This window comes from Rosa chinensis, chromosome 5 (genome assembly GCF_002994745.2).
Source record: "Rosa chinensis cultivar Old Blush chromosome 5, RchiOBHm-V2, whole genome shotgun sequence".
Lineage (NCBI taxonomy): Eukaryota > Viridiplantae > Streptophyta > Magnoliopsida > Rosales > Rosaceae > Rosa > Rosa chinensis.
In genome coordinates, this window is record NC_037092.1 from 9,820,905 (window position 1) to 9,881,852 (window position 60,948).

Below are 60,948 nucleotides of genomic sequence, written 5' to 3' on the forward strand. Positions count from 1 at the left end.
GACGTACTTGGTATGGGTCTGTTCTTGTAGACCAAATTCCTTGAACCCACCAAAAAGGGGAAAAAAAAAAAACCGGCTACTAGATTAAATAGAACACCATGTTTCCTGGAATTGGTAAGCATGACTCAATGACTCATCATGAGCTACTGCCATGTGTAATATGTTTATATGTTTACATACCGATCTCAGTAGAGGAATCTTACTCGACGATCGCTCTTATTCCATGGTCTCCGTCATCTTTGTTATATGGCACGTGAGCATACATAATTAACACGATCAATTATCTCACTGACGTAAAGATGAACATTTAACATCCTTTACTATATATTCTCTATAAATTATTTTTTTATATTTGAATTACTTCAAACTTCAAAGAAGATGGTACAAGGACTTTGGTAAATAGTCAAAAAGTATTGGAACGCGCTCCACGCACTTAGGAAAAACTTGGTTTCCCTGGTTTTGACGGTTCTCGTCTGGCGGCGCCCTCACTCTGCCGTTGGTTTTTTGCCGCGCTGTGGTGCTGGGGTTGCTGCCAGACGGGTTATGGTTGTTCCCCGGAGGTGTGGAGTTCTCGTAGGAGGGTTGTTTGTTTGTGGTGTCTCTCTCGTCAGGGTGGCGGCGGCGATTCTTCGGTTTGGCCTCCTGATTTGGTTAAGGCTTGGTCTGTGGTCATGGCTAGAGGTTTCTAGTTGGGCTGCGCTGGTTTTTGATCAATGGAGGAGGGGATCTCGAAGACTAGAAAGATGGTTTTGTGATTTGCCCCGATGGTGTGATCGGGGAGTGTTAGATCTGGGCTGTGGTAAATCGTGGGGAAGTGTGACAGTGATTGTGGGAGCCTGGCGCTGGAGAATTGGATCCATCCGGCATGGGTGGAATTATGGCGGCGAGGGTGGATTGGCTCAGGGTCCAGCGCGGCTAAGATCTGGTAGTCTGGTAGAGGGGGTTTGATCATCGACCATCCAATTTCGACGGTGGGGATTATCGAAGGATGGGGGCTGTCTACTCGGCGACGAGATGTGGGTCATGGAGGCGGTCTTTTGGCTTTATTTTTGGTTAGTTTAGTTCTAATAAGTCCCTACTTGTCTGAGCTAGGGTTGGGTTCCTACGCCTTTGAGCTAGGATCAGGTCTAGGTGTTATGCCATGTAAATGGTGTCATTCTCAAGGACTAGGACGATTTGGTTCAATTATGGTTTACCTTTGCTGTCGATTTGCTGACGAACAATCCTTTACACGTGGTCTGGTACTTTTGGACACGGTGTTGAAGAGGACGTTGTCTTCTTTGCGTTGACTACGAGGTTTTACTGGTACTTTCGGGTTCATATGGTCAAAGTAGCCTTGGAAAGGGGCGTATGGTGGTTAGAGTTTGGGCCCATTAGCCTGATGGTATCTGTAACCGAGGTTTCTTGGGATTTTGGTTTATGTCCACCCCCCCCCCCCCCCCCCCCCCCCGATGTATGATTTCTAGTTGATTGAATGGTTATTTATCTTTTTCTCAAAAAAAAAAAATACTATATATTCTCTACGTAAAGATACATATAGAAGTATAATGACAGTCAAAACTTACATTGACTCTACATGACTACATATACAAGCACAGAAGGAGGAAACCAGGAATCGAATTTAAGACTTATGACATTATAAAAAAAATTAGATTCAGAAGGTTTATGACTTGTACATTTACTCAAGAGATGTTTGAACTAATTCAGGAGAGATATCCTTGGTATATATTTAAAGGGGGGATGGAATTGATCAATTAGAGGGAAAGTCAGAAAGAGAAGATCCTTGAGAAGCAATGTTGAGAGGAATATGATAGGGGAAGAAAAGATTTAAAAAATGAATTCAAGATAGAAAGAGGTGAGGCAAAGAAATGCCCGTGAGCTGTGATTTGTTGCCTTGTTGGTAAGTTATAATTTCATTATTGTAAATGTCATAAGTTCGTTTCTCACTAACATATTACGGTTAAGGATTTTAAAAAAAGAAAAGAAAAAAAGAGACGGAGAGAGAAGAATTTCACAATAAGAAATCTTGATCTCCAAGCAACATATAATTTTTTATTTATTTCAAATGACCTTAAATTATGTAAACTATCAATGTACGTAGTCCCAGGGGCGGATCCAGTATGTAAGTGGGGCGGGCTAAAGCCCGTCCGAAGATTTTGGGCAAAAAAAAAAAACTAGATGTATATATATATTTTTAGTTGGGTATTGTCTATAACTCCAGCCCAAGCCCGTTCACTCTACTAGTCGACTAACTCGACTTCGATTCTTCGAGACTTCGAATACGCATTTACGCTCCCAGCCTTCGACTAACTCGCCCGTTCATCACTTCGTCAGTCCTCCTCCTCCTCATCACTTCGATTACGCTCCCAGCCTCCTCCTCCTCATCACTTCGATTGCAGCTCTAGCCTCTGGGAGTTCGATTCTTCGACTGCGCTCCAACCCCAGTTCGTCACTTCGTCTAATCCGACCCTCGGGCCTCGGCTGTCGACTCCTCCAGTCCTCCTCCTCTTCTAAACTTCTGCAAATCTGCAGCTCTAGCCTCTGGGCTCTGGAATTCTCGGCTTCTCCAAGACATCAACATCAATTTGGGGCAATGATTCAATGTAAGATTTTGTTTAATTAATTGAATCAATCCAATTTGGGGCAATTTATAGGGTTTAAGGATTGATGTGAAATTCATGTTCCTAGGTTGTATTCAGGTGAAGATTTCATGGATTGAACTCATTGAAGAATGAAGATTTCATGGATTGAACTCATCTTCGTCTCATCGTCTGGAATTCTGAAAATCTGGTATGCAAATCTGCAATTTAACATTTTATTGTTTAATTGTTGTGGACTGTGGGTTAAATGTGATGTGGGTAAGTGGGTTTGAATGTTTGATTAATTGATTAAGTGGGTTTGAATGTTTGATTAATTGATTAAGTGGATGATCTAACTGGAGATTAAGTGGATGATCGGACTGGAGATAATGTGTTGATGAAGTGGGTTTAAATGTTTGATTAAGTTGATTAATTGATAGTGAATTGTTTGCTCTAGAATTAGAGTGTGCATTTTATGAGAAAGATATGCGTAGTGATCCAAAGTTCCAGAATTTGGAATCCATTTCTGATTTGTGCAGAATGTTGGTTCAAACAAGGAAGTCAGAATTTTTCCCTATGCTTTATAGATTGATTTGTCTAGTTCTGACTATTCCTGTTTCTACGGCGACCACTGAAAGAGCATTTTCAGCTATGAACATCATTAAGAATAGACTTAGAAACAAGATGGAAGATGAGTTTCTTGGTGATTGTATGGTCCTTCATATTGAGAAGGAATATGCTGAATCTATTGACAATGAATCGGTGATCAAAGAGTTTGAAGCTTGTGGAACTCGTAGAGTTAGATTTAGTTAGTTTAGGTTCTTGTATTGCATTGCACGTTTATTTTGTTATTGATTTTGTTTTTTAGTTTTGTATAGATATGCATTTGAGGGGTAAGGCTCACTACGTCCCCCTTGACTAGGTGTATATTTTTCTTAAATTAATAAAATTCTCTCGCACCGTCGAGATTCTCTATAATATATATATATATATATATATATTTTTTTTTTTTGTTGAAGAAATCCCAGCCCGTCCAAAGTTTCAATCCTGGATCCGCCCCTGCGTAGTCCCAACTTATTTATAAGGTTTGAGGGAATGGAACAAGTTAAAAAAGAAAAGTCTTACCAAATTGAGCGATTGCTCTAAAAAAAAAAAAAGGAATAAGAAAAGACAGGAGCAACAAGTCAACAACAACATACTAGAAGCAAGATAAGAGATCGAGGCGCCGAGCACCTATGTAATTGAGTATCCGAAATTGCGTATTTTCCTCTAGTGCGAGATTTCTGTATGAAGAATGAACACATTTCCTACTAACTTGGAGCCGAATATAAATGCATAAAATTCCACCGGTGGCTATAGAAGAAGACCTTTCTACATGCAGGCTCGTAGGCTACCCCCGAGAACTCAGGAGGGACGATTTGATCAATACCCATCTTTCTTGTTTGAAGAAAAATGAAGAACAATACGTCGGTAATGAAGTCAGATCTTGACCCTTCGAGTCCAGAAGCAACGCTTCAATGAAGGTAGGCAACTGATACTGATACACACACACACACACACACACACACACACACACACACACACACACATACAGATCCTATCCAGAGCGGAGCTCCGCTTTGAAATTAACATGTGAAGTTTGAGTTTTGAGTCACTTTTCGGTCGCATATCCATATCTCGACCGTTTAGTTTTTAGGTACTATTGTATAAATCATCTCTGCAAATTTTCAGCCAAATTGATGATCATTAAGGCATTGATATTTGCTTTAAAGCTAGTACAGTTCATGTTGACAGATTCAATCCGTCTATTGGTTTAAGCGAGTTAGATACATTAACGATCATCAATTTAGCTGAAAATTTGCAGAGATGATCTATACAGTAGTACCTAAAAACTGAACGGTCGAGATGTGACCAAAAGTTGACCGAAAACTCGAACTTCACACATTAATTTCAAAGCAGAGCTCCGCTCTGGATAAAATCTGTATATATATATATACACACACACACACACACACAGATCATATCCAGAGCGAGGTTAGGGTTTAGGGTCAATTTTTGGTCGCATATCCACATCTCAACCGTTCAGTTTTTATGTACTAATGTATAGATCATCTCTACAAAATTTCAGCCAAATTGATGGTCATTAAGGCATTGATAACTGCCTTAAAGATAGTCAGGTTTAGGTTGGACATATTCAGTTCGTCAATTGGTTTAAGCGAGTTAGAGATCCAGAGTGAGGCCTCGCTTTGAAATTAAAGTGTGAGGTTAGAGTTTAGGGTCACTTTTCGATCGCATATCCATATCTTGACCGTTCAGTTTTTATGTACTAATGTATAGATCATCTCTGCAAAATTTCAGCTAAATTGATGGTCGTTAAGGCATTGATAACTACCTTAAAGCTAGTATGGTTCAAGTTAGACAGATTCAGTTCGTCCATTGGTTTAAGCTAGTTAGATACCTTAAAGATTATCAATTTGGTTGAAATTTTGCAGAGATGATCTATACATTAATACCTAAAAACTGAATGGTCGAGATGTGGATATGCAGCCGAAAAGTGACCATAAACTCTAACCTCACACTTTAATTTCAGAGCGAGGATATATATATATATATTATCCAGAGCAGAGCTCGGTTTTGAAATTAACGTGTGAAGTTCGAGTTTTGGGTCACTTTTCAATTACATATCCACATCTCGACTGTTCAGTTTTTAGGTACTAGTGTATATATCATCTCTGCAAATTTTTGGCCAAATTGATGATTGTTAAGGTATCTAACTTGCTTAAACCAATAGACGGACTGAATCTGTCAACCTGAACCGTACTAGCGCTTTAAGGCAGTTATCAATGCCTTAACGATCATTTTGGCTGAAAATTTGCAGAGATGATCTATACACTAGTACCTAAAAATTAAACGGTCGAGATGTGAATATGCAACTGAAAATTGACCAAAAACTCGAACTTCATACATTAATTTCAAAGTTGAGCTCCGCTCTAAATGAGATCTGTGTACATGTATATTTGTATATATGGAGTTGTTCATCCTGCATGGATCGTCATCCCATATATCTTCCTCCCAAAAATGAGGAACATAATGGATATTTTCTATAAAGCAAAAGATACTGTTTTATTGTGCATGCAAATTCTGTGCACGTACGCAGCTCACATGGCGCAGCTAGCTCGGTCTTCTGTTGCCACGTCCGCTTAGGTCAATCAGAAGCACGTGAAGTGAGCCTGCTCGTTTCAACCATTCATTTTTCCCTAATATAAACTCTTTTAGCTTAATTAGCAGACCTTGATGACCATGCATGAATACCTTATAGATCATCACCGTACTTTTGATGCACGTGAGTCTCAACTTATATTGTATATGCTGTCTTAAAAGAATATGAATTAAAAATTTACTTCGACAGTAAGTTTTACTTGGTTCTTACTCCTCAGTCCAAGAAGATCTAATTCAAGAAGCTAATCGGTTCTACGTGTGAGGGCGACATGAGTTTTGTAATCTCTAATACCGACCCTATTAACTCCAAAGTGCATTAGATCGTAAAACATACTAAACGTTAGATCTCTTAACACTCTCAGATTAGGGTTTTATTGTACTACGAGCTTGATTATGCTAATCTTGACTAGGTCATCTAGCTGATTGATGTTGACCAATTTTAAGCATCAACATCTCTTGCACCCACAAGCATAAATTTCCAGTCATACAGCCATCAAGGCCTCTCATGCATTTATCCAACTGTGCAGGAAAAATTGATCAAGCTGGCTGGTAGTGGTGATGAGTGGTGACAGTCTGAAACTCTGAATTAGACTCATCAAATAAAATCTATCACTTTGCTTTCCGGCCAGTGGCTCCATTTATACTCCGATTGCTGTCTGGGCCAGTACTACCGTGTCATTAGTTTTGCAAACATTTACTTGAGAGAATATATAGCACCGAAGATGCAGCTAGATGATAGAGATTTATGGCTGTGGCCCCCCCCGAGCATACTCAGCTCGGTTCACACATGTCATGGAGAATATACAGCGTCATTTTCAGTGGGAGTGAGGGAGGCCCATGCATGAGAAATTGACAATTAGCGGCCTGTTTTGTTCTGGGAAATTGATAATTAGGATAAAAAATGTTCTTGTTTTAAGAGATAATGATGTTAAGATAAAGTATTGGCGGATTGACTTAAACAAACTAAGACAATGACAGAAAACAGGCATGCAAGCTAGTTGATGCATGATTGTTTTGTAATGACAAACACACATCAATTTGTTCAAAGTATACCCGCTTTGGAAATTATTCATGAAGACCCTGTGTTTTCCAACTGTTATATGTCTCCTATGACTAATGATGCATGTATATTTAAGAAGATGGAAAGCATACACAATTCTGGAAACTTAGCTGCTTTAACACTTCACATATAAGAGCAGATCCCAGATTTAATTATTTAAGGCGGAAGAAGAAACATGTTTACTAAAACCTAAACCAGTGCAAAACGCCAAAAGCTTTTCCCAAGAACATATCGTATCCAGATATCTGCTGATTAATGCAAAAATATCTAATGCCAACCCACCAAATTCCCAATTGATTCCTCCCCCCACATGGTTTTGAATTGATTAGATTTAGGCGGCACCTTGTCTGCAACAGCCATATTCCTGGACCAACTAGAGACAAAACAAAGCATTTCTTCCTGCCCAGAAATCAGTGTTTTGCTATCATGCATCCACCATATTTATGCTGATATATATTGTTCATGCATATGGAGCAACCTAATTAGGGAGGACACATTAATAATTAAGCAAAGAATAACACTAGTGGCTAGCCTAGCTCTGTGTTACCACTTACCAGATACCACATCAAGCCCATGTTCATTTGTATTTAACTCCCAAATGCAAAGGGACAAGTTCCATGAGGACATGTTTAAACATGTTTTACAAGAGGGGCTGAGATGTTAAAGATCTGTGAGGGAGAACAAGCACTCTCCATTCTTCACTGTCTCAAATGCTACTGATTTTATATATCTAGTGTATCAAGGAATTTAATTAGAGAGGTAAAAGCAATGATGATATTTAATTAGAGGAAACAAAGATATCATAATTCGTTTCAAAAAAAAAAAAAAAAAGATATCATAATTAAATAGATTATTCTCCATTTATATGGAGTATCTTCTTCACATTGCATAACCTAAAAACAAAGATGGCACTAATTAATGAGCCATTCGATTATGGCATGCATGTTATATAGAATAAGTATACCTCCATCTAGGGGATTTCATATATTGCTCCAACCACCTTCCACATGGGTAGATTTTGCTGCAGATTTAGAAGTTAAAACACAATAAAATAACAACAATTTGTGCAAGGATATCCTTTCCTGGATTTTGGGCACGAATAATTACATGAGAAGCAGAATCCACTTGGCAATTGTGTTGTGTTATCATACTAATAATTTACACTCATGCAATGGCAAGCACATTATCAGTACTGACAAGTTAGCAGATATCTGAAGTAGAAGCTAGATATGAGATGTTGTAGCATACAGATCTAGAGTAATGACAAACTCAACGATGAAGAGTAACAAATTCATAAGTTCCTCTACATAATGGCTTCAAGTGGTGCAATCTTCTCGAAACAGACAATTAGAGCAGGCAAAAATCTTAAACTACAATTAATATATATTGATCCTCTTAGGTACATTACTACATCAATATATCAATACACCAATTTTCCACAAGATGGACCAATTTCATACAATAGTAGTTTCAAGTTTTCCCTTTAGGTACATTACTGCATCAATATGTCAATAATACATCAATTTTCCACAATGCTGGACCAACTTCATATGATAACAGTTTCAGGTTTCCCTTAGGTACATTACTGCATCAATATATCTAATTATCAATACATAAATTCTATACAGAGGTGGACCAACTTAATACAATAGTGGCATAAAAAAAACTTAATACAATAGTATTAGTTGACTCCAATAAGCAAGGAGTTCATCTACAATTGTGCTTGGTCTAATTCTACAGAAAACTAGATTACAACTACAAAAAGACAATGAATTAGAGATACTTTCTCTACAAATCTTATATCATGGTATTTACTATTTATTATGGCAGGATCCATCCAACTATGAACTATCCAAGAATTCATCCAACACTCTTACGGAACTAATAAATACACCAATATACATACAATGATTATGAATTGCTTGGCAAATAGGGAATTTACCACCTCAGCTGGCCCAGTGTCACCACCTATATACGCAAGTCCAAGTTCAAGTCCAATTATTTCAGCCACAGCAGGCCTACATGTTGGACCATCAAAGATGAACAAGGCCTAGGAGGTCTCAGCCCTACAGTCATAAGGGTCTCCTCATACAGTTTCCACCCTCCAGTACAAGTTGGCACAATCTTTCCTCGTGATCGGGTGATGGTCCAGAAGTTTGATGTATTTACTAATTTGCTAAGGTTAGTTCATAAGTTTGGATTATGATTCGAGTTTTTCTGCATACTCGAAGAACGATGTTTTAGCTGTATGAGCTTAAACCCTGGAGTTAGATCAGATTAATAGATCATCGATAATCAATACAAAGATCAGCATCTCAGACTGATCAATTTCGCAAACCTCAATTAATATGCCGTACAAGGGGCTATTACATAGTTCAAACACTTGATCTTACATACCTTGTAGTGAAAGATAAACAAAGAAAGAACCTTGGATCACTTTTAACAGTTACAAGTTTTTAAATTTTTATAACACAACAAAAAAACTGCTAACCAAATCTGAAAATAAATGGAGATTATGAAATAACGCTAGAAAAGCTGCTTGGACTCCATGCTGCAGGAGCTACTGGCAGAGCTCCTCAACTGCTGTCACAATCTGAGCTGGTTGAACAACAGTCACTTCCTCTAATGTTGCAGCATATGGCGTCGGCACGTCCTGTGATGACAGGCATACAATTGGGGCATCCAAATAATCATGAAAGTTCTCGGTGATGGCTGCTGTCAAACTAGCACCAATTCCACCTGTCCGCATGCACTCCTCCACAATCAGGACCCTATGTGTTTTCTTCACTGAGTTCCCGATGGTGTGAAGGTCAAATGGTTTCAATGACCTAATATCAATAACTTCTGGGTCATACCCCTTGTTCACCAAAGTTTTAGCAGCCTGCATCACATGATACCTCATCCTAGAATATGTTAATATAGTGACATGCTCCCCAGGCCTCACCATCTCAGCTTCCTCAAGAGAACACACATATTCTTCATCTGGGATTCTCTCCTTCAGGTTGTACAGCAACACATGCTCGAAAAGGATCACAGGGTTATCACTTCGAATGGCAGCTTTCATCAAGCCTTTAGCATTGTAAGGGGTTGAGCATGCTACCATTTGGATTCCAGGGATCGACTGAAAGTATGACTCAAGACGTTGCGAGTGCTCAGCCCCAAGTTGCCTACCCACTCCACCAGGTCCACGAATGACTACTGGTATCTTGAATTGACCTCCAGAAGTGTAGTGGAGCATACCACAGTTGTTGGAAATCTGGTTAAAGGCTAGAAGGAGAAAACCCATGTTCATACCCTCAATAATTGGTCTCAGACCAGTCATGGCAGCTCCAATACCCATCCCTGTGAAGGAGTTCTCAGCAATAGGAGTATCAAGAACCCTGAGATCCCCATACTTATCAGCCAGGCCTTTGGTCACCTTGTACGATCCTCCGTAGTGGCCCACATCTTCACCCATTACACATACAGTGGGATCCCTAGCCATCTCTTCTTCCAATCCTTCTCGTAAGGCTTCAAAAAGAAGAAGTTCATGCCTAGAAAAAGAATGCATATCTTATTAGTTTTATCCTCAATGAATTTCAGAGGAACCATATAACCATCAATGAAGGCCAGGAACCATCTTTTGTGATACTCTGGAGTGTGGACATAGTTCTGTTTGGCATACATTATATTAACTTACAACCTACTCATCAATTTCACAACAAAAATAACAGCATGCCACCGTGACAACTATCAGGTGGTAAAAATTCATGTGGTAATGCGTACTAGCAAATCCGATGGAAAGGGGAAAACAAAAGTAAGGCAGTAAACTCAAAATCATGAACACAAGACTATAAGTTGAGTTGAAAATTATCAATACAGTACATGTATATCTCAATGTATCTCTTTACGCAACTTAAAAATTATCAGCTTAGAATACTGAGCAGTACACTAACTAAGACACACAACTACAATGTGATATCAGCATACATACAGTACTAGTATAGTAGAGTTATCATTTCTCTTCTAATATCCGATTCTAACTATCAATTCACTTGGATTAAGCAAGTCCATGGTACCCACTAACCCAACTTAAGCTCTTAATTCACTAAATTCCACACAGAAATTTCAGACACTACGCCGAAAATAGTACTCAAGTGTAGTTTCTATCCCAATGCTATGCTAGAAATTTCAAAGAACCACAGATTCTTAACATTGACTACCACACTTGGATCCCAAAAACTACATCAGAATCAAATTTAGCAAAAACAACAGAAGCATAACAGTAAAAAGCTAAAAACTTTCACATAAAAACATACCCAGGTTTCGACGGAGCGGAAGGCGCGGCAGCATCAGCTTTCGTCTGCAGAAAAACCCACAAGCACCAAAATTCAGAACCGAATCCACTACAAAAATAACAAATCAAATCCAACAGGAACCAAGAAAACTTACGGCAACGGCATTGGTGATCAACTGACCGGCGCGGCGAGGTCCGGCATTGGGGTTAGCTCCGGCATCAGATCTAACCACAAGAAAGCCGGCTCTCCTCCCTGAATCAAACCAAAAACAGAAACTTGAATTCAGTAATCAATCAATTAAATACAAAAGACTGGAGCTTTATTATTAGAGTAAGAGTGGGGGGTGACCTGGGAGGGATCTACGGGAAGGGAGGTGGAGTTTGCGGGAGTTGGAGGAGACGGAGATGGCGGCGGAAGTGGCTCCGAAGACGGTGGCCATTTGATCTTTTGGGATCAAATTTGAAATGAGAGGAAACTCGAAACCGAAGCCTTCTCAATGGGAATTGGAGCGAGAGTCTCTGAGACCAAAGTTTATAGATGAGATTTGGGCGGAGAGTTTGAGAGAATGGAGCTGGCGATTTATTTGAGACACCACTTCGCATTTCTCAGTGTCCCCCGCTTAGTTTTCATCGCCTCCATACAGGGTCGGGATCACCTGTACCCGATCGTAGAATAAGACTGTGCGCAATAGCTCTAGAGGAGATTGGGAATTACGGAATAAGACCTCGAAGGGTTACGTGGAGGGTTGTGAGTGGAGGTGGAGGGTGTTTATAAGGTGGGGACTGCGGCTGTCTTCTGTGTGGTGCAACCTGTTTTGTTGGTGGTCTAGTGCTAAACGGTTAAACCAACTATTCGTTAATGTCACGTGAGGTCACGTGACAGTAAAGTTTTTTTTTTTTTTTAAGAAGAACAAAAATGATAATTTTGTAATTGTAATGAAACCCTGGCCTAGGTTTAGGGGAGTAGGGGAGTAGTAGACTAGTAGTGCTACAGTTTACTGGCACATTGATGACTCCAGAATCTTACCTCTCTTCACTGGCATGGGAAAACTAATAGCCTATCCTACTTTCATAGCTAGGCATGCAAGATAAATCAAATCATGACATCAGATTATCAGATTCCTCTATATGCAGATTGGACCTTAAGCACTAGTCAAGCCCACAATTTTTATTGCTTAAAGTCCAACATTGGTTCATTTTTGACCTGGAGACTTGGAGAGCATAGCTGATCACAAACCACTCCTATCTTTGTCGAATAGTCTAGTATCAAGGATAAATGAAGATTTAGAGGCAACAACAGCTAGAAATGGCGCAGTCGCATAGGAGTGATAGGACTGTATTCTAACTCATGATGAAGCTAGAATGTCTAGAAAGTATTCTGTTTTATTGCTGGGCACTATATTTACAAATTATAAACCTGTCACAGGAGCTGTCTAATGAGTTTAGCTTTAGCAGGTAGCATCCTCGGGAAATGGGGAACTAAACAATGCTGAAGTGGATGTACCTTGACAGGATCACAGGAACAATTTCACAGGTATGACTCGGCTTCATTGCTGTGCATTATATGGATAAATGGCTTATATGGATGTTAAATCATTCCACTATAAATGTGTTGATCTTTTCAAGATTCCAAATGAGATCGGCACTTTATATTAGCTGGAGGATTTTTTTGCTCAATCCAATTTCCTAAAGGGGCTTGTTCCTGTTTCTCTCTTCAACTTGTCTTCTTTGACCACTTTGGCTCTATCAACAAACAGCTTCAATGGTAGTATTCCAGATAAAGATAACACGCGTCAAAATCTTCCTAGTATTCAAGGCTGTATCTGTCTTACAACCAGTTTGATGATCCACTTCCATCAAGCTTTGGGCAATGCAAACAGCTTCTTATATTAGCATTGCTACGCAACAATTTCTGGGGAAAGATACCCAGAAATATTGGGAACTTGACACAAATACAGCAGATTTTACTATATGAGAACATTTTGACAGGTACGACCTACTAGCTGCTGTTACATTTTCTATATCTTTTTGTTCCTATCATGCATGAGTTATCATCTGCGGAGAATTGTAATGAATCAAGAATAGTTCAGTTGAATCAAAGCACTTAATACAGTTTAAACATTGACATCAGATTGAGCTTGAGTAACTTATATGATTCAATTTTCATATGTAATTCTATTGATAACTGAAAAACTCTAAACCATTAAGCCATACTAGAGCTAGATTGTGAGATGATGATAAAAAAAATAAAGCTAGTTAGCTGGCATAAAGACATTAACAGACTACTAAAACATACAAATTCCAGCATACGCTTTTTGTTGTTTTGCCTAATTAACAAAATATGTCAATAAAAGAAAAATTAGATGAGTCTACGTTATAAAGTGATTGGAATATCTATATAAGACTTTTAAGAATGCTAGGGCTATATGAAATGATACTTGGGTGCTGACATTTATTGTGGCAATTGCTATACTAGATGAGATTGGTGATCTTCATAATTTGGAGATATTAATTGGTACTCCATCTTGTTGGAGATGAAAGATCCCACATTAGAAAAGTGACAAATAAAATATAACTTATAAGTGGGTGGATCTCACCCAATTGTACCGAGACCTTTTGTGATTAAAACCTAACACCTAACCGGTGGTTAAGTTGGGACAGTATCGGTACAATGGTGGGTCACGGGCCACGTTTGTCGCTGTTTAACATGGTATCAAAGCGGGTCCTTCTCCAATTACGTCTCCACGTAGGCACGTATCATGAGCCCAAATTGGGGTTCCTTGTATTGCCATCGAAATTACCAAGTGTCTAATGTGGGCCTTGGATTGTATTCACCAAGTCTCCGATATGAGACTTGTGTCCCAATTTCCAATGTGAAAATTGAATTAATTAATTTCATGTGCAGACCTAGAGTTAGGTTGCACGTGAGAGGGCAAGTTGGGATAGTATCAGTACAATGGTGGCTCAGGTAGCCTTCCACCAAGCATAGGCCTTGGGCTTCCAAACCTACAACAGTTTTACATAGATGGCAATAAACTCACCGGAATAGTGCCCAACTTCATCTCCAATGCTTCTAAGATCGCTAACCTAGGCTTGGGTTTGAACTCATTTTCTGGGTTTATTCCTGCCACTCTCTGTGCCTTACCAAACCTTCAGTGGCTCAATCTTGAGGGGAACTAAACTTCTTCTCTTGCTTGGCCAATCTAATAAATTTGCAGATGTTACACTTTCTGTACAATCCAATTAATACCACCCTTCTTGTTTCCCTTGGTAATCTCTCTACATCAGTACTTCAACATATTGATTTTAGCAAATGCAACATGAGGGCTAACATTCCCAAGGATATTGGCAACTTGATCAACTTGATCGATATCCTTAGACCTGTCATATAACCAATTGAGTGGATCAATTGCAACTTCAATGGGAAGATTGCAGAATCTCCAAGGTTTGTTTTTGAATGATAACAAATTTCAAGGATACATCCCATATGAAGTTTCTCAATTAGATAAGCTATTTAGCTTGCTCAATGGTTCTTCACCTTCTTGCTCAGGTAATCTAGCAGCTCTTAGAACACTATCATTAGGGTCTAATCTGTTAAGTTTCAGAATACCATCTGCCTTGTCTAAACTTACATACATCTTGCATGTAAACTTGTCATCCAATTCTTTGGTTGGATCTATCTCAAAAGATATTGGAAATATGAAAGCTGTGATGGATATAGACTTGACGTCAGAGAACCATTTCTCTTATATTATTCCAAGCAGCATTGGGAGTCTTGAAAGTATGGTTAGTCTCTCCTTGGAAAATAGTGATTTTGAAGGCCCTATTCCTAGTTCATGCAGCAAATTGCTAAGCCTGGAACTATTGGATTTGTCCAAAAACAATATTTCTTGATCCAAAAACAATCTGTCTTGAGTGATTAATCATGAATATTCCAAAGTCTCTAGAAGCACTCTCACATTTCAAGTATCTGAATTTGTCTTTCAACAGATTTCAAGGGCAAATACCAATAGTTGGAACTTTCAAAAACTTCTCTGCTCAATCGATCATTTGTCTCAAATGATGGGCTCTGTGGTGCTCCCCAACTTGATCGTTCACCGTGCAAAACTGGTAGTACAGCTAGTAGTACATCTATCTTGAAATATATTATACCAGGGGTCTTGTCAGCAGTACTCACAGTAGCCTTGTATCAATAATGAGAATGTTAGCGTGAGTCATAGTTCCCTATTAGGAATAGACTACAAGGGAATATATAGTTGTAACTACTTACCTTGTATATGTAGTGTAGTACAGTAGTACACAATAGTTGTAGTACGGTTGTAATCTGTTTATATACACCACATAATGAGTTTAATATAATCATAAGAAAATTCATTCTACATAGCTTGTCTTATTTTGACTTGGTATCAGAGCTAACAAAGTTAGAAACCTTTAAAGCCATACCAATTTTACCTCGACCAGCTATAGAGGCTGTAGGAGTAACTCCACCTGCTCTATGATGATCTTGGCCAGCCACTCCATAGAAATCCGGTTCTTGGACCAATTGAACAGCAGCTACTTTTGCCTTAGGACGATAACCTTGCTTTTTAGGTTTAAGGTGTGGGTTCAACTTCCAACAAGTCTCCCGAACATGCCCAAGGTCATTGCAATAAGAACATTGAGGACGAGGGCGGTTGGTGAAGCCTGGTGGGAAACCTTGCTGATGAAGTGGGGCTGAACTCTGCTGCTGAAGGAAAGGTGCTGGTGACTTGGCCTGAATGGCTAGGCTAGATACTTCAATCTGTGCATGTTTGACACTCTCCTGTTGAGACTCATCCTTAGGGATGTATGTAAAAGCTGTGTTCAAACTAGGAGGGTCTATCATTCTGAGCAATTCTCCCTTGGCACTGCTATGCTTCTCATCAAGCCCTCTCAGAAATACATGAACCTTTTCTAGCTCCTTCTCCTTCTGGTACCACACAAGGTCTTCCTGATTCTTGATCTTGCAAGGACGCTTTTGATCAATTTCAGCCCATACATTCTTCAGCTTGGTGAAATACACAGCTACTGGTTGCCCATTCTGTTGCATACTAGCAGCTTTACACATCAATTCATGAACCTGTATAAAATCAGACTCATTGGTATACAAATCCCCCAATGTCTTCCATATCGCCTCAGCAGTTTCACATTCCTCCACCATTTGTAGCACATCATCAGTCATGGCTCGAAATAGAATTGACATTACAAACCCATCATCATCTTCCCACTTAGCATAGGCCTCCACATCATCTTCACTAGGAGCCTTAATTGTTCCAGTCACATGCCCCATTTTGTGTATTCCACGGAGATAAACTGACATAATTTTCTTCCACGTTCGGAAATTGGTACCAGTGAGTTTGGTACCCCCGAAAGAACCACCTTTTGAGCTCTTGACAGAGACCTCAACCTTCTGGACCTCATTGGCCTTAGAACTTTGACTGTCATCACCACCCATTGTAATAGTACAATAGCAATAAACACACAAATCCCTAAGTACGCAGCGGAATTAAGAAGAATAGAAGGCTCCAAAAATTAATAATAACATTTTTTTTTTGGAACCTGTTAGAGTTGACTCGAAGATCTGGAGTTGACCGAGTTGACTCACTGATCAAGTTGACCGAGTGACTGAGTTGACCAACTGAAGAGATCGGAGATCGATCTCTGATGTAAGAGGCAGACTAAGGCGGCTGGACAAGAGACGAGGCCGGTCTGGTCTAGGGAATTGACGGCGGAGCGAGGAGCGAGGATCGCCTGTCCTGGGTGAGCGTCGATCTCTGGTTGTTGGGCGACGGAGCTGAACGAGCTAGGATCGCCGGTTCTGGGCGATCTGGAAATCGACGGCGATGGTTCTGAGCGATTTGAAGACCAACGACGGAGCTGAGCGAGCGAAGATCGCAGGTTCTAGGGGATCTGGAAATCGACGGCGATGGTTCTGAGCGATTTGAAGATAGACGGATCTGCTCTGATGCAGATGAAGACCGCCGGATATGTTCTGATGCGGACGAAGAAGGGCATCGGGTCCGATGCAGAAGAGGGGGACTGAAGCCTTTGATGCCGGATCTGATCTGGAGATGATGTCGCCGAAGTCAAAGAAGAAGACATTGGTCGTTCTTTGACGGACGCTCAGGATGTAGTTAAGAGGTGAAAAAACCCTAACAATGGGGTTCTAACTCCTCAAGTTTGAACAAAAACTGAAATTAAAATAACGAGACAAAGTCCTTTCGGATCTCTGCTCTGATACCAGGTGGAGTTATTTTTCCTCTTCCGATACAGCTCTTCAGGGGGAGAATTCATATTTTGAAGAACTGTATCATGGAGAGGGGGAGGAGAAGAAGAAGTCACACATGTATGGAGTGGCTAGCCAAGATCATCATATAGCAGGTGGAGTTACTCCTACAGCCTCTATAGCTGGTCGAGGTAAAATTGGTATGGCTTTAAAGGTTTCTAACTTTGTTGGTTCCGATACATGGATTATTGATTCTGGTGCCTCCGATCATATGACTTATGACAAATCATATTTTACTGAATTGTCTTCCCCACCAGTGTCTTATGTAACCAATGCCAATGGTAAGGCCTTTCCTGTGTTAGGGTCAGGGTCAGTTCGTATTACTCCCACCTTAGAACTTCATAATGTGTTATATGTACCTGACTTGTCTCACCATTTGATATCTGTTCCCCAGTTGAATACTAAGTCTAAATGCTTTGTAACCTTTTATCCTATGTATGTGATTTTTCAGGATCTTCTCACCAGGGAGATAATCGGTCAGGGGTATCTGAGGGGCAGGTTGTTCCATCTGGATCAGACATACGCAGGAGAGAAACCAGGAGCACAGTCCCGCGCTGCTTTGACTTCGAGTTCTGATAAGCTAAGTGAAATTTGGTTGTGGCATCGCCGTTTAGGGCATCCCTCTTTTAGTCTTATGAGAAAAACCATGCCTACTTTGTTTATTGGTGTGGATGAGTCTATTTTACATTGTGAAACATGTGTTTTGGCCAAGAGACATCGTGCTACTTATTCTCCTAGTATTTTTAATAACAGTGTTGCTCCTTTTGAGTTGATTCATTCTGATGTTTGGGGGCCATCTAGAGAACCCACTGTGTCGAGTATGAGATACTTTGTGTTGTTTATTGATGATTGTACGAGATTGTCATGGGTTGCTCTTCTAAAAACCAAAGATGAAGTCTTTCCAGCTTTTCAAACTTTTCGTACTCTCGTTCAAACATAATACCATAGTACCATTAAAGTCCTTCATTCTGACAATGGGGGGGAATATGTTAATCATGTTTTCCAAGAGTTTTTTACAACCCATGGGATTGTTCACCAAACTACATGTCCACAAACACTATAACAAAATGGAGTGTCTGAAAGGAAAAACCGTCATTTACTTGATATGGCTCGTGCCCTTCTCTTTAGTGCTCATATGCCTAAGTATCTTTGGGGCGATGCTGTACATGCTTCCTCCCATCTTATTAATCGTCTTCCATCTAGCGTTCTTCAGGGAAAAATTCCTTTTGAGGTTCTTGCATCTCATGTCTCCTTACCTTCATTTCATAATCTTCCAGCTCGTGTGTTTGGTTGTGTTGCTTTTGTCCATGTTCTTAAAAACCAAAGGTCTAAGTTGGATGCCCGAGCACTTAAGTGTGTGTTTGTTGGTTACGGAGGGTATCAGAAGGGGTACAAGTGCTATCATCCACCTACCAGGAAGTACTATGTCACTATGGATGTTACCTTCTTTGAGGACATGAGTTATTTTTCCTCTTCCAATACAGCTCTTCAGGGGGAGAATTCATATTTTGAAGAACTGTATCATGGAGAGGAGGAGGAGGAGAAGAAGTCACACAGGTAGGAGGTATTTTGACAGATCCAGTTGAGACCATCAGCTCGCCACCTCTTGAAGCAGTAGCTCCAAACATCCACGCACCAGTTTCTATGGCTGAAAATGACGTCGAAAACGCAACTGCCCCTCCTGCCATCACGTCTACCCCTGACCCACAGCTTCCTGGTACTAAAGATCACTCATTTGAGGTATGTCCACCCACGAGTATTAGTAGTAGTGAGTCTAATGTTGAGCAACATGTGTTACCAAATAGGTCAACTCGGGGTCAATCAGCCAAAAGATATGAACCTACTCTTACTGCCAAATCAAAATACCCAGTAGCCAATTATATGTCCACTAGGAGGTTGTCTAAGTCATATGAATCATTTGTGAATTAAATATCTGCTGTATCAGTACCTAACAAAGTGGGATGCATTGGGGGATCCAAAGTGGAGAAAGAGATGGAGGCGTTGCAGAAGAACAATACTTGGCAACTTGTGCCTCCACCACAAGGCAAGAAGGCTGTAGGTTGTCGTTGGGTGTTTACCGTGAAGCATAATTCAGATGGATCAGTGAATCGGTACAAAGCACGCCTTGTAGCAAAGGGGTTTACTAAGATGTATGGTATAGACTATGGTGAAACATTTGCCCATGTTGCCAAGATGAACACTATTCGGGTTCTGCTCTCATTTGCTGCTAGTTTAAACTGGCCACTCCGACAATTTGATGTCAAGAATGTATTTCTTCATGGAGAGTTAGCCAAGGAAGTGTACATGAGCCTTCCACCTGGGTGTGTAGTTGCTTCTCCTGGTGATTTTGTCTGCAGATTGAGAAAATCTCTGTATGGTCTCAAACAGTCACCTCGTGCTTGGTTTGGAAGATTTTCACAATTCATGCGGAAGGTTGGTTATAGACAGAGCAACTCAGACCATACCTTGTTCCTCAAGCATCAACAAGGGAAGGTAACAGCTCTAATTATTTATGTGGATGATATGGTAATTACTGGCAATGATACTGTTGAGATGGATAGACTACAAAGATAGCTAGCCTCTGAGTTTGAGATGAAGGACTTGGGTGAACTTAAGTACTTCTTAGGGATTGAGGTAGCTAGGGGGAGAGAAGGAATCTATCTGTGCCAGAGGAAGTACGTTCTTGACTTGTTGACAGAGACAGGTTTGTTGGATTGTAGACCGGTTGATACTCCTATTGAGCAGAACCATTGTTTGGCTGAGTATCCAGATCAGGTACCTACTGATCGAGCTCGCTATCAGAGGTTAGTTGGGCGCTTGATTTATTTAGCTCATACTAGACCAGATGTTGCATATGCAGTAAGTGTGGTGAGTCAGTTCATGCATAATCCGAGTGAGAGTCACATGGATGCTGTTATGCGGATTTTGAAATACTTAAAGTCAGCTCCAGGAAGGGGAGTAATGTTTTCTAAACACAACAATATTCTTGAGGTTTGTGGCTTCACAGATGCAGATTGGGCTAGAAATATTACAGACAGGAGGTCGACATCTGGTTACTTTACCTTTGTGGGAGGTAATTTGGTTACATGGAAGAGTAAGAAACAGAAAGTTGTGGCACGTTCTAGTGCTGAGGCTGAGTATAGAGGTATGGCTCACGGAGTGTGTGAATTGCTGTGGCTGAGAAATCTGTTACGTGATCTGGGTTTCAAACTCAAAAGTACCATGCAGTTGTATTGCGACAACAAGGCTGCCATTGACATATCACAGAATCCAGTATAGCATGATCGTACTAAGCATGTGGAGGTTGATCGTCACTTTATAAAGGAGAAGCTAGATGCCAAAATTATTTGTTTCCTTTTTGTTTCAACTGAAGAGCAACTTGCAGATATACTTACCAAAAGAGTTTCCAGAAAGGCGTTTTATGACTCACTAAGCAAGTTGGGCATGGTTGATGTATATGCGCCAACTTGAGGGGGAGTGTTAGTGTGAGTCATAGTTCCCTATTAGGAATAGACTACAAGGGAATATATAGTTGTAACTACTTACCTTGTATATGTAGTGTAGTACAGTAGTACACAATAGTTGTAGTACGGTTGTAATCTATTTATATACACCACAGAATGAGTTTAATATAATCATCAGAAAATTCATTCTACATAGCTTGTCTTATTTTGACTGAGAATACACAAAAAAAAAGGAATGTGGAAGTTGCAACAGAGATTTTCATGTCACATAAACTTCTTTGGAGAAAAGTTTCATACCTAGAACTACAAAGGGCAACAAATGGATTCAATGAAAGCAACTTACTAGGCACCCGGGGTTTTGGTTCAGTATGTAAAGGAACACTTTCAGATGGGATAGATATTGCCATAAAGGTTTTCAATTTCCAGCTAGAAGGGGCTTTCAAGAGTTTTGATATTGAATGCGAAATGCTAGGCAATATTCGTCACCGAAATCTTCTCAAAATTATCAGTTGTTGCAGTCAAGTTGATTTCAAAGCCTTGGTACTGGACTACATGCCTAATGGGAGCCCTGAAAACTTGTTGCATTCTCAGAACATTCCTTTGAATGTCCTTCAAAGGTTGAATATAATGATAGATGTTGCATCTGCACTCGAATATGTTCATCATGGTTATTCAATACATGTTGTTCACTGTGATTTGAAGTCCAGCAATATACTACTAGATGATGATATGGGTGCACATGTTGCTGATTTTGGCATTGCAAAACTCTTAGATGGAAGAGATTCTATGACTCAAACCAGGACTCTAGCCACTATTGGTTACGTGGCTCTAAGTGCGTTGCTAGTTATATATCTTTGAGTTTTATACATGTAGTCTGTATCAAAAAATGTTTCCTAGTATTTATGTTGAATTTACTTTTCATCATGATTATATAAGTGACAATTCATATGTTGCAGGGTTTGGAATGGAAGGAATTGTTTCCTGAAGAGGGGATGTGTACAATTTCGGTATTGTACGTACTTATGGAAACATTCACAAAAAGGAAGCCTACAGATGAAATGTTTGTGGAAGAGTCGAGTTTAAAGCAGTGGGTTGCAAATTCTTTACATCCAAATAGAGTAGGCCGGCTCTGAAGCTGTGGATGCCGAATTACTTGGAGCAGAAGAAGATCATCATTTTGTAAGCAAGAGAGATTGTTCATCATCCATTATGTATGAGATTAGCTCTAGCGTGTTCTGCAGATTCACCGGAAGCCAGGATAAAATGCAAGATGCTCTAGTCACACTCAACAAAATCAAGATCAAGTTCTTGAAGGACACTGAAAGCGAGTAGTGGTGTTACTTTTAACTATTGTTTTTTTTCTGATGATCAGCTAGCGAGAACAAAACCCCTAGACTGTAATTCTTCTTGCCAATATCACAATTAACCAAATAAATAGGAAGTGACTTTTATCCATCAGAAACCAACTAGGAACTCTTTCAGTGAAGGAAAGTCTATTATGAATACCATCTACAATAGCTTCAAATCTTGTCCATTTTGTTCTATAGGTCTCTGTAGTGTGTACCCTTCCATATTTCAGTGGTAAATGATTCCACACAATTGTAGTTTGAGTACCATATAGAGAAAGTACTGCACTGCTAATCAAATTAGAGCAAAAGAGCTTAAATTGACAAAGTCTACTCATTTTGAAAGTTGATAAATGATAACTTGTTACGAACTAGTTTTTGAGAAAATTAGATATATATAAAGAGGTATTGGGAAAAATCCATACATATTTTATTATCAATCTACACCCAATCCACATAGGCAAACATTTCTTTTAGAGTGTTGATATATAATAAATATTTTTTCATATTTTTCTATATATGCCTGATTTACTCTTGGGGCAGTGAAAAGTAATATGAGATGACAACTAATCCTTAATTTTAATATTTTTAACTGTAGCTACTCATTGAATTTTGAAAGTATTTTTTAAAGAGTCGACCATAATCCGACTTAGATAAGAGAATTGTTTGCTCAGCAAAAACTCGGACTGCTTGGTCTAGGGTTTGCAAAATTCTTCTTGTCCGGCGACACTCGGAGTCAGTATTGGTTTTCTCCACGTCGCTAATAGGCTGCTGCCGGACGGGTGATGGTTGGTCTAATACCCATTTACCTGTGAGATGGTTTAGCGTGAGGTGGTTTGGGACCGGTGCTCGGAGGCAGGCATCCGTGGACACCGGTTTCAGGTGACAAGTTTGGTGGTGCTAGGTGGGACTGGATCGAGGATCCATCTCCTTTCTAGGAGGCGGTGATGGTGACATATTTCCGGAGCTCCCCGATTCTATCCTTAATTGTTTTGCTTTTTCAAAAACTTTGCCGAGGTATATTATGTGACTATTTTATTTTGCTGAGTTTTGCAGTTCTAATTTCTTTCCATATATAATTTCAGATTTCTTTTCGTTAATGTGATGAGTTCTTCTCTCAGTAAGTTATGTTATGTTATAGAATGTATCTGCATACTCACTTGCTCCATTAGTCAATATATGTGTTATAATGGAATGAATACCTATTACAAGCCATTGCAACAACGTCAACCACAAGTAAATTAAGTATGACATATTCAAACAAACCTCTACATTAGGTATGCAACCAGTACACATTACCTTCAGAATGATGATTTATATCGAAGAGTATACCATGTTCTCAAGTATATTGAATATCATATCATTTACCAACTAAATTCTTAGGTGATGTAAAATGCAAATGTAGCTCATGACCAGGCATCAAAAAAAACTCATAACATTAAACATATCTTATGGCCATGAATATTAAATAACATACATGCAACTACATGAATATTTGATTACATACATCTAGACTACATAACCAATAAATCAAATATAAATGAGATATCTAAAAGTAAATATCTCTTGACTAGACATCGAAAAAAGCTCATAGCATATTATACATCAAAACTTCTCACTTTCAAAAAAAAAAAAAAAAAAAATTCTCACCCTGTTAAACACTATCTACTTCAAGTGGAGTAAAAACTAACCGACTTGTCTGCCTTATTTTCTTTCAGACAAACCATATCCCCTTGAAAGCCGGAACAGACAATAAAAATGAAAACAGAATAAAGAGTAGTCGTGGCCCATGGAGTTTCTCTATCTGCTCTGCTCAATCCTCTCCACCTTCCTCACTTCCCTCACACTCTCTCTCCTCCTCCCACTCCGCACTCTCCTCCGCCGCCTCTCCCCCTCACGCGCCGCCTCTCCCTCCTCCGTCTCCCTCTACCAAGGCACCGTCTTTCACGAGCGTCGCCGCCCCGTCCGCCACTCCTTCCGCTACTCCGTCCGCTACGCTCTCATCGACCTCGACGACTCTCCCCGCGCGCTCCCCAACCACCTCTCCGCCGACGAGGCTCGCCGCATTGCCGGCACCTCCGGCCGAACGTAAGGATTGCGTCATCTCTGTAATCTTGCTTTCCGGTGGATTTATAAGCTTGGTGTTTTAGCTGATTTGAATTGAACAGGTTGCTTTTGACGATTCCTGAAAGCGTGGGATATGAGCAGAACCCGTTGAGCTTGTACTACTGCTATGATGATCAGATTTTGAAGCAGTGCATTGCTGAGGTTTAATTTTTAGTTTTTTTTTTTTTTTTTTTTTTAATGGTGCATTAGATAATTTAGACCCTTTTGAGCTGACCAATGTGCTTGTGTTTATAGGTCACCAATACGCCATGGGGAGAAAGAGTGTTATTTGTTTTCAATCCAGATTCTGATTTAGTGGCGAAACCACTACATGTCAGTCCCTTTATGGTAGGTTTCAGTAATTTCTATGCTTGATTAGTATTTTAGGATTATGAACTTCTCTGTTTTAAAACTGAGTTCATCTATTGCTTTTGTTTTGATCTTCGGTCAGTCCTTGAGTAGTAATAATATTTGTCAAGTTCTGAAATTTATATGCATAATGGATGGAGAATATTATACCATATATTAACATTGTCATGGAGTCGATAATGCATTAAAAGTAGGGTCTTTCGGTGTTCTGGCCGGAGAGGGGAAAATGTGGTGTGCATTTCTAACCGGGGTGGTCAAGAGAAGCTGGGAGGGTTTGGGGGAAATGCTCCTCTGAATAGGGTTGTAATTCCTGGCTTTTGATGGATGTTTTCCATGCTGTTACTTTGTTCTAAGTGTTGTTCCATTCTTGTAAATAGGAAATTACTTGAACTGTTTGGTCAACCATAGTAACTAAAGTTTAATGCAAATGCCATTCCTTTTCCTATGCATTGTAGAGGTTTTTCACTATGCAGATGTTAATATAATCAGGATCTACTATGCAGAAAGATTTCCACTTTTTGAGTAACCACATTTATGATAATTGCAGGACATGTTTGGGAATTGGAGTATCAGAGCAAATGCTCCTGACAATACTTTGTTCGTTTCAATTTCAGTTCAACACCCTGACCTTGGAAACTATTTTACAGCTACCCTAAAAGCCAAAAGGGTACCCTCATCATTGGTGTCTGATCATGCACTGTTTTTCTGGTTGATGCCGCATAAGGTTGCAGTGTGGATATATTGGCATGTAAGTAAAGTATAACCGCTTCATTTGGTTTTTGCTGCACTCTAGATCTAAGCAGCATTAACTAAATCAAATAAGTTTAATTAAAAAAAAATTTGATTAGCTAAACACTACTCAATTACAGTGGATTCACTAACTCAGTTGCAGAACCTTGTGGATGATGCAACACTAAACTCTACTAATATGTTGTATGATGCATAAGGATGATTGCTATGACCAAATATTTGTTTGCTGATTTAGAAGTAAATTCAAAATATGAACTCAGAGCCACTAGTTTAGAAATCACTGACCCTGTCCTTAGTGTTTAATTAAAATTAGTCTCACCTTCACTACAGCACAATTATTAGACCTGGCTTTACGTATAACGTGAAAGACCGGCGTCATTTTAAATCATTGTAGAATGATTTGCCTCCTCTCTTGTGAACATTTTATTCAAACTATCCAGTTTCTTATTTCAGAAAAAATGTTGTTTGATCACTTTTGTTTTCATAGCTTTTTATGTATCATCAATTTCTATAATCAATGGATGTAAAAAATACTAAGGAAATTTTGATATAGTTTATTATTTATATGCTTCAATTAAGAGGTTGTGTAAACCTATAATTAGATATATGCTTCGACTTATTGAATCAACTGTTTATTATTTTTTTCACAGGCCATTAAACTTTGGTGGAAGAATGTGGCATTTGTCCAACACCCAAGGTATACCAACCCTGCATATAGGGAGGAAGCTCTGGTTCGTAACCAGAAACTTCAATGCTGTCCGGCTATTGGATTGGACAAAGATAAACATCTGCGACTTGAAGGAAGTAGTCAAGGATGTAGGGTCAACAAAGAAAGTGAGGCTCGTTATATTAAATGGAGAGATGCTAAGTGGCCTTGGTATTGACTCCAAATGGTAGGAGGACTTCTGTTGTCATGTATGTTAAGATTGTATTGAGGGTTTTGTTTAGGCAAAGTCCATTGAAATGCATAGTATATACTCATTGATTGAATAACCGTATGATAACTTGGTCCATTGATACAAGAAATTTGCTGTGAATATCAGTTTTTCCCAGCAAGGTTGATGCTGCTAATCAGTTACTTATCTGGGATAAGTTAATTAATCCCCCCCCACCTGGGCGGCTGGGCATGCTATCTGTATTGATGGAGTGTTAAACTACTCTTGGTTCTAGTGGAGATTCAAAGTTAAGACCTTGTTTAGCATTTTGCAATGAATGAACTAATGGCGAAGACGTAAACTCCTCATGTAGGACATGATATGAAACACTCCATAAGGCATGATTTAAGGAACAAAGCTTCAAAGACTGTCATATAAACCCTATGGTTAGCCTAATCCTCAGCAAGGCTAGTGAAGTAAGAAACATGAAATGAAAACATCTACGTACTGCTGCTGCGGGTTCAAAATTTTTACAGAAATGGAGGATCACTCTTGAACCTCATCGCCTGGTCTATCTGGAGATAAGAGCAGTTGAACTTGCTGCCTTGCTGGCGGTTGGCCTGCTGGGTATTAAAGTTTGAAACGCAAAGACATGGATCGAAAGTTCGAAACATTCTACACTTCATTCATTACAGACAAACCCTATAATAAAATAGTCGTGCATTACACTATTCATGCGTGTTTGGAATTTTTTCTATCATATGTCAACCAATATGACAACTATAAGAATCTTTTATAAAAATAATACTTGCCCCACTACATCAAACGGTCATTATTTGTTATATATATATATAATGATCATGTGATTTATAATGAGATTGGAATTTTTCCTGTCATATGTCTATTTGTTATATATATAATGATCATGTGATTTATAATGAGTTTGGAATTTTTTCTGTCATATGTCAACTAGTACGACGACTATAATAATCTTCTATAAAAATAATACTTGCGCCACTAAATCAAACGGTGTATATATATATATATATATATATATAATGATCATGTGATTTATAATGTGTTTGGAATTTTTTCTATCATATGTCAACTAGTACAACGACTATAAGAATCTTCTATAAAAATATTACTTGCACCACTAAATCAAACGGTCATTATTTATTATATTTATATATATATTTATTATATTATATATATATAGATATATTTAATGATCATGTGATTTATAATGTGTTTGAACTTTGTAGTTCGATCAGAAGTCTATAATATTGTCTTTGTATTGGGTGACCGTCAACATCATCATCGTTGATTATTGTGTTGCGCCGAACACCAAAGCCTGATTGCCATATTTACACCAAATTTTGTTTGTAAACCATGGAAAAGAAGAGCATTTTTGCTTCGATGACACAATATGTTAGAAGGGTGTTACTATCAAAAGGTACAGATTATCATTTTAAAATCTTTTTCTACTCAAAACTAAATTTCCTTTCAACTCAGTATATATTCTAGAAATTAGTTGGTACATGATTTTACTATTGTAGATCTTACGCATATGAGACAAAACTTTTGACAATTTGTATAACGATGTGCCATTTACAGAGGTTCAAACAACGAAAACTTTATTTTACATGGGAGTTTATGAAATGGTGGGTTTAACAGTTGCAGAAATCAAATACTTTGATATCTCGGGACATGGTAAAAAATATCTCCAAAACATATTAATCGAAAGAGTTCTTCTATGGTGCACTAATGTATGACATCAAGTATATTAATTCGGTGTTGAAAGTAAACTAGCTCAATTTATTGATAGAATATATAACCTAGTCTAATATCAAAATAGTCTACGAATATAATAAGGAGGTCTACCACTACAATAAAAATCAGTTGACATTTAATATACCGATAGGGTATGTAGAACTTAATTTTCGAGATTGAAGGACACAAGTTTTTCTTTTCAAAAACATTTTTTTTTATTGGGTTTTCAAAAACAATTTTAGTCGACATAAACTGAAAAAGTGTTTTCAGTTTTTCACATTTTTCTTGCAAAATCTGTGTAGTTGAGCAACCACTTGATCTTGATGTAGAACCTGGAAAATCAGTTCATATATATGATATGATAATATAATATATAGGCGGTGGGCCGAAAGCAGTAAGCACCTAAGATACCCGCCCACGAGTCGGCTCAGCACCACTCAATTCATTGAGGTATTATTCACGTGCTTGAAGGAAAATGAAACGAAGAAGATTGAATTTCTTTCTTATTGTGGTTCTTGGGGCCGTAGTTCCGGATTGAATGGTTGGTCACCGTAATGATAGAAGTTTGAACCACCAAGCATTATAGCCTACCATCCGCAATTGCTCTGTCTGGTTCTTGGGAACATATCTTTAACTTTTCTGTCACTATTATGTGTGATTTCTAGTTTTAAAATGTAAAGTTTGCTTAGAATTAACTACACGAATCGTACTAATTGTACTCATGTTCACACTAATGATCTTTTAGGATTCATGTTTAACATGTGTTGTCGTTGTTTTAAACCATCGAGAAATGAGAAGTAAGAAAAAAATCAAAGGGTAAATTAAATTTGAAATCTGTTTTTTTGTTTGAGATAATTATTGTCTTTTCATAAAAAAAATTTGTGTTACGTGATAGCAATTTAAGATGACGGTGTTGAGAATATATACATCCTACATGAGAAAAATGGGACATTGCCTATGAGTTTATAAGGGTTTGGGCCACTCCATCCACTGCCAATTGGTTTTGGATGTGAACCACAAATTACTTTATTATGGTATCAGAGCGGGTTATCCCACGTGTGCATGCCTAACGGTCACACGGGCTCCACGTCACCAAAAAGTTGTTCACGTGTATGGCTTGAAAATTTGCCACACGTGTGGGGGCGTGTTGAGAATATATACATCTCACATGGGGAAAATAGGACATTGCCTATAAGTTTATAAGGGTTAGGGCCACTCTATTTATTGGCAATTGATTTTGGATGTGAACCCAAATTATTTTACCCGACAGTCACTAATTCATTTCTTAACTTAATTAGTCATTTTCATGTTACAGTGTGTAGTAGAATTTATAGAAAGGCTAATTCGTGGAAAGAAGTAATCCATACACATAATTGGTTTAAGGGTTTGAAAAGATTCTAATGAATCCAAGTTCGACGGTCACTAATTCATTTCTTATCTTAATTAGTCATTTTCATGTTACAGTGTGTACTGTGTAGTAGAATTTATAGAAAGGCTAATTCGTGGAAAGAAGTAATCTATACACATAATTGGTTAAAGGGTTTGAAAAGATTCTAATGAATCCAAGCTCAACTAATAAGTTCTTGGCTTTAAAAAAAAAAGAAGGTTGTTGGAGCACACAAAGTGGATAATAATGAAGTCATTTCAGTAAAACAATACTCTCGTCAACTTGATTATGATTACAGATTCACAACGAGAGTGTTTTACATTCTGTCTGCCTCATCACGAGGATGTCTACTTCAATTAAAAGAGACAAAATATGAAAGTAAGTTTGACTCCTCAATCCAATTAATTTTCATGAATTGACATTATTTCCTATTTACATAACAAAAAACGTGCTCGCATTTTCTGCGTCACGATCTTTATGCTTGAATGTGAAGTTTGGAATCAAAAACCTATTAAAATATATAGTTGTTCATTGACGCAGGAAAATAAAAATAAAATTGAGCATATTAAGAAAGTATATATATGATCAAATTAAAGTAATAAGTGTGTGTGGCCTTTCTAGTGAAGAAATTTTTTTTTGGGTCTTTTCTAGGGATAGGGTATTAGACTTTTCGATCATATTTTAGCATTTCAACTGTTCAGTTTTTAGGTCCTAATGTATAGATCACTTATACAAATTTTCAGCCAAATTAATTATCGTTAAGGCATTCAGAATGACGATTAAAGGTTATAAGTAGGAATGGTTCAAGTTCAATAGATTTGGTTCGTCCGTTGATTTAATCTAGTTTGATACCTTAACGATTACCGATTTGGCTGAAAATTTACAGAAGTGATCTACACTTTAGGACCTAAAAACTGAACGGTTGAGATGCCGAAATGTGATCGAAAAGTTGGTCTAATGCCCTATCCTTAGAAAAGACAAAAAAAAAATGGATCCCTTAGGGGAAGGGCCCTCATATATATATAGAGGCCCGTTTTAGAGATAATCTCCTTACTTGAAAAATTTGAAAATTTTTACTATTTTACACTAGTATATGACCTAATTCAATAATTTCAACTGTTGATACAAATGATTTCTATGCAAGAACTATGTCTACAAAAAATTAACCAAGTCCATATAATTATTTGATCATTTAAAATTATATGAACAAATGTAGTTCATTAGATTAAATTAAAATCAACATTGTGCTAATCAAATAATTAAACATTTTCCAATTCGATTAATTTTTTGTATGATTCATATGTGTGTGTATAACTATTTAATGGATGGTTTAGATTATTAAACTATATGCTAAAAATAAAAACATCTCTCACATTTCCAGTTTAAGGAGGTCATCACTATTTCCTCTCTCTATGTATAATCAATTTAGTGTCTGTGTGTGATCAAATTAAAGTAATAAGTATATGTGTGTATGGTGTGCTCAGAGCTAAATTATAAGCATACTAAAAAGAAGTAATATGTTAATTTAAACGTACTACGTTTGTTGGAAAGGAAATAGAGATGTTTATAATACTTAGCCTCTTAAACGTAATTGTACTTATCCTTCTTTTCATTTTAGAAAAACAAGGAAAGCTAATTAATTAGTTAAAATACTAATGTAAGACCATGCACCAGACTTAATTATGGAGAAGAATAAGGCAACATGAGTACATGACAATAGTTCTGTATATATAGTCAATCAATTACTTAACAAAAGGCCAAGTAATCACTCTTTTGAGGAGAAACTTTAGACTTAAAAAATTGGAGCAACGTAGCTAGGGTTTGGAAAAAACAGAGGTGGCTCCTTTGCTTATCCGGCTACGTCCTCCCGTTGACGACGGTTTCCAGCCTCTTCGGCGAGCGAAGGGTGTGGCCAGATGGGTGTGTTTTTGCTTGGCGGCGGGAGGTGATCAAGATTGGGGGTTGCGACAGGAGGTGTTTTCTTTTTCTCAGTTGAAGACGACGGTGGATCGGTGGTCTACTGCAGAAAATTTAGGGAAGCGAGGAGCGGTCATCTCGGCAAGATTGGATGGCGTATTGACATCGGGTAGGTGTTGGGACAGTGCTGGGTTGGAGAGTCTTGCCATCTGGGTTTATAGTAGAGAGAGATTTCAGAGATGGAGGGTCTCTACAGGTTGGTTTTGTCCTTGGCTTAGATGTGAGATAATTGGAGTCGAGTTTACCAACCTCAATCCCAACTTTACTGTGGCTAATTCTGTGAAGCTTGAGTCGATTTTGTGGAGAATGAAAGTTGATTGTGGCAGTTTATTTCTTTGTTTTTTTTAGGGTTTAATTTATTCTTTAGTTCGTGGTTAGGATTAATAAGTCCCTCCTCCCTTGAGCAAGGGTTTGGGTGTTTCTGTGTATGGTCGATGCCATTGTTATGGTGTCATGGTCATTTTGCTGTGTCATGGTCTGGTCTTTTGTCGGTGCTTTTTGGTTATCAATGTGATGGTGAATCTAGGCCTCATCAAAAAGCCCACGGATCAAGTGGGCCGATGGAGGCCCGCCGGCCCGTTAAAAAGCCCGCAAAAGCCCGCCTCGGTGGGTAGTGGGCCGGCCCGCAAAAACCCGGCCCGTAAAAGCCCGTAAAATATTATATATGTGTGTGTGTGTGTTTATATATATATGTAGATATGTGTGTGTGTTTATAAAAATATATATATATATAAATATATATATAGACACATATAGATATATATATATATATTTGTGTGTGTGTTTATATATGTGTGTGTGTTATATAAATATATATATATATATAGATATATATAGATATAGATATATATATATATATATATAACACACAAATATATATATATACAGTGGTGTTCACCTGGTCAGTTGCTGACTAAAAAAATTATGCTCAACAACCCTTAGATTTATATCCAAGGGTGGAAAACAAAACACCTCAACTTACTAATAATTCTCTCTGCCCTTGGATTTACATCCAATGGTGGTTGAGCATTATTTTCTTGGTCAATAACTGACCAGGTGAATATTTTCGTGTATATATATATATACAGATTCTATCTAGAGCTGAGCTCCGCTTTGAAAATTAACTTGTGAAGTTCGAGTTTTTGGTCACTTTTCTGTCGCAGATCCACATCTCGACCGTTTAGTTTTTAGGCACTAGTGTATAGATCATCTCTACAAATTTTCAGCCAAAATGATGATCGTTAAGGCATTGATAACTGCCTTAAAGCTAGTACGGTTCAGGTTGACAGATTCAGTCCGTCCATTGGTTTAATCGAGTTAGATACCTTAAGATCATCAATTTGGTTGAAAATTTACAGAGATGATCTATACACTAATACCAAAAAACTGAACGGTCAAGATGTGGATATGCGACCGAAAAGTGACCCAAAACTCGAACTTCACAAGTTAATTTCAAAGCGGAGCTCCGCTCTGGATGAGATCTGTATATATATATATATATATATGTGTGTGTGTGTGTGTGTATAGATATATATATATATATATATATATAGACACATAGATATATATATTTGTGTTATATATATATATATATATATATATATATATATATATATATATATATAAACACACACACACATATATATATAGATAGATGGGCGGGTTCTGAAGCGGACGTCCGCACTTGGCTAAAGTGCGAACGGCGACGCAGCGGCGGCGTTCCAGGCTTGGCCGGAGGCTCGGGGCTTGGCGGACGGAGGCCGGAGGCTTGGCGAACGGAGGCCGGAGGCTTGGCGGACTGTTCTGGGCAGCGTTCGAGGTCGGAGGAGGTCGGAGTTGCAGGTTTCTGGGCAGCGAGCTCACCTGCAACTGCAGGTTTCTGGGCAAGGCTGCAACCACGTCGCCGGCGACTCCACCGACTGCAGACCCGTCCGTCTGACCTGTGGCGTCCGTCCGGCAAGCTCCGCCGCTCCGTCGCACCCCGAGCCGAGCTACAGCAGTGCCGTCCGCACTTTAACGAAAGTGCGGACGTCCTCTTCAGAACGCGGTCGTATAGATAGATATATATATATATATAGATAGATATATATATATATATATGTGTGTGTGTGTGTGTGTTTGTTATATATATATATATATATATATATAACAAACACACACACACACACACACACATATATATATATATATATCTATATATATATATATATATATAGATATATAGATATATATATATATGTGTGTGTGTGTGTGTGTTTGTTATATATATATATATATATATATATATATGACTATATGTGTGTGTGTGTGTGGAAGTTCTTATACTTCTATATAAAATATGTGCTAATGTGCGTATATATATTCTACATATCGGTTGACCAATCCGATCAGATTCGAAAATATGGTGAAATTGGCTAAATTTTTTACCACACTCATAATTTATTGTAATAAACTCATCCAACGGTCGGTTTTTTCATTTTCTTTGAATTGATAGGGGTTGCTCTTTGGAGTGTATGATATATAAATATAGGTTTATAAGAGTAACTCTGTTTGACCTAGTTGATCGAATTTGAAACGAGAACCAAATTGGCTGGATTTTCTACAACCACCATAAAACATTACAATCTCTCCATCAAGCGGTTGGTTTCTCCAAATTCATTTTCCACTTCATGGTTGCTTTAGAATGAACTTAAACAATTTAAATGCAATATATAAGTCATATAACTTTAGGAATAAAATTGGTATAGACCAATGTGTTTGTAACAAAAATTAATTTTTTTTATCTTATGTCCACGCACATCCATCGATGGAATATATACAAACGTGATGTGAAAAAATAAGCACGTTTTGCGGTTGTCACGCCATCGGTCGACCAATAAAATATATAAGTGACTACGGTTGACCAATCTGATCGGATTCGAAACTATGGTGAAATTGGCTAAATTTTTTACCACACTCATAATTTATTGTAATAAACTCATCCAACGGTCAGTTTTCCATTTTCTTTGAACTGATGGGGGTTGCTCTTTGGAGTGTATGATATATAAATATAGGTTTATAAGAGTAACTACGTTTGACCTAGTTGATCGAATTCGAAACGAGAACCAAATTGGCTGGATTTTCTACAACCACCACAAAACATTACAATCTCTCCATCGAGCGGTTGGTTTCTCCGAATTCATTTTCCACTTCATGGTTGCTTTAGAATGAACTTAAACAATTTAAATGCAATGTACAAGTCATACAACTTTAGGAATAAAATTGGTATAGTCCAATGTGTTTGTAATTAAAATTAATTTTTTTTTATCTTATGTCCACGCACATCCATCGATGGAATATATACAAATGTGATGTGAAAAAATAAGCACGTTTTGCAGTTGTCACGCCATCGGTCAACCAATAAAACATATAAGTGACTACGGTTGACCAATCCGATCGGAATCGAAAATATGGTGAAATTGGCTAAATTTTTTACCACACTCATAATTTATTGTAATAAACTCATCCAACGGTCGGTTTTTCCATTTTCTTTGAATTGATAGGGGTTGCTCTTTGGAGTGTATGATATATAAATATAGGTTTATAAGAGTAACTACGTTTGACCTAGTTGATCGAATTCGAAACGAGAACCAAATTGGCTGGATTTTCTACAACCACCATAAAACATTACAATCTCTCCATCAAGCGGTTGGTTTCTCCAAATTCATTTTCCACCTCATGGTTGCTTTAGAATGAACTTAAACAATTTAAATGCAATGTATAAGTCATACAACTTTAGGAATAAAATTGGTATAGTCCAATGTGTTTGTAATTAAAATTAATTTTTTTTTATCTTATGTCCACGCACATCCATCGATTGAATATATACAAACGTGATGTGAAAAAATAAGCACGTTTCGTGGTTGCCACGCCATCGGTCAACCAATAAAACATATAAGTGACTACGGTTGACCAATCCGATCGGATTCGAAAATATGGTGAAATTGGCTAAATTTTTTACCACACTCATAATTTATTGTAATAAACTCATCAAACGGTCGGTTTTTACATTTTCTTTGAATCGATAGGGGTTGCTCTTTGAAGTGTATGATATATAAATATAGATTTATAAAAAAATTAGTGTCTTTAAAAATTTATTTATCAATAAATTAGTATCTATATATAAATATATATTTTTTTGGGTACAATATAGTTATATAGATCTGTTATCTTTGGTTGTATTTGATCATTATCCATTGAATTTCCAAAACTTGATTAAAAAAAAAAAATACTTGTGTCTTTAAATATTTAATTATAAATAAAGCCCGCAAGGCCAGGCCCAAAAAAGCCCGCAAGGCCCTCTTTATATGGACGGGCTTGGATCCTTTGATTTTTAATAAAGCCCGGCCCGACCCGCAATTATTTAAAAATATAGCAAAGCTCGGCCCGGCCCGTTGACGACCCCTAGGTGAATCACCCTTACACGTGGTCTGGCAGTTTTGGGTCGCGGTGTCTGAACGAGTGAAAACAGTTCATCTTAATGTTGGTGGCTGGGTTGTATCCGTACAGGTTTGGTTGTTACTCATTGTAGCTCGCAGGTATGAGCGTAAAATTTGGTTAGGGGTTTAGCCTTTTTGGCTCATGGAAGTCACTCATGTTGACGGTCCCGTAACTATGGATCCAATGCAATCTGTTTGGTTATTAATGGAATTTTCATCTTCTAAAAAAAAAGAAAAAGTAATCACTCTTTTGGGTTCATCATATGTATGACATAACTTAATTCTACGTACACACTTTTAGTATACCTACACTTTTTTTTTTCTTTTTTTTCTTTTGCAAGGATAAGATGTCTTCTCAAAAAGCATGGTTGCAAACATCAAACGTATCAATTTATCCATCTAATTGTTGTCAAACAAATTGATCAACGCAATGTTTGTGGTGATGCTCAGTAATTACAAGGCGAAACAATATTGAGTTTCCTTATTTTTTGATCGGGTAGTTAGCTGTTAGTAATTTACACACCCATGCAGTGGTATCCCAGCGCCAGGACACCTGCACAGACATTGCGGCGAAAGCCAGACTAATCTACTGCACCGCAGACGCACGAACCCAAAGGGTACCTCAATATTGAGTTTCCTTATGGTTTTTTATTTTTTATTTTTATTTTTTTTTATAGAAATATGGTGTTTGAAAAAGGTCTAAAAATCATATTAATTACAAAATAAAATAACATTATATTATGCACACATGTTGTTGTTTAGTCACCGTTGTATTATAAAACTAACTAATTTACTCTAAAACTTACATAAAAATAAGAAAATTATTATTAAAATGGTCAAATTTGATTCTTGCACTGAATTTCCGATGCTTCGAATGAATAATCCCACCACCATGGAAGGCAAAAAAAAAAAAAAATGTCACGTTTTATCCATCTCAAATGATAATATTGTGTTTCATTATTCATTACAATTTCCAACAACTTGCAACCCACTTTGTCACATACTCACATGTTGAATTTCTTCCCTCCTTATTCTATCTAACTTCTAACAAGAAAATTAAGCAGATCACATGTGGGGTCTTTCTCGATCCTCATGGAGTACTAATTCGATCATCTGTGAAAGCTATTGATGCCACGTCTCCCAGAAGATCTTAATGTGTTGTGTCGACGAATTAGCCTCGTAGCTGTATAGGTCACTGTATTGCCAGATTTGCCAATGTAAATCATATTTTGCTCTCTTTCTTGATTGTTGCTAGAATTTGTTTCATCTCTTTACACAAAACGACGAGACAAAGGACAAGTTTAATGGCGTAACTAGAAATTTTATAAAAAAAAGATCAACAATATAATTAGAAAAATTTACTAAAGTTATGTAACAAAATTGAAGTTTAGAAATATTTTTTTCACTTTTTTATGTCAAATAAGTTAATAAAATAAGAATGAAATTCAGAGAGAGATAAAATGGTAAATGAAGGCTTTACAAGCTATATAAAGATAGAAGCATTATACAAGTGGAATTCGATTGACCCTCTTCGAAAATCCCTAACTACGCCCTTGGCCAAGTTGATGAGTATGAAACCTACCCCTCCTTGTATGGTGAATGCCGACTCCAAGCACGTGGGTGAATACGAAAGCAGGACAAAATGAGAAAACATCCAAAGAAGAAAAGAACAACACAGATCGTGCTAGAATGCATGCATTATTATATTGAGTTAACCAAGTAACTAACATATATTATACAAAAATATTTTCCACGTGCTGCAATTGAAAAACAAGCTTTTGATTCTGTTTGCCAAAACTGTGTACGATAAGATTTTTACCTAATAACTTCTGTGTGCTTTGCGTGTTTGAAGGGTTTCTCCCTCCTCTTGTATAAAACCCACCCTTTTGTTTCTCTCCTCTAGCTACATCATTATCTTTCTCGTCTCTTAAAACAAGCCTAGCCTTAAACTTTCTCACCACCAGTACGTACTACTGGGTTTTTGTGCTCATCGATCGATCTTCAATTGTTCAACAACATGAGGAGGAATTGCAATTTGGAGCTCTGCCTTAATACTTCCGGTGCTAATTCCGGCTTCCCTCTTCGCAACCACCACGACCGCCGTGCCGTGCTGGAATCTAGTTCTGGAACCCCGCGGCAACAGCAGCAGCCGTTGACCATCTTCTACGATGGAGTGATGTGTGTTTCTGATGTTACAGAGCTTAAGGTAGGTTTATGTTTCGTTATGTTTGTTAAGATAGATGATCTTCTTAATTTCCAGAAGAATCCTTCATACATGTCAAGATTGATGTTCAGATTAAGCTAGCAACTTAGTTGAGGTTCAGAATTTTTTTTCTTTAAACTTTTCTTTTCAAAATTTGGGTTTTCAATCATAATTATGAACAGATCAGAGTATGCACTTGTTGACCACGTCAAACCCACCAAACCTTTCATTTCATGCACTTTGTCTTGGTCTGTTTTTTTCTCATTATAAACGTGGTCTTTCTTATTTTTCTCATTTCTCACGGGGTATTTTTCCGGTACTTGTTTTTGGCTAATAATTTCCAGTACTAATTAGGGCTTTTTAGACATGTGTTGACGCGGTTGAATACCGTAGAAGACCAGTCGGAAACAAAAAATGTTCTAAATTTTTTTTTGCACAACAAGTATGTGTTTTCTAGCTAGTGTTAGTTATGGACTAGTCTTTGTACAAAGCACATCTCTATAAAATGTATGACTGTAAAACTCAGCTTGCAACATAACATGAGAAACGTTACCTACTGTTAATAAAATTTGTACATGTTTTTTACTCTAATTTCATTGTATTTGGAATGATACTTAAGTCGCCAGCATTGTTTGTACAAAAAATTGTGTTGCCCCAATTTTTTCATCGTTAACTTCATTCGTATATTTCATTTTTCAAAGACTAATTTTGGTCACATGGATGTGTTGCAGGCTAGATCAATTCTCTTTCTTGCAAACAAAGAAATGGAGGAAAGGTTGAAGTCCAGTCCAAGTCCAAGTCCAAGTCCAAGTCCATGTGCGTCGACTTCTGAACCATCTTCGCCGAGCCTCCAGTCCCCAATATGCAGCCCCTCCATGAAGAAGTCGCTACAAACGTTTTTGCAGAAGAGGAAGTACCGGATTCAAGCAACATCTCATCCTTACAATCACTAGATTGAGGACGATTAAGTTTGATATTCTTTCTTTGTTTGGTTAATTAGTTGAGAGAGTGAGAGAGATATTATATATGAAAGCTTGTAAATTAAGCCTTTTCAGATTTGATTCTTCAAGAGAGATCCAAAGATAGTAGATGTCGTTACATGTCACATGGTGTGATTTTCTATAAGTGGGACGATGACATGACTAATCCCTACTCATATTTTACCAAACTACTTAACAACATACAGTGATTTCATTGAGCATATATATTAGTTAAAAAAGAATTATGAAATAAAAATCTCATACCTAGAAAATGTGCTTATGGTGTGGACAATACCGTGCACGGTACTACTGACACTAGTATTTAAAAGAATAAAATAAGGAAAAACAAAAAACAAAAGTAAAAATAAAATCAAGCATCGTCAAGATTTTACTAGTACCTTCAGAATTTTGATGAAATAATACAAATTGGTGATACTAATGTATTAGATGGAGCTAGGATTTTGAAATGTCCTGGGCTAAATTTACCTTATGAATTTTCTTTTTAAGAAAAAAATATTGGCAACATATATATTTTTTTTCAATGAACTATTTCTATATATATATATATATATATATTTTTTGAATGGGGCTGGTGCGACTCTCCTCAAGCCTTGATTAATGAAATTGCTAAATACATGGGGGGGGGGGGATGTAGAGTCTAAACCCCATATTACAATAAGCATAAAGAGAACATCCTGAAATAATATCAGGATTCTCCACAAAATCTATATATTCTATGATGTAGGACGAGATTTTAGCCAACTTCAACAAAGAATCACGAAAAGAAAGAAGCGTCTTCACATTAAGAAGAATAATTTGAATATTAGAAATTGGTATTCAAATAGGCTTCTTAATGATGGAATTAATCATAAATTACTATTTTGGATATATCGGGATTCTCGAACAAAATCTTGGTTAGGATTTCAATTATATATTTGCGTAATATTCTTTAGTATCTAGGATTCTATTTCTGATTTTTATTTAATGAGGTTTAATTAGGTTTTCTAGTTTTAATCTATAATAAATTATTCTTTTTGTTTTCTAGTTGTATTAGGTTTATGTTATGTGCCCTATATATAAGGCACCTCTTAGATTGTAATTTTCATTCAAGTTATCAATAAAAAACCAAATCTTAGAGAAGTTTCTCTATTTTTCTTACGGCTGTGCCCGTAATTGCTAATGGATTCTAGCTCATCTCATACGGCTTTCAACGCTTGACGGAGGCTCTTACTATCGTGTTCACGCTTCCCACATCATTTGGTATCAGAGCGGGTATCGCCCGCTTCTTAGCAGACGACGATCCAAGGGAGAAGTTCACTACCACCAACCTCAACGACTCTGGTCGTAGAGTATCTATCAAAAAAAGTTCGTTGAAGAGGAACATGCCAAGGGATTCGCCCTAGGACAACCTCATCAATCCAAAAAAAAAAAAAGAGAAAAAAGAAGAAGAAGAAGAAACATGGAACGTTGGATATTCACAACGCCGGATTATGACGACTTCCGAACTACATGTGTCATCAAAGACAAGGTATGCTCTGTAATAATTGACAGTGGTCTACGAGAGAACTTTGTAGCAAACAAAGTTGTGGATTATTTTCAATTACCAACAGTGAAGCTGAGTGATCCATACTGGATTCTATTTGGAGAGGATGAATATGCACAAGTAACAGAGGTTTGTAAAGTTCCTGTCTCTATAGGAAAATTTTATAAAGAAGAGATTACTTGTCATGTGATTGACATGGACGACACTAATGTACTTTTTGGAAGACCATGGCATGAAAGCGTCAAAGGTGGTTATTGCAAGGACAACACATATTTATTTAGGTGGGAGTTGCATAAAATTAAAATCAAGCCTGGAATGAAGAACATCAACAATGACCATCCTGAGGTGTGTGAAAAGGAACATGAAGATGCCACTTTGAAGATTGAAGAGAAACTCATTAAGGACAAGGAAGCTAATTCATTCATCACATCGATATCCATGTCATGCATGCCTAATTGTGTTCAAGATCAACCCAAGGAGAAGTCATTGCCCATTCCTTTTCAAGTGGAGGAGTTCAAGCTTCAAGATGCTGATTCTAAACTTGTCTACGGTATTGGATTCATGGTGATACCTTTTAATTTCGAAAATATTGAAGTTGATGGCTTATCATGTTTTATTCCTACTAACGATCGCGCTGCATACAAGAGGAACTCGAGGTCGAGTTCTTTTCAGGTGGAGGAGACTGATGTAGGACGAGATTTTAGCCAACTTCAACAAAGAATCACGAAAAGAAAGAAGCGTCTTCACATTAAGAAGAATAATTTGAATATTGGAAATTGGTATTCAAATAGGCTTCTTAATGATGGAATTAATCATAAATTACTATTTTGGATATATCGGGATTCTCGAACAAAATGTTGGTTAGGATTTCAATTATATATTTGCGTAATATTCTTTAGTATCTAGGATTCTATTTCTGATTTTTATTTAATGAGGTTTAATTAGGTTTTCTAGTTTTAATCTATAATAAATTATTCTTTTTGTTTTCTAGTTGTATTAGGTTTATGTTATGTGCCCTATATATAAGGCACCTCTTAGATTGTAATTTTCATTCAAGTTATCAATAAAAAACCAAATCTTAGAGAAGTTTCTCTATTTTTCTTACGGCTGTGCCCGTAATTGCTAGTGGATTCTAGCTCATCTCATACGGCTTTCAACGCTTGACGGAGGCTCTTACTATCGTGTTCACGCTTCCCACATCATTTTGGTATGCGGCTGCAGAACGGATCTTTTATCTTTTATCAATTAAATTGAGATTATTCTCTTTTATCTCTGGTGGACTCCAGAATCTTTTGCTTAGGTTTATTGCTGGTAAACCTAGTTATCAATCCGACTGCGTCATTCTAACAAGCATCAATTAGCAAAGAGTGTGCGAATGGCTACTCCATTTGGTTTGACATAGCAGTGACATACCGGAAAGATAATTCTATCATGAAGAAGCATCATTATAAATAGCGCAGTTTTACCACTATGTAAGTTGCCGCACGGAAATAAATCCGGCGACACTCAATTTCATCATGCCACTAGGAGGTTACTTCCATTTGATCAAGCAAATAGCTCGCCGCCTCGCTAGGCCAGTCAAGGCACACAGAGTGTGCATACCGAGACAACGCTCACTTCGCCCTAACCTATAATGGTAGGGATTTATTACCGGCATATAGCCTTTTCTAACAAACCATAAAAAACAATAAAACATAAAATAAACAGAGTTTTGGTCCAGGGCCCAGGCCCAAAACCCACTAAGCCCAAGCCGAGAATGGAGTATGCTAAAGGCACCACGCCACCGACCTGCAAGCAATACCCCCGCCATCCCTCCACCGGCGACAAAGCCACTGCACCGAGCAAGCACAGGCCGCTCCTCCATCCTCCCATCCTTCCCAAAACGCCAGCAAACATCGCCGCCAAGATCATCAGATCCCGAACCCAAACCAAACCAGATCTAAACGCTCCGATCCGATCTGGGCCCAATGGATCCCGTCTTTGCCACCACCTCCTGCCGCCTTGGGGAGAACGACACCATTCCCATCCGCCAGATGCCGCACCCACGCTGCTCATCCCCGGCCAAATCTCCTTGTGATTTGGATAGCAATTCCACCCTGCAACCTGCACTCCTACTGGGTTCACTTGAGTACCATCGACTGCTGGACACGCGGTCCACTATGGCCGGTCCGATGCCGCCGCCATGAAGGCGTGCCGTTGGACCGGGCATATACTTTTGACGGAGGACCAGATGTGCCTCCTAGGGTTTTCTAAGGGAAAAGTCAATTTATTGAACTATTTCTATATTTAATTGCTAAAGGATGAGCAAAAAACTTTACGAATGTTAAACATAACAGAACAATATAAATGGATTAAAAAAAAGTAACAAGATAAATATGGGTTAGGAAACGCAAAGAGAATTCTAAATTTGCATTTATATCCGATATAAGGTATTTATTACTAGAAATTATTTTAGAATAACATGAATATGAGACAATTAATGCATACATTAAAAGCCTTTCCTTAACAGTGAGATGAAAATTGCATATATTATTACAGAAAATTTTCTTATTGGCTGGGCTATATATTAAGAAATTGTTGGTTGACATAATCTACACATGTAATTATTTAATTGGCTAGAAAATCTTACATGGGCTACAGCCCACTTTGCCCTGTACTATGATCCGTCCTCATGAGTTCCATGTGATTCACAATTTCATGGAATGTTGACGATGATCAACCATCAGATTATGTAATTTGTGACTAGTTCAAACACACCAAACTTTCATTTTATGCCTTCACTGAATTTGCTCAGACAATCTGTTATCTTTCCACATTTTTAAAGATATACTCATTCTAGTCTTGGCTGCCAGCCCTAGCTTTACGGTTTCGTACACTATACTTTGAGGCCCGGGCAAAGCTTCCTCCACTGCGGTGTGAACGCTTTACAGAACGTTGTCAAGCATATGTTCTTGATGTCACGTCTTCAGTTCTATCTGATCATTCTCGATCTATATATCCCTTGGAGCCGGCCTTGGTTTTCTATGTTTGTGTTGACAATGGTTATGTATATCACTCGCCGTTAGAAGTTGATATGGATGGTAGTCGAATGTGTGGTAACTTAGGTTGTGACTTCTTTTTATTGTGCTACTAAAGTATGTCATTATGTATAATCTCATTCATTATGAATAGACTTCACGTCTTCCCCTGAAACACAAGCAATTGCTCAAACCATATAGAAAGTTAGAAACTAGGAAGAGTATAGTTACCTTACAAAAATCCCCTAAAATTTGCGAAAGAGTGGGCGGATTGATATCATTACATTCTATGTAGATGTGCTTCAACTGGCCACACCAATGATCTTGTGCTTAGTTAATAAGGACTTGAGACAGTTAAGATCCAACTTAATGTTATTGTTAAATGAAATCAAGAGTACAAAGGAATATTGGAAAATGGTGCGGGAGCTACAAAGAAATGGGTGTCTGTCAACAATAATGAGAAATTTCTTGGCAAATTCCTGGAACCACGTTAGCCGCATTTCCCATTTCTGATTGGAAAGGATCTGATTGGAAAATGGTGATGGCTACGTGTTCAAATGAAGATCAATATATACAGTGAAGCTTCCTCGAATGAAATATGAAATGATAGAATCTCTTCTTATCATATCCCTAAATGCAATTCGACTACATTTACTTCCTAACCAAGAATAAAATTTTGACGGTTCCTCTTATAATAATTATAAAAAAAAAAAAAAACCAAGAGTAAGAACAATATGGTAAAACCGTAGAACACTTTGGACGGTTAAAACTATCGGCAAATACTAAATACACAATTAAGTGAATAACTTGTGATTTGATTCGATAGTAATAATTTAAGCGCCTTATTCTATAGATTTTATTTCATTTCGCCAAATGTCCTAATTTCAACGGTTGAAGTCATGAAGAATCAGATAAAGTAATCTGGGGTTTACATCCAAAACCAATTGACAATTGATGGAGTGGCCCACACCCTTATAAATCCATAGACAAGGTCCAATTTTTCCCATGTGGGATGTGTATATTCTCAACAGAACCCCGCGTACCACTGTACAAGCTCTACACGTCCGCAAAATTTTTCCGGTTAGTGTTGGCCAACACATCATCCAAAATTCTGGAACTGGCGGCACCTGCTGTACGTTTTACAACTAAAATAAAGAAAATATAGCATGTTGATGTGGAAGAAAGCGGTGTGGACTTTATCACTGGAAGCACGTGTGTGATACGAAAGAAGTGGAAAATACAAAGAAAAACAACCAAAGGCCGCGCGCGGGAGAAATTTAAATAACACGTGCTGATTTAGCAATTTCCACTCTCTTCCGCCGTTGCGTGTTTAAATTAATAGCATGCTAACAGTGCTCTGTGTGCGCTGCGTGTTTAAACTATTTTTAAGATCCACTTTCATATACTTATATAGATCTGATCCCATTTTTAGTTTCTGCTCATCGATCGATCATATTATATTCCTTCTTTCCAGCACTGAGTTTTGGGTTACCTTAAGAGATCAACATGAGGAAAAGTTGCAATCTGGAACTAGAACTTCGCCTTTCTTCTTCTGATGAATGTTCCAGCTCCCCTCATCACCAATCAAGTCAAGACCTGCAACAGCAACAGCAGCTAACCATTTTCTACAGTGGAGTAATGTGCGTTTCTGATGTCACTGAGCTTCAGGTACTTTATATGTGATTATGATCATTGTTGCTATATATTATATATGTGCAAGCTAGCAATTCATATATATTCTGTCTTTATGTTATGAACTCTTAATAACTCTTTGGTTATTTTGTCTTGAAGGCCAGAGCCATTCTTTGTGCGGCAAACAATGAGATAGGGGAAACAGTGGTAAAGATTAGTACCATTCCAAGTCCGAGTCCAAGTGGGTCGTATGAATTATCTTCACCAAGCCTGCACTACTCTCCACTATGCAGCAGCCGTGTTTCAGCACGTGGTCTATCCTCTATGAAGAAGTCACTGCAAAAGTTTCTCCAAAAGAGAAAACATCGGAGCCAAGCAACACATCCCTACCATAGACGAATTGTAAATTAGTTAATTACAATAAGAACATTGTTAGCAGACAGCTCGATCTGGAAAATGGATCCAAAGCAAAGCAGCTAGATTGAATCATTCCATTTCTTAAAAAGGGAGAAGTCGTGGGTGCCTAAAGCATTTTCTGGGTGCCCAAATCAATTTTTTTAGGTCAATTATTGCAGGTTTGATTAATATCCATATTTGTTATATACGACAAAAAAGAAATTGAGTATTAGTATCCATTAATATCCATATTCAATAAATGCTTTGAATTGATGTAATCTCCACGTTTCTTTCCTTAATCAAAGTTTTATTTATTTAATTTTAAAGAGATTAGTTCCCATTCCCGTGACCGAAAAGTTTATTGGGAGCGCGGGGGGAATAAAAGTTTATTGGCCTTGGCGGGGGCCAATAAACCATTGCCCCCCAAATAAAGGCCTATTGGGGGCAATAAAACTCTCTGGTGACCTATGAGATCTCCCGTCTCCGATGACCTCTTTGGGGACCTCCGCCTAGGTTTTAGAGAAACCCGATGGGCGGCGGTTGGTGACCGGAATTCCACGAAGTCTCCTATGGCTTCTCTCTCTTCCATTTTCTCTCTCTCTCCTTCTATGTAACAAAGAAGCGAGGGCAAAATAGTCTAAAAAAAATTTCAATTGGGTATTAGGGAATACCTTATTAGAGTCTTTGTGGGTAAGTGGGAACAAAAATAATAATAATTGGGTGGTGTAAAGGGGGAAAAGTCCCTAGAATTAAGGTAAATGGTCAAAATCCCTACAAATTATGTCCACCTCTTCTTCGTAAGAAACTTAATGCTAGCTAACTTACATTTCTACCACCTCGGAGCTCCATTAGAAGCTGAGCAAAACCGATGGCAATGACGATGTCATAGCCAAATTCACACTTACGTTAGAATTAACGTGACTAAAATTGACGATTTCCCCATGCTACTTAAAATCCTCTCTCTTGATTTCCCTGGAACAAGTCCGCCTCGCAATGCAAGTTCTTCTCCAAATGGTGGTTAAGCCTCGCGTATGTGCCTTATACTCCCTTCTTCACTTTATCTATCATTAAATTGATTTCCAAAACCTCTTGTGATTGATTCTTGAATTTTGCCCAAATTCAAGAATACTACAAGACCCCATCGATATATGATCCTCAATAAATCTTAACGAGGCCGGTCCAAAAGCACAAAAGGTGGCACACACAATTCATTGTTCTTCCAGAGTTTCAGTTCTCTCTTTTGTTGATACCTAAATCAGCTTCTACCACGGCAACTTTCTTGCTATCGACGCTTACCCTCACCCTAAGCCTAGGCATCCTCACTCCCTTGGTCTTCTCCAACCCTGAAGTTGACATTTTGTCTATGTTTAAGCATGGCTTATCCAATCCGGGCAACGAGCTCAAATCATGAATCCGAGCAGTGTTGAGGCTTTACATCACCTGCAGTGCACAAAATAGCGTTACCCGAATGGATTTAGGTGGACTTAACCTCACCGGAAAATTGGTACTTGAACTCGAAAACCTAGCACAACTTCAATATCTAGAAAACAAACTTAATGGACTATTCCGACCGAGCTCGGTAAGCTGACGAACCTCATTTCCTTGGACTTGTATGAAAACAACCTGGATATTAGTTTCAGTGCTAGGGTTTCCATACACTGGGCTCTTTGGATCAATCCTGTATTTGGTTTATCTATTGATGTGGGCTTGGTGGGTTGGATCTATAAGGTTTTTTGGGCTTTATTGCTTTATTGTAATTTTGGTCATTATCTCTTTTATTAAAGGGAATTATGATTGTTCTTTTCATTTTTTGAGTGGAAAGATCGCAAAGAAAACAAAAGACTTGTTGTCAATTTATAAATTTTCAGAACTCTAGTTTTATTTGTTTTGGATGTTATTCTAAAAGAGGGGTGTATTGGGGTGTGCTGGGTAGCTTATTCATCAGTTTTAGAATAAGTTGTGTTTGTGTACTCTGTGAAACGACACTTTCTGACGACTTCTATGAGTGTGTCATTTTTGTATTGCTTGGTAAATTTCAACAATGGGCTGACCTTATTGATTCAAAAAGCATGTTTCTATTTATTATGCTTCATATCTTTTAACATGTAGGCTTCGTTTGAGGTTGCTTTTAAAATTGGTAAAAATGCTTTCAAACTATCTAAGCGTCTTTGATAGTAAAAAAGTTAAAAATACTTTGTGAGTTATTCTGACACTTCACAATATAATTGCTTGTGATTAGGAAGCAGAGACTTAACTTGAAGAGAATGTAAGGAGGAGATTTAGAGAACTAGGTAGTAGATTATGGAAGCAAAGTGAAGGGTAGGAAGGGAATATGATCACTAACTAGGCAATCAAGTTGTGCTCAACAGGTCTGGTATTGTAGTATCAATTTTTATTTTTTATTTTTTGAAAAATAGATAATTTCATTACTTATCCATGACCTGCCACGTACATCAGATATTGTCTTATACAAAAATCATAAATGGCACAAGTGACCAAGCAAAAGATAGGTGATCCTCACTATTAACAAATGCGCTCCATTATTGAGTCTAAAAACAAGAAAACAAATCCTCACTACCTACCTCCCTTTGAACGGTAACCTAGTTGCCTAGAGACCTCAATTGGTGTACAACTAGAGGAACTAAGATGCAAGTAGTAGAAGTCCATACTTCTAATGGTAGGCAAGAAGACGAGGGAAACCTTTGCCCTTATCTTTAGGCCAGGATCAGTACCAGTAGCTGCAGGATAGGTGAGCCGCAATGTAGCAACATTTGACTTCTTATTGGGGCCAAGGTTCTTGTTCCTGCTTCCAAGTGGCCTGCCTATCTTTTTCTACAACTTCACCAGTGCAACATCAGTGTCATCTTCTACCAAGACCTGGGCTTCAGCCTGCAAATTAAGTAGGAAGCTTATAGCCTAAGATAGTTTTAAATTTCTTGGGGGAGGGGCTACATCCACTACTACGCCCTCTTTTCTTGGAGAGCAGAGCCTCCATATGCACAAGCTGCATCGCTTTTACAGGTGCATGCAATCCAATGCTAGTCCCTGAAGCAGGCACCAATACTGTAATCTGTACATGTTCCACAACCTGCACTATGGCATATTCAACTGCAATCCTCCTTTCTGTGTCTACTATAGATTCAGTACCTGATGTAGAATTAACATTTGATCTCACCAACCTCCGAATGGTTGGCCTTTTCTTCTTTGGAATGGAGGAGGAAGCCATGAAGAAGTCACGATGATTCTGTGTCGAGAAGGAGAAGGAGCCTCCAGAAGTGGAGGGGCCAGTAAAGTTCAAAACCTTAGTAGTTGAGATTGCAACGCTAGGCTCCTCACACTTGGCTCCGGCATGTGTGATCAAACTACATTGAGGGCACCTCCCTTTCAGGTGCTTAAACTGGAACTATAAGACTGGTTCAACACCAACATCCAGAAAGACCTTGCGCTCAAGTAAGACCGGTTTGGTAACGTTATGGGCAAACAAGATACAAATCAAACTTTGAACTTCTTCTTATCGAAGTCCAGAAAACCACCCAACAGATTGCCAATAATGGTAAAGTTTTCCTATTCTTCATACAAGGGAGGGGATCCCATAAACCCTAACCCACAAACGGACATGCTTGATAGGGACTTTATGGAGAGGTTTGACGCTGTCATACTCCTCAAGATAGACAAGAGCTTGATCAAAGCACCAAACAGCACCCTGTAAAACCTTGCTGCGATCACGAACAGACTCAAACGAGAATAGGAAAAGATTTCCAGCCCGCTCCTGAACCTTAAAACCTTTGTCCACAATCCAAGTGCTGAGAAAGTGGGCTTTGAAGGCTGAAGGTAGACCGGTCGGCGGGTCAGAGGCTTCCCAATCAGAAAAGATTGGGTGGATCGGTGAACAGGGCCACCACCAATTGTCCCCAGATCTGCAGGAGCACTACCTCCCTCGGCAAGTGCAAAGGAGGTAGCCAAGCTAGCGGTGACAGCATCAATGGAGGCTATTGGATTGAGGGTGGATTGAGGATGAGAGCGAGATGAAGAAAGCTAGGAGAAAGGGAGCGCTACGGCGCCGTCGAAGCTAGGTTGAGAGAAAATTCTCTCCAAGGGTTTTCCTTAATATCCACAAGTGTTGGTGTTACACACGCATGGCTTGCTGGGAGCATGGAGTGCAAATATTTCTGGTCATTTTCTCATGAAATATTTCACGCAGGGCCATTTTCATTTTGGCCAAAAACAGAGATATGCACTAGCTTTTCATTGACCTGTATACATAATAATCTACACATTACATACAAATACTACAGTATCTATTATTACATACAACATTCCTTGATTAAAATCAATATATCTGTTTCATTGAATTACATAATGTCCTTCAAAACAGAGGGTAAGACTCTGAAAACCTTTTCACCAGGTTTCAAACTCCAGTCTTCGTGAAGCTGGCATAGAGCTGCACCTGCAACTTTCCAAGCAAAGCCACATTTCTTGACATCTTGTGCACCAGTTTCAGTCCTAACACTCTTGGCATAGTCATAACAAACGTGATAAATAGCGAGTGCGTCATTATATATTTGTTGTCTGTGCCGCATATCACTTTGCTCAAACTCCTCAGCCTTGTATAAGATCTAAGATGGAAAATGCAGTTAGAGAACTTGGATGTCATTCATTATTAAGAAGCATTAAATATACAAAAGTCAAAGAGTACCTCTTTATACTTTCTTATGACGATATTGGCTGCCTGATTCTGGCCCTGTTTATCTTCGGCTCCCATGGCAGAGGACATCTCATTCCGGTAATCTTGGTATAGTTTCTTCCATTCTTTCAAGCTACCCTCAGGAACGTCAACTTCAAAAAGAGGAAGTTTCTGAATTTCTGCACAGAGGAAGAGCGTGCTAAAACTGTTTTTTTTATTAATGGAAGGGGGCTTAAGAACAAGCAAACAATAGAGAACTTTTATCACCTTTGAGAGATCTGTTTTCTGTTTCATATTCATCCACCTTATCATAAATTGATCCCAAAATGGAAATTGAATGGTAGGAATCTAGGGGTTTCTTCTCCATGAAATGTGGGAACTTTTTCACCTTCAATTCTTTTGGAACTACAACCTGTTACACACACAGAGGGTAAGCTTAGTATCAAAGCACAGCCAGTCACTTCAAAGCACACTAAAATAATCAACGATCAGACAATGCTTGAACGTAAAATATAACTGACCTTAAAACCTTTCTTGGGGCATCGAGAGCTTCATAGTAAATATCAATCAATTGCAATATCTTTGCCTTCAGTTCGTTTTTCTCATCAATACTCGTATCTCCTAAACTCAAAAATTTATCCATCGAAGCCATCCAGTGTTGAGCTGCCTCACTCATTGCGAAGCTGAAATATCAGAATTTGCAACACAAGAATGAAGGAAGCATCAAACGTTGGAATCTTCATGAAAAATCTTGTACTAAGAATAAGACAAGAATAATCGTACTGTAAAGTGTGAACTACATAGTTAGGGAATGCTGTCTTAGTGCCGAGATACAAGTAGGATAGAAAGTTAGAAACCAATCAAACTGATTTGTAGAACTTGTATATAATTTTTTTATTCAACCTGATTTATATAAATAGTGGTTATTATTTACAGCAACAAATCAATAAAACTGAGGTTCAACAAATTACTTGACACATGATAGTGGTCACCAACTTCTAGAGTAGGTAAAAATGTTTCATATGGAGATTCTCCTTACTAATCTCTTTACTAATATGATCAATGAATGATGCTTTGTCTCAAGTAACTAAAAATGATATCAAAATGTTCTGTATAAGATTAAAGTCTTAATAGATCGACCAAATAATAGCTACAACACAGTGGGATCCTAATTGAAACCAAGAATTTGAATTTAGTACCAACTAAAAGATTAAAAATACAAAACATACCTTGGTTCAAACCTAGTCTTCAAGAATAGTTTGATGAGCTCATCTTCTAGATCAACATTTGAAAGCTCGGTTGGTCTTTTACCATGAACTTTTTGGGTAGATGACTTTTCAATCCAAGGTTCACTTGGTTTAAACGATTCCAACAGCTGAAGTACTTCCAATAATGAGTGTTAAATATTAAAAAGCAAACCAGATTATCAAGAGTGTGGAGTAGAGGTAAGAGCAATACAAGTCACTTAAATATTGTCCAATGAAAATTAGAAAAGAATTCAGAGTATGGGCTGTCTGATGATTCAAACTTTTCAAATCCCATATATTATTTCTTAGATGGAATGAATAAATATAAAAAATCAGTTAACAAAGCATGGAGTATCGATCAAAGAAAAAAGAAAAACAACATGGTAGTTAAGTGGTATGGAAAGCAAAATTATTTGCAATTCCATGCAGATCTATTAAAGTATTTCTAAAGTGCTTCTGCATGCTGAATTCAAAACAAAATGAGCATGACTTGTGTAATTGCCAACCTGAGGGTTTCTTGAGATCCAGTATAGATCACCATCAAAATCTCCACCACCCATTTCATCCGCAATGGAACGTGGACCTTTACAAGAGAAGAATATACCGTACTTGGCATTCCCAACAACAGATTCTAGTTCCTTGACATACGTGGCTTTTAGGACATGAATATCACCGAAGTGTACACCAGGATTCCGGTACACTAGAACCATTCCCGACAGTTGTCCATCTTTTCTACATAATCATTGACAAGAAGAATGTACAACAGTAAATATCATGAAAAATTCTAGCATAGGATAATCAAGAAAAAAAGAATGTACAATAAAAACATTGATATAATGATATAATTGAAGGAAGCAAACACAGTTCTCTAGAACAGCTCTACCGGAACAAATACAAAAATCCTAAATGTAAAAATACTGGAACAATTAGTCCATGATGCAATACAACGTAAAATGTATCACAATTTTTTCTTTAACAGTATCCTATCAAAAATAAAGAAAAAGAAATACAATGCATTAGTAAGAAAATGATAGTCCAAAGCTTACTAGCAAAAGTATATCGCACATCTATACATCATTAACATTAATTCCAGAAACTGTATTTCATAGCTAATGGCAGGGGCATGGACCAGAAAAGTAAGGACAATGTGTTGCTATAAAAAAATAAAAAAATAAAAAAATAAAAAAATAAAAAAACATCAAGAAGTAGAACCAAAGGATTAACTCCATTCAATCTAGCTATAGTGTAACAGATATTAAACATATTATCAAATTCAGGAACAAACTTTATATAACAGAGGAGGAACATGTAAGAAATCATACATACAGGATAATGCAAACTTGATCTTTTTCAAGTTTTCCTGTTGGATCAGCTGTCCCCATCAAATAGTATGATTCAGGAATACAAATTTTCCCTTTTTTAAGATTGATCTTTTCCATGTTCATAAGGGCTGAAAGACGATATTGCATATATGGTTCTTCAAGAGGAATACCACAGGAGATCATTTTCGCAACATTACTATTGTCATCGATCTCGCCATATCTAAGGGCAACTGCAAATACAGACAGTAATGGAACCAATCAAAGAACTAGCCATGCTGGACAAAATACAAGTGGACCATAAAAGAAATAAAACAACGCTACTTAATCAATGGAAAGAAACAGAAACAAATTGGCGAGCAATTTGATCCCAAACAAAGGAAAAGGAATGAGAAAAGTTTTCTTTACCTCTGAATGCTGCACGTTTATTGCTATAAACATCACGAGTCTCTTCTAAAGCTTTCATAAGTAACTCGATGAAGTATTCTTTTGGCACCCCTCCATGGTATAAAAGTGCAATCAAATTCCTCGACAAAGTTGTTCTCTTAGTAAGTTTACTGCAAGATCAAAAGTTTAAGGTGATTTATGCCTTAAATAATAGATAATAGAAACAGGTAATGCTCCCCCTGTATCTGAAATTCTCATTCATAACTAACATCTTTGAGATGAGCAAAACTGTCATCATAAAATTTTAGCTTAACTATTCTAATTACTATTGTGATCTAAATCTTCCATAAGCATTAGAAGATGAAGTAGTCTCATGTCAACTATAATTGGTTCACGTTTGATAAATGGAGTGTGTGTGACAAGTCTGTCACTCTCATACATTAGAACCTCAATGATTATTGTTGGATTCCGGCCTTAATTATAATTTTTGTCATTATGATTATATCATAATCGTCAACCTAGTCTAGATGATAGCTGAAACATTCAGTAGTTCCTTATGTTCAGCAGCTGTAGGTTTATTTCTTCACCATAACAGTTCAATTCTTTTAACTATATAATCTCTTCTCTAAGAGATAAATGTATATTACCTATTTTACCTATTACCAACTTCTACCTGGAATCAGAGTAGAGATCTGAAGAATTTTGTTTTTCCTTTCCTCCCTCTTGCTTCTAATAAATAAAGCTATATTCCAAAAATGTTGGAAATTTACCAGAAAGCATTACTCGAAGAAGCTCATATTCATATATAATCACATATCAATTTTTGTTTTATTTTTAACCTCAAAAGTATCTCACAGCACATGAGAAACTGTATCCAATATATGCCAATAATAACCAAGTTGATACAAAGTAAGTGATTTCACTGCAGGGAGCAATAGCATTTAAATTATTGTACGATGGATCTACCTTGTTCCTACTATCTCCAGTGAATTCACTGTTTGAGGATCTGACAGTTTTGGATCTGGCTCAACTTTGACCATTGACGGTCGAATCTGCAATGTGTTTGGTGGAAGCTGCAAATTTTGATATAGAAATTGAAGCATTCCATCAATCACAAACCTTTTAGATGGTATTGCTTCAGATAAATTAGAAGAATTGCATTCCTGCCAGTGGTCAAATTGATCCTTTCCAAGAAGGCATTTTCAGGCTAATAAAACCTAATGAAATTTCACTTGTACTAAGTCCATACTAGCTCATCTGGTCCTTGTTAGCATACAAAAACTCCTTCAGCGAACATGTTACATATATGTATACATCTCTTTGGAAAAATAAAACAAATCAACTTAAAATGAAGTAATGAACGTTCCAAGGGTCCATTTAAGTGAAAATTTTAAAATGAGGGATTTGGATAAATAGAAAACTCCAGTTACCTATATGAACTTAGAACATTAATGTATAAATTTCGTTATTCATAACATTTACTTAATGACCACTCCCAGAAAAACAAGAGGAAAGTTTTATATAAAGTAAATACCTTTTTCAGTAATTTAAGTTGCATATTTCACTTACAAGATCAAAAGTTTGGGATTGTCTACGGTGTACCTATATATCAAATAGACTAGTTAAATACAAAGATAGACTACCTAGATACAGAGGTAGACCAATTCAAGCTAGCCTACTTATTCATGGAGTCAATCTACCTTTATATCAAATCTAGCCTACTTGATGTATTGGTACATTAATGTACCGTAGAATTTTTTCAAAAGTTTTATTTGAATTTTATTAGAATAAGAAGTTGAGATATTTAATTATTTCTTTTTTACTTTCTTTTGATTACCTTCTTTTGATTTTCTTTTTAATTAAAATGAAATGAATAACTTCCAGTTGAACACACAGAGAGAGTTAACAGCTCCCCCTATCTCCATCTCGAACGCACTCATTCATTATTAACTGATACAGAAAGACAAACAGACCATACTCTGCTGATAACAGTATGACAGAACAATGTGGTGGATATTAGAATATGTAATGATATGACATGGAACCAAGTTGGCTCCAATAAGAAGTAATTTTTAAGAAAATGGCAGAAAACGTACCAGTTTATTGACAAGAAAAGTTCCTTTGATAGCATAGACTTTGTAAAAAAGTCGGAACTGCATGAGCAAAGGCTACAGGGTGGAGGGGAAAAAACAAAAAGGAAAATGAAATGAGAATCCACTGCAAGCCCACAACTTAAAAGAGAACAGAAATTGCAACACTACATCCACATACCAGTTCCTGAGTTCTAGTGCCTGGCTGTTTCCATTCCAGAATGTTGTCCTCAAGTTCATCATCAGGATCATCAAGTCCCTAAAGCACGAATCAATGATAAGTCTTGCACATAAAAGAAGAGGAGAAATATGGAGCTGTATCCATAAATTCAGATTGGCTCAACCACTGAGACAACTGCAAAGATAAGGAAAGGTTCATTCATTTCCAGGAGACAGAATCCAATGCGCCTAGCCCATTCCAGATTGGCTCAACCATTGAGACAGAGTACAAAGATATAAAGAAAATCATACTTGCAGAAGGCACAGAATAATGGGGCATAAAAATGACTCTTGCCATGTTATACATATTGCCCTTGCACACCGAGTTTTTTTTCAGCTGTGTGACGAACTAACCTGTCATACCAAGTGACCAGGTGAACTATCCTGTCTTATATTCTTCTTCTGTATCCATATTCATGGTTATAAGATCTATATTTCTACCTATATATGGCAATACAGCACAAGGAAAACCTACTACTTTCAAATATTATCCACACATTGAAAACCAAATCTTCTGCAATCACATATTTTAAATGCTCTATCATAAGTCAAAAAAAAAAAAAAAAAAAAAGCTCTATCACATGTCAAACTGCAGTTTGACGGTAATTCAACTATGATCGTAGTATATAGTTGTTATTGCTTCAAATAATATGGATAAACTTAAGAGCTAACTAAAACAGAATCAGAAACCTCGATGTGTTCATTATTGATAAGCTCTCCTTTGTGTGCTATCTCAGGACAAAGTAAAGCCAGATCCTCAGATATAAATCCTGTGCCATCAGTATGTATACGAGCTTTTCCATCTACATAGATGGGATTACCAGACTCATCCTGCAATTTAGAAAAGGAAAAAAAAAAAAGGAAGAAAAATAACTGTGCTTTTAAAATTGAAAAGAAAGAAATTTGAAGAAAAGGAAAGATAAGGACCAGGGAAATAATAATTAGGAAAGGCGAGAAAGTTCATGGAAAAATGGTTTCAAGGATCATACGAGACAGTATTCTTCATTGATGAACTCAACCTTGACAAGTGACCAATTCACTTCTAAAGTAACTGTCTTGGACAAAATGAGAGATAACCTGAATCCCGGACACGGATGGTAATTTAGAATCAGAAAATAGAATTGATTGTATACAGCTCGGGAAAGAAATTTGTTATACCTAGCCATGTAATTTGCCAAACTAGGCCCAGTGTGTACGTGCGTCAAAAGAGATCTTCCTTCATGCATCGTTTTGCCAGCTAACTTATAGAATTTACCCATGTCTATCGCAGCATCAGAGCTCATACGAACAAAGTAACATTTCACAGGTGATGAAGTTGGGTCTTTCAACTTATTCTTTCCTTTGTTACCACCAACACTGTGCACTGATTCATAACCATTACAAGAAAGAATTAGAGAAATGATAATAAGTTCTGCTAGGATTCTTAACAACACAATACTACGAATCCGAATTCTATGTGACAAAAAGAAGTGTTGACACATAGAATCCCAATTCTTCTATGATAGCTAATATGGACGACATAGACATACGCATACATGCAATGTACGTATGTGTGTCTACCTGATGGTTGTATCAAGAAAAGAATAAACCATTATGAATTAGCAATTTATTGTATTTTTTACTCAAACAAGCATTGTCCTAAGTAAGAATGTGGTCATTAGAACTATGAACTCAATCAAGAAAGCTACATAGAAGAAGAATTTCAATAGTGGTTAGGGAAGAAAACTTTTCAAGAACTGGAAATACAAAATCAAAAAAATGAAGGCTTGAAAAGCATACCAAAGTGACCATATCGCCGCAAACCAACAAGAATGCCTTCTCGCATTAACTTGCTATATGTACCATAATTATTATCAAAAAGAATACTGGAACCTTCCCCTTGGGTAAATTTCACCTCTAAAACATTGTCATCTTCTAACCATTTCTGTAGGAGAGTTCTTGGTTTGTCTAGGAAGGGACCCTGAGTTTATTATTAAAAAAAAAAAATGTCACCTATCCGATGTCTGCAAAATGAAATGTCAACAATGGTAACAGAACATGATGATCATTAACAGAAATAAATGCTTAGAATCCAGTGGAAATTGCTTACTTTCATAGTATATAGATTTAAAGGGCCTCGTGTTTGACAAGTAAAATAAAAAACATGATTTCTAGAAAAGAATTGCAGATGGTTAATTATACACTGCCATAGGAGCTTTAGCTTGGAACTTTAGACTTGCTATGTAAACATTGGAAATTAAATCCAAAATGTTGGCACTTAAAAACCTCCTCCAAAAACCAATGAGAATATCACATCCCACCCAACGCTGTAAAGCCATAGGTATTAGTATCCTGATTGGATTTTAAGCAATGATTACCTACATTACAGCTTCTCTCTGAAATATATGAATTTTTCTCCTCCTGTGTATGCATATGCGAGTATCGAAACACATTTGTATACAACTAAACAAACTGAGGGTACAGCAGAAACCTTGAACTTGCAACTCCCATCCAAGGAAACATAACAATAGTAGTGGTGTGTTCTTTGAGAATCCCAATCAGAATACTATAATACAACCAAAACATGAAAGAGTCAGATACAGTCAAGGATACCAGGGCGGCTTATGCAGGTGTTACAGAAGACTAACAATGATTCTTTAGAAGGAGAATAGAAAGAAGCTAACAATTAATGGATTAGAATTTCTCTTTAAAATCTCAAGACTTTCAAAACTGTGTAACACATTAACATCAGTATTTTAATCCCTGAACTACTTGAGAAGTATAAACCTGATGAGTGAAAGGTTTTGACCAGAGTGGTCCAAAATCATTTTATGAACTTCTGCAAGGATATTTGTGAAGAGTTACGAGGAAAACCATCTCTCTTTGATAAGAAAAAGGTACCAAAATATGGCATCCAAAAGTATTTTATGGGACTTGTATAACAACTAACAAGTAGAGCAGGATCAGTTAACATCACTTGGTGCAGATTATGAAAAGTAAGGCATTAATATGCAGAAGAGCAAGAATGAGAGAGTCATAATCACCAATCGTCGGTCAGCCTTGCCAACATTGTTTTCACCCAAAGCATGCCAAACTTTGGTGTCAAAGTTTACCATTGGCAAATTTCTCCAGCGCCTAATAGCCTCCACTTCTATTACATCTTTTAACTTTGTTCTGAGAATAAATAAATGAGTGAACACAGCAGGGACACATTTTAATCAAGATGAGCTTTAAAACAAAATAAACAACAAAAGGAAAGAGAAAAAACAGAAAGAAAAATACTTTGTCATACCCTCCAGCATAACTTAATATTAGAAATTGTCTTCTGAACTCGAGTTCTCCCAGAGCTTCTAAGTGTGCTGGTCCATGGTCACCAGGATGGTATAGAACTGGGGAGTGAGTGACAGTCTCACCTGCATCAACACGCACTCAAACTCTCATGGAGACAATTGGTTTAAGGTAACACAAAACACCATCAATCACAATGCAAAGCATTAAAAAAAGTATTGAAAGTCTGACCTTGAAAGCTCTTATGAAGTTGAACAGGAGTAACAGGAGAGGCAGATAGGGTTTGAAAGGGAGAAACATGGACACCTGTAGAAGAATAAGCAGAGGAATCAGGCTCACATATATGGAAACAGAAATGGTTTTAAGATAACATAAAATACCATCATTGCTGAAAATATGACCTATTAAAGCTATCATAACTTTGCACAGGAATACTAGAAGGAGTAAATAGGATTTGATAACGAAACATCCAAGAAAGCTTTCATAACATTGGACAGAAATGGGTTCATGATCAACACAACACATTATTCATCAGTGCAAAACATCAAATAAAGAAAAGCAAGTCTGACCTTGGAACCTCTCATAGAGTTGTCTATGAGTATTAGAAGGAGCAGACAGGATTTGATAAGGAGAAGGGGAGGAATAAGGTGATTGGCCATTGCACACTGTCATCGGGGATGGGTTGGGAGTCTCACCTACACCAAACAAACACTGAGGCTGTTTAATTCATTATAAAACTCTGTTGATCAGTAAAACCATCACTCAGAATAGAAGTCTAACCCTGAGGCTGAGAACTGGAATAAAATGGTGCATCAGTACCAGCAGGAGAAGAATGGCTCTGATAATAAGAAGTCTGGAAAGCTTCAGAAGGAGAAGCTGAAGAATAGAGTGGCTGTCGATTATAGTCTTGATGTTGCTCTACACCAGGAGAACCACAAGGAATTGTCTCACCTGCAACAAAGCTCTCACTCATATTACACAATCGGCTTCATTTAGGAATTCCATGAAACAGCAATTGATCAAATTGAAAAAGCATATAATTAAAAGTCTGACTCTGACCTTGAGAGCTCAAATATAGCCGCTGAAAAACAGAGGAACAGAGTCCACTCTCTTCAGACTGGTCTACAACTGCAAATACCACCGCACCCTCAAACTCAAATTGAGACAGAAATTGCTTCCAACTTGACAAAGAAAGTAAAAAATCCAAACCTTGAGAATGATCAGGGCTGTGATAAAGCTGTGGAGGACTAGTAACAGAAGAAGAAGAAGCAGAGGGACTCTGAGGGGTCCAAACTGTTCTAGAAGAAGGAGACGAAGAAGATTCATTCTCTAGTTTCCTGATCATGAAAGCAATGAATCCATTGAGGGTTCTGATCTCAGTTTTGCTGTTGTAAATTTGGTCCAGCACGTAGAGGGCGTCTTGCTCGCTCAGCAATGCCAGCTTTCTTCTGATGCCGTCGTCCGGCTGCGGTTGCTTCTTAAGGTGACATATTCGATCCAGCGATTGCTGCACGGAGTCGAGTAGCTGCACGCCGAACATGGCTGCTTGGTTGAAGGGCACTGCTGCTTTGGGTTGAGTGTGGTGGTCAGAAACTTAAAAACTGTGGTGGTTGTAGTTTCCCGCTCTTGCACCGTTTGTATGAAGGCTGCGTTTGCGACACATGTCATCACGTTTTCCGAGAAGGGAACGTTCGAATGGTGTTGTGTGCTCGCGAAGCTTTGTTCTTGTTTTTCTTTGTTTCATTTAACCCACGGGATATGAGACATCGTCGATTAGTGTATTTCCTTCTTGGTAAACGACGGCGTTCGATGCCAGAAACAGTACAGATTTTCAAACACAGTCCACTGTGGAGGATATAGTTTCGGACCATAACGATGATGATTTGTCATAAAGGTCAAATCTTTTGAGCTAAAAAAGGAAATGGCAGAGGCTAAAAGATTGAATCTTGACTCAGAGTCAGTTGACTCATTTTTTTGAAGCTAGTGTGAAAAAAGGGTATT

The 60,948-nt window shown here is 37.7% G+C and overlaps 6 protein-coding genes across 6 annotated transcripts; 3 read left to right on the forward strand and 3 right to left on the reverse strand.

Annotated features, from left to right (window-relative positions):
• Window positions 1-9,173: 9,173 nt before the first annotated feature.
• On the reverse strand, window positions 9,174-11,777 carry LOC112166142 (pyruvate dehydrogenase E1 component subunit beta-3, chloroplastic). Its single transcript, XM_024302913.2, has 4 exons — window positions 11,484-11,777; window positions 11,290-11,387; window positions 11,157-11,200; window positions 9,174-10,391 (listed from the first exon to the last, which is right to left on the reverse strand). The coding sequence occupies exons 1-4, from the start codon at window positions 11,572-11,574 to the stop codon at window positions 9,419-9,421; spliced, it is 1,206 nt and encodes a 401-aa protein (XP_024158681.1). The 5' UTR covers window positions 11,575-11,777; the 3' UTR covers window positions 9,174-9,418.
• Window positions 11,778-23,965: 12,188 nt separating this feature from the next.
• LOC112166310 lies at window positions 23,966-26,662 on the forward strand. Its single transcript, XM_024303115.2, has 5 exons — window positions 23,966-24,336; window positions 24,417-24,516; window positions 24,610-24,702; window positions 25,271-25,471; window positions 26,124-26,662. The coding sequence occupies exons 1-5, from the start codon at window positions 24,038-24,040 to the stop codon at window positions 26,355-26,357; spliced, it is 927 nt and encodes a 308-aa protein (XP_024158883.1). The 5' UTR covers window positions 23,966-24,037; the 3' UTR covers window positions 26,358-26,662.
• Window positions 26,663-37,854: 11,192 nt separating this feature from the next.
• Window positions 37,855-39,347, forward strand: LOC112201649 (protein TIFY 5A). Its single transcript, XM_024342561.2, has 2 exons — window positions 37,855-38,169; window positions 38,898-39,347. Exons 1-2 carry the CDS (start codon window positions 37,981-37,983, stop codon window positions 39,117-39,119), a joined length of 411 nt encoding a protein of 136 aa, XP_024198329.1. The 5' UTR covers window positions 37,855-37,980; the 3' UTR covers window positions 39,120-39,347.
• A 5,759-nt stretch (window positions 39,348-45,106) lies between these two features.
• On the forward strand, window positions 45,107-46,012 carry LOC112166790 (protein TIFY 5A). The gene is made up of 2 exons (XM_024303694.2): window positions 45,107-45,374; window positions 45,498-46,012. The coding sequence occupies exons 1-2, from the start codon at window positions 45,213-45,215 to the stop codon at window positions 45,747-45,749; spliced, it is 414 nt and encodes a 137-aa protein (XP_024159462.1). The 5' UTR covers window positions 45,107-45,212; the 3' UTR covers window positions 45,750-46,012.
• A 4,098-nt stretch (window positions 46,013-50,110) lies between these two features.
• LOC112203091 (probable RNA-dependent RNA polymerase 4) lies at window positions 50,111-52,293 on the reverse strand. The gene is made up of 4 exons (XM_024344111.2): window positions 52,172-52,293; window positions 51,648-51,793; window positions 50,940-51,101; window positions 50,111-50,830 (listed from the first exon to the last, which is right to left on the reverse strand). Exons 1-4 carry the CDS (start codon window positions 52,223-52,225, stop codon window positions 50,824-50,826), a joined length of 369 nt encoding a protein of 122 aa, XP_024199879.2. The 5' UTR covers window positions 52,226-52,293; the 3' UTR covers window positions 50,111-50,823.
• Window positions 52,294-52,981: 688 nt separating this feature from the next.
• LOC112203092 (probable RNA-dependent RNA polymerase 5) lies at window positions 52,982-60,487 on the reverse strand. The gene is made up of 16 exons (XM_040505710.1): window positions 60,157-60,487; window positions 60,007-60,075; window positions 59,728-59,898; window positions 59,517-59,642; window positions 59,179-59,253; window positions 58,952-59,072; window positions 58,704-58,833; window positions 58,133-58,225; window positions 57,460-57,640; window positions 56,839-57,043; window positions 56,670-56,757; window positions 56,371-56,511; window positions 55,643-55,720; window positions 54,338-54,444; window positions 53,393-53,541; window positions 52,982-53,217 (listed from the first exon to the last, which is right to left on the reverse strand). The coding sequence occupies exons 1-16, from the start codon at window positions 60,485-60,487 to the stop codon at window positions 52,982-52,984; spliced, it is 2,301 nt and encodes a 766-aa protein (XP_040361644.1).
• Between the last annotated feature and the right edge of the window lie 461 nt (window positions 60,488-60,948).

What these genes read in the sequence shown, in the direction of transcription:
- LOC112166142 (XM_024302913.2), bottom strand. Translation starts at nt 11,574, where the DNA reads ATGGCCACCGTCTTCGGAGCCACTTCCGCCGCCATCTCCGTCTCCTCC. An exon ending in TTCCCGTAGATCCCTCCCAG is followed by an intron (nt 11,388 to 11,483) that starts GTCACCCCCCAC and finishes GGTTTGATTCAG; the next exon opens with GGAGGAGAGCCGGCTTTCTT. An exon ending in TCCGCTCCGTCGAAACCTGG is followed by an intron (nt 10,392 to 11,156) that starts GTATGTTTTTAT and finishes TTCTTTTTCTAG; the next exon opens with GCATGAACTTCTTCTTTTTG.
- LOC112166310 (XM_024303115.2), top strand. Translation starts at nt 24,038, where the DNA reads ATGGAGTTTCTCTATCTGCTCTGCTCAATCCTCTCCACCTTCCTCACT. An exon ending in TACATGTCAGTCCCTTTATG is followed by an intron (nt 24,703 to 25,270) that starts GTAGGTTTCAGT and finishes TGATAATTGCAG; the next exon opens with GACATGTTTGGGAATTGGAG. An exon ending in CAGTGTGGATATATTGGCAT is followed by an intron (nt 25,472 to 26,123) that starts GTAAGTAAAGTA and finishes TTTTTTTCACAG; the next exon opens with GCCATTAAACTTTGGTGGAA.
- LOC112201649 (XM_024342561.2), top strand. Translation starts at nt 37,981, where the DNA reads ATGAGGAGGAATTGCAATTTGGAGCTCTGCCTTAATACTTCCGGTGCT. An exon ending in CTGATGTTACAGAGCTTAAG is followed by an intron (nt 38,170 to 38,897) that starts GTAGGTTTATGT and finishes GATGTGTTGCAG; the next exon opens with GCTAGATCAATTCTCTTTCT.
- LOC112166790 (XM_024303694.2), top strand. Translation starts at nt 45,213, where the DNA reads ATGAGGAAAAGTTGCAATCTGGAACTAGAACTTCGCCTTTCTTCTTCT. An exon ending in CTGATGTCACTGAGCTTCAG is followed by an intron (nt 45,375 to 45,497) that starts GTACTTTATATG and finishes TTTGTCTTGAAG; the next exon opens with GCCAGAGCCATTCTTTGTGC.
- LOC112203091 (XM_024344111.2), bottom strand. Translation starts at nt 52,225, where the DNA reads ATGGGTGGTGGAGATTTTGATGGTGATCTATACTGGATCTCAAGAAAC. An exon ending in GGATCTCAAGAAACCCTCAG is followed by an intron (nt 51,794 to 52,171) that starts GTTGGCAATTAC and finishes GAAGTACTTCAG; the next exon opens with CTGTTGGAATCGTTTAAACC. An exon ending in AAGACTAGGTTTGAACCAAG is followed by an intron (nt 51,102 to 51,647) that starts GTATGTTTTGTA and finishes CTGATATTTCAG; the next exon opens with CTTCGCAATGAGTGAGGCAG.
- LOC112203092 (XM_040505710.1), bottom strand. Translation starts at nt 60,487, where the DNA reads ATGTTCGGCGTGCAGCTACTCGACTCCGTGCAGCAATCGCTGGATCGA. An exon ending in TTCCAGTTCTCAGCCTCAGG is followed by an intron (nt 59,643 to 59,727) that starts GTTAGACTTCTA and finishes TGTTTGGTGTAG; the next exon opens with GTGAGACTCCCAACCCATCC. An exon ending in ATATTAAGTTATGCTGGAGG is followed by an intron (nt 58,834 to 58,951) that starts GTATGACAAAGT and finishes ATTTATTCTCAG; the next exon opens with AACAAAGTTAAAAGATGTAA.